We start from the raw sequence: 60,948 nt of genomic DNA, 5'->3' as shown, positions 1-60,948 counted from the left end.
CCATTCGGACTTACTAATGCGCTAACCGTATTCATGGACATGATGAATCGAATCGGTAAGCCTTACTTGGATAAATTTGTTATCGTCTTCATCGACGACATACTTATTTACTCTAAGTCTAAGGATGATCATGAAATCATCTTCGAACCTTACTTGAAATCCTTATGACCGAGAAGTTGTATGCTAAATTCTAGAAATGTGAGTTTTGGTTGCACGAGGTACAATTTCTTGGTCACATCATTAATGTTAACGGTATTCAAGTGGACCCCGCTAAGATTGAAGCTATCCCTAAGTGGGAGATTCCAAAGTCACCAACCGAGATCCGAAGTTTCTTAGGATTGGCCGGCTACTATCGAAGGTTCATTGAAATCTTTTCCCGAATCGCTATTCCCTTAACTTCTTTGACTCGTAAGAATACCAAGTATGAATGGGGAATAAAGCAACAAGAGGCGTTCGATATACTTAAACAAAAGCTTACCCAAGCTCCTATACTGGCCTTGCCAGAAGGTACCGAAGACTTTGTTGTCTTTAGTGATGCATCTTATTCCGGCTTGGGATGTGTACTAATGCAACGAAAGAAAGTAATCGCCTACGCCTCTGGTCAACTCAAAGTGCACGAAAAGAATTATACAACTCATGGTCTAGAGTTAGGCGCCATAATCTTTGCACTTAAGATATGGAGGCACTATCTCTATGGAGTAAGATTTATCGTGTACACTGATCATAAAAGCTTGAAACACATCTTCGATCAAAAAGAGCTTAATATGCGCCAACGACGCTGGATGGAAATTCTTAATGACTACGACTGTGAGATCGTTTATCATGAAGGTAAAGCCAACGTTGTGGCTGACGCCTTAAGTCGTAAAGAGCACGAAAAGCCAAAAAGAGTCCGAGCGTTAAGGCTAGAACTTCAAATCGATCTTATTGACCAAATCAAATCTGCTCAAACTCAAGCAATCAATGAAAACAAAATCTACGATGAAAAACGTAACGGCACCATTGACTCGCTAGTCAAAGGTGACGATGGTATCCTTAGAATGGGAAACTGAATTTGGGTACCAATCATTGGGGACTTACGTGAAAAGATTATGAACGAAGCCCATAAGTCCAAGTACATGATGCACCCCGGTAGTGACAAAATGTATCAAAACCTCAAGCCAAACTACTGGTGGAATGGGATGAAAAAGGACATCGCTTCGCACGTTGCGAAATGTCTAACATGTTTGAAAGTCAAGGCTGAACATCAAAAGCCTTCGGGATTGCTCCAGCAACCCGAACTTCCCGTATGGAAGTGGGAATTAATAACCATGGATTTCATAACCAAACTCCCAAAGACGACTCGACAACACAATGCCATTTGGGTGATCGTCGATAGATTAACCAAATCCGCTCACTTTGTTCCAATCAAAGAGTCGTACTCAATGGATAGATTGGCACGTATTTATGTGAACAACATTGTTGCTTTGCATGGAGTATCGCCATCTATAATCTTTGATCAAGACAGTCGTTTCACGTCTCACTTCTGGAAAAGATTCCAACAAGCACTCGGTACAAAGATAAACCTTAGCACTGCTTATCATCCACAAACCGATGGGCAAAGCGAAAGGACAATTCAAACGTTGGAAGATATGCTCCGTGCTTGTGTAATAGACTTAGGTGGAAGTTGGGATGACCACTTACCCCTAATGGAATTTTCATATAACAATAGTTATCACACAAGTATTCAAGCCGCACCATTCGAAGCGTTATATGGTCAAAAATGTAGAACGCCCGTTGCTGGTCTGAAACCGGAGATAATCAATTGTCTGGACCTGAAATAGTCCAAGAAACCACCGACAAAGTTCTTCAAATCCACAAACGACTTAAGACGGCACGTGATCGCCAAAAGAGTTACGCCGATGTCCGTTGTAAGCAGTTGGAGTTCAATGTTGGTAACAAAGTTCTATTATAGGTCTCGCCATGGAAAGGCGTAGTTCTCTTCGGCAAGAAAGGAAAGCTAAGTCCTCGATTCGTTGGACCCTTCGAGGTACTTGAACGAATCGGCACTGTTGCATATCGTTTGCAACTGCCCGAGGAAATGCAAGGGATACACGACGTATTCCATATTTCGAATCTGCGTAAATGTCTAGCAGACCAATCTCTTTCGATGCCACTAAAAGATGTAGAAATTAACGAAAACTTAAAATTCATTGAAAGACCAATACAAATAGAAGATTCGAAAACAAAGAAACTTAAAAGACGAACATTGAAAATTGTAAAAGTTAAATGGGACTCACGAAGAGGACCCGAGTATACATGTGAACTCGAGTCTGAAATGAGAAAGAAATACCCCCACTTATTCTCGTAAAACAAATCTCGAGGAAGAGATTTATTTCAAGGTGGGGAGGATGTAACATCACGTAAATTTCGGGCCAAAAATATCAAGTTTCCAAAGTCAAGGGACCAATTTTGTCAATTTCCAAACTCCAGGGTCAAAAGTGAAAATTCTGTTTTCCTGACCCACGCGATACGCGGTGGATCAGAAGAGACCTCCATCGCGTATCGCGATGGGGTGTCTGACACGTTGTGACACGTGTGCCACATGGCACACGGTGGCATCGTCTGCCGCCACGTGTCACCACGTTCGCCACGTGTCGCCACGTGGCGCGGCGCCTGCCACGTGTCGCCACGTGGCAAGTCTACCCTCTAACTCAACAAGTCTACATCGCGCTACGCGATGGGCTTGCCAAGGGACCCATCGCGTAGAGCGATGGGATCCAAAATCGGGTCTATAAATAGCAGCCATGGGTTGTTCATTAGGCACATCAAACCACAGCTCTCATCTCTCTCTCAACATTCTCTCAACAATACTCTCTCTCTCTCTAAAAATCTTCGTAAAACGTGCCACGACAAATATCGATTTCCGCACCCAAAAATACCAATATACCATGATAATCGTACCACCTCTCGATGTTGTTATAATCAAGGAGATAATATTGGTGTGACGTCCCGACGATCATCTCGAAGTATGTGCCGCGAAGTGTTGGTGGTAGATTCGTGTGTCCAAGCAAAGGATTGATCAAGAGTGTGTTGATAAAGAAATTGGCATAGAAGTGCTGCCCGAGTGTGTAGGCTTTATTGAGCCAAGAAAGGTAGACATAATGCCCGAATAAAATAATAATAAAATAAATGTTTAATACCCCAAGTCAAAATTATTCTTGATAAACAAAGAAATATATAACAAAGAAAATAAAGAAAAGAAAAATGAAATATATATATATATATATGTATATATATATATGTATGATTATTCTTTGTTATAAAATATATTATTTAAGTATAATGAGTATACTTTTTAACTAAAGGTTTTTAAGTAAAAAGAGATATTGAACTAGAGGTTCATCGAGATAAATAAGACTAAAGGTCTTAAGCCGGATCGTGTATCCGACTAACAAAAGTTAAACTCGTACTATAGGTGCGAGATAGCGAGGGGAAAGACTCACGGACAGTGTTGGAAACCGATCCCATTGAAAAGGTGAATACGCCCCACTTTTACAAACTTGTTTTCAAACAAACAAACGTGTTATGTGTAAAACTTTACATGAGACTAAGTGTCTCTAAAAACATTGTAAATAAGAGTATAAGCCTAGCCCTCAGGCTGTGGTATACGTTTGTCTGGATCCTTACATATGTGGAATGCGGTGGGCACATCGCACCACGCTTGGTCACGACCTCCAGCCACGATGGGCCGGACCTAAGTTACGTCCGAGTGAGACTGACCATGTGTATATTTATGGTGCCTAAGTTATGTCGAAACGCTGCGGTGTTTTGCTGAGGTGACCTAGTGTAGAGACTCGAGTTTATGATGATTGTTTAACTTAATTATTCTTAAGCCAAGATGGGCCGAGGCTTACGTGGTCTCGAGGGGTGATTAAGTAAAGAATATCGATTTCCGCACCCAAAAATACCAATATACCACGATAATCGTACCACCTCTCGATGTTGTTATAATCAAGGAGATAATATTGGTGTGACGTCCCGACGATCATCTCGAAGTATGTGCCGCGAAGTGTTGGTGGTAGATTCGTGTGTCCAAGCAAAGGATTGATCAAGTGTGTGTTGATAAAGAAATTGGCATCGAAGTGCTGCCCGAGTGTGTAGGCTTTATTGAGCCAAGAAAGGTAGACATAATGCCCGAATAAAATAATAATAAAATAAATGTTTAATACCCCAAGTCAAAATTATTCTTGATAAACAAAGAAATATATAACAAAGAAAATAAAGAAAAGAAAAATGAAATATATATATATATGTATATATATATATATGTATGATTATTCTTTGTTATAAAATATATTATTTAAGTATAATGAGTATACTTTTTAACTAAAGGTTTTTAAGTAAAAAGAGATATTGAACTAGAGGTTCATCGAGATAAATAAGACTAAAGGTCTTAAGCCGGATCGTGTATCCGACTAACAAAAGTTAAACTCGTACTATAGGTGTGAGATAGCGAGGGGAAAGACTCACGGACAGTGTTGGAAACCGATCCCATTGAAAAGGTGAATACGCCCCACTTTTACAAACTTGTTTTCAAACAAACAAACGTGTTATGTGTAAAACTTTACATGAGACTAAGTGTCTCTAAAAACATTGTAAATAAGAGTATAAGCCTAGCCCTCAGGCTGTGGTATACGTTTGTCTGGATCCTTACATATGTGGAATGCGGTGGGCACATCGCACCACGCTTGGTCACGACCTCCAGCCACGATGGGCCGGACCTAAGTTACGTCCGAGTGAGACTGACCATGTGTATATTTATGGTGCCTAAGTTATGTCGAAACGCTGCGGTGTTTTGCTGAGGTGACCTAGTGTAGAGACTCGAGTTTATGATGATTGTTTAACTTAATTATTCTTAAGCCAAGATGGGCCGAGGCTTACGTGGTCTCGAGGGGTGATTAAGTAAAGAATATATTTTTAGCGTCAGCATATTCACCAGCATTCGTTGCTGACGTATTTTATAACATTTTGCAGGTAATCAAGATTAGAGCTTGTGAAGGTGAAGAAGCTCAAGAATCCGATGGCTCGGATATTTTTGTTTAACATATTAAAATATGATGCTTTTGTAAAACATATAAACATGTAAATACTAAATGGGACTTTCGTCTCGTCTTTTTGTAATATAAATATTTACAAGTCCGATCCTTATGTTTTTATAAGACTTCCGCTAATAACTGTAACTCTGATTTATTTACAAATATGGTACCAACTAGTGATCACACTCCTAGGCCTAAGATGGGGGTATGACAGGTTGATTACACCATAGAAAACACACACATAAAGACAACAAATGTTCTCATTTATAGCTAAACACAAATATTCTAGAAGTTCTCTCCCCGTTGAAGATAAACACATGCACCGAAGCTCTAGTCTCAGATCGGATTGCTCGCCAACTTTAACCGAATGATTGACCAAAATATATATATAACGAGTTTCGCCACATTGATATCGCAAGTCACAATTTTTGGCCATACACTCACTCCTTTGACATATGATATCAATTGTTTTACCGTGTCATACATCTTCACGAACCACCTCGTAAAAACCGAAGCCTTTTGGCTTCAATTCACCCCCTCAAGGTATGACCCACCTAATTTCATTCATGAAGGAGTTCCCGCTTCTTTATCCATTCTTTCCAATATTAAGCTATATAGGCATGGGTTGAGCTCTAATATCCGCAAATCGATTTCGAATACCAGATTCAACGATCGAATAACATAACTTATTATTTCCTCTTCAAATCCAAATCCAACTTGTTTGAAGTTCACCGCACGAATGCAACTCCTGAACGTCTTGGAAAAAATATAAATAATAAGTTTTGAACACTCGGTCAAACTATGACAAAAACCCGATCATTTTTAACTTCCCTTAGTCAACCCAAACATCATCAACAAAAATAATCTCAACCATCTTGAGTCCAAAATTAATTTACAAACATATTGGAACGTTTCAGCATTTCTTGTAATAGCCGAACCTGGTGTTCAATTAAATTTCTAACTTTGTTGATAAGGCCCTATATAAAAGATAGACACATAATATTACATGCCCATTCAAATCAGATAGTGGTCCATAGAAGTTTTGATGAAAACCCTGCCCAAAAAAAAAATATTGTCCAGGAGACTTCAAGACCTAAACCCTAGCATAGTTAAAGTCAACTTCCATTCTTCGTCATAATCATATGGTAACTACCTACCCGGCGGAAAGATGTTTTCCGACCATCATTTGCAATTATCATCATCATCTTCACCTAAAATCACTGTCAACATCGAATAATCATCCTCCCGGCATGAACTACCATCACAAGTCACCGGAGACTTTCCTACCCGGGAGTCAAGTACCTAACATCACCCTCCAAACGTCGTCGTCATAATCTCCTAGGTCATCATTGACTTCCAATGGTTGATTATCTTAACGATTGTAAGCAAAACAACCACCAAAGAACAAGAATATGTTATTAATTTGAAGACTCATGCCGATTTTGACTTTCTTCGCATTTGACTCATACGAACACATCAAGTCTTCATCACAAAAATCGCCCAACTCACTATCAAATGCTCACAAATCCACCCGAGTTTCGATTATGATGACCAAATTGTTGTGGACCGTTGCAACCTCCAACACACGTCCATATCTGGTCAGAAAATCTATAGAAAACCACTGTCACTAGCCGCCAAGAATCGTCATCGGAGAAGAACCCTAGGCTCGCCAGAATTTCAGCGCATGGCAGAAGTTTAGCTATCGTGGCTGGGTTTCACCGAATACACACAAGTCATAAACGCAGCCACTCTTCTCTATTATTCAATGTCCTAGCTTTCAGATACGTAGGCACCTTAGCGAGGTCACCGACCACCCTTCGCAGCCTGAGCGAGGTCACCGGTCACCCTCTTCCGGAAAGCTAGCATCACCTTTTTTAAACCGTTGAGAATCCAGATCTACAAACACAAGACAAAGTTTAAGCACCCTTATTTCCTCAAATCTTCAAACTTTATTTCCAAACATCAAACTGTATTTCCAAAACTTCAATGGATCTTCAAAAACTTTAAGAAATTAACGTCTCGGTTCGGATAATCGCGGAAATAGAACCGAATATCAAGAACAAAGTTGAATCAACTGATTTGACCGCTCTGACACTCATTGTAGGTCTCCTAAAACTGGATCTAACATAACGAACGGATTTGTCTTGATAAACGATCGAGATGGGTGTAGTGAAATCTAACGATCGAACAAATAATATAAAGATATTATGGATAGTGAAAGATTCCATAATCGGTAATAAAAAATAAGATATGATAAACGGACCAATCCCACTCATGCTGAGCTCCCTTTGGGTGGTTGATTATACCATAGAAAACACACACATGAAGACAACAATGTTCCCTATTTATAGCCAAACACAAATATTCTAGAAGTTCTCTCCTCGTTGATGATAAACGCGTGCACCGAAACTCTCGTCTCGGATCTGGATTGCTCGCCAACTTTAACCGATTGATTAATCAAAATATATATGACGAGTTTCGCTACATTGACATCGCAAGTCATAATTTTCAGTCTCACAGAAACCCTACACCTTTTTATTTGTCTCTTTGCTGGTTTTTTATGCTTTCGAGTGCTTTATGTACCTCAAGGTAATGTCGTTCATACTCTTCTTTCTTTCAGTGTTTCGATTCGATTATTAATTCGTTTGTTGACCACTCTACATTTGGTAAGTTAGTTATACCAATCGAACATCAGTTGCGTTTGTTAGAAAAAAGTGTTGTTTTTATTCTCAATTCTTTTATCTCATATAGTTCGTTTTAAGGGTATTGTTTTGTCATTGAATCTAAATGGATTGTAAATTATCTGATTTTTTGAATTAGAAATCAACGTTTAACACAAAGGGCGTTTTTATTAGACTTTTCTTTCTGCCCAATAACCGATTATTTTTCAAAGTTGAAGACTTTGGTTAGTATTGGCAGTATAATTGTGTTTGGGGTTGCTTATTTTCACTAACTTATAACTTATTAACTATTTAAAAAGTAAAAAGGTGTTTGTGATTGCTTATATTGTGAGAGGAAAAGTTTCATAAGTTATAATGTTATAACTTATTAAATTAATAAAAAGTTATAAAAAAATAAAATAAGGCATCCCAAACACCCCATTAATACTATTCTCAATTCTTCTGTGTCATTTGATTGTATCTATTCAAAATTTTAAATTTCCATTAAAGTTTTTGTATCATGAAATTTGGATTTGTATCATGTTCTTATTGTATCATTTCAACCATAGAAGGTGCAAATTATTGGTGAGTATACTATTTAATGATTTGCTTTTGTTTTTTTGGTTTTCAGTTAGGGCTGTGTACGGTTTGATTCGGTTCAGTTTTTAGGTAAAACCGAAACTGAAACCGACGGTTTTTGAATATACAAACAGTTCGGTTTTGGTTTTTTTATTTTCGGTTTCGGTTCGGTTATAGTCGTTTTATTTCAATTACGTGTAGACATTGCAAAAAAAATTAAAAAAATGAAGATGATAATTTTAAGCTTGTAAAATTGTATTAGAGTACCACATATATATTGAACACAACAAAATTAGACGCATGTTACGTGAAACCATACGCATACAAAGTTCCTAGAGTAATAAAGTTTAAAATTTAACAAAGTTTTTAACCAAAAAACACTAAAAATTTTAGTTCTAATCTTCATTCATCATCTTGTTCACCTTCAAAGTTTAATTCCAGTCTTCATAATCTTCATCACCATTAATCGGTTCGGTTCGGTTTTTTTAAAATGGAAAACTGAACCGAAACTGAAAATTCGGTTTTAAAAAAAAACAAACAATTAACCGTCGGTTAATGCTTCGGTTCGGTCTCGGTTTTCTGCTCACCCCTAGAACATTCACTTAAATAAAATACTTTTTGAAACATGATAATTGAATCATTTCCATACTATTATCTAGGATTAATTTCTTTTGAGAACCACTTTGAGTTGTAAGAACTCGAAAGAAAATATTACGGTATTTTTTGAGAACCATTTTGAGAACCACATAAAAAAATTACGGTATTTTTTCACATACAGAATCGACTTTCTACACATGTATAACTAACATTTAAACTTGTGTAATCATTAAAATCTTTATTCTCTCTCCTGATTCATTTTTAATCAAATTTAATCTCAATCACAAATTATATATTCATTTAATTAAATATGTAATCCATATTAACTTCTTAAAATTCCTACAACTATTAAATATATGCACGTCAACTTGATAGAGTGCCTATGTGACACTTGCATTAATTTGTGAAGAAAACAAGTACAAATAAACATGTTTTCCTAGGGATGCTCACCACTTCATTCATTATTGATTTAACTTCATTGCATTTTATTAGAGGGGAATAGAAACTAATGGGTATTATTCATACACTAGTCAATCATGTGCTGCCACTTCATTTCTATCCTTAATTACCCATAAACCAGAAACTTATAGGAAACACCTACCCACAAGTACCCTAAAACTTTATTAATACATTTAATTCTTCAATGGCCAATAATGAATCAATGTTGTGTGGCAAACCTTTGCCATGAAATGAAGTCATACAATTTACCCACATGGGATTGGGTGGTGTTGCCATGTGGTTTGAAAGTCATACATCCTACCCATATGGGTGCCCCTTCCCCTCTAAAGGATCTCTTTTTGAACTTACATCGTCGGGTGAACTTAGAAGATACTATACGTGATTATGATGATGTTGCCTTCCATGACCATTTATTGAATTTATTGTGTTTTGACAACAATGATGAAGATGAAGTTGATCTCACAATTATATGTGGCGAGACCAAAATGTAGAAATAAAAAAAGTAGAGTCTAAGAAGTGTCAATCACGAGAGGACAGACTTGGTGATTTGACACATTTTGGCATACTCTAGTATATTTCGACCCATTTTGTAGCATTTTTTGGGTGTATTTTGACCCGTTTTGGGCCTATTTTGGTGCATTTTGATGCATTGACCAGTTTTGAGGTATTTTGGTGTATTTTGACATGCAGACTCGTTTGGGGGTATTTTCATTTATTTTGATATGTTTGGGTTTTTGGTGTACTTTTGACACGTTTTAGCATTCCATTGGCAATGGATCACCGACTAAAGTTATAAGTATATCATTATTTAGCCGCTAACTTCTTTTAAGACTATTTTAAAAGGTATTTTGGTCTGGGATTAATTAATACAATCCACCATTAAAATTTTGAATATCACCTAAGTAATTTTCCTAATATTAATTAAAATTTTGATAGTTTTTTACAAGTTAAAATTATTTATTTTCATTTTCTTAAATTACTTTTGCAATTTTTAATTTTCTATAAATTCTATTGCGTTTTTAATAATTTTTTCACAAATTTTTTTAAAAAAATTTGTAATGTCAAAATATTTTTCAAAAACTTGAATAAAAGGCCATATAGTATAGATAACATGTTGTTCAAGTCAAATATCTACGATTGAAACATCAAATAAAACTTCAATGACTTGATTGGAACTAATATTTTATGACTAATATGACTGAAACAATTATAAAACTTGATTACTATTTTATAAAGATATTGACACATGTTTCAATCGACTAAATGAAACTTTGAACCCGTCGAATTGGACATCACAACTAGAGATGTGGATGCAAGATTTAAAACACACCAATACACAACTTATTCAAAAAGAAAAGATATAAATACTTTTGACGAAATTATAATTACATGTGCATTTAAGTTTGGTGGAGTTTATTTAATTAACTTGTATTAAAGAAATAATTTTTATTCAGTTATGCTATTGATATGTCCTAAAAGGCATGGTATAATGATAAGGTGTCTCACATTGATTCTAAATATGAGGGTTTGAAGTATTTAGAAGTATGGTGTGGTGATAAGGTTTTGCTTTTATTCGTTTTCCTAAAAGAAATATACTCAAGTCATGTATACTTGAATGATAATAATTACAGATTTTAGTATAGCACACCCGAGTGCTTCAAAATCATAATATTTAAATACGTATATTCCATATTCTTTTTCTTGTTACATAAATAATAACCTAAAAAAAGGCCTATTATCAACTTGCCTATTTTATTTGTAAAAGGAACTAATATAATAAATTTCTCTTCGATCAGTTGCATTATTGACTTTATTTATTTATTACAAAAAATAAAAGTACTTTCTATTTCTTATGGGTAGTTTTCTTTTTTAATAGACATTTGAATCACGACAATGAAACATTATTCTGTGTCATATTATCATGTTTTATTCGCTACTTATTCTATTTAATTATATAACCTGACGAACCCACTTCATAATATGATACAATGTGCGCATCGCAAAGTGACGAAATAGAAATGATTGAAGATTTAAAGATGCAACACATTACCACATGTTTGAACACTAACATCGAGAAGAAATACGAGTGGTTTAGACTTTACTACTTTAGCCACCCTTTCTACCACCAAATGACATCGACTTTATTTCCCAATTTCACAATCTTTGTTATCCCTTTCTTTTGAATTACTCGATAATTTACTTTCACTAGATATTAGATAGATGGGCAAAGAAACCGGTTAACAGAACAATTTGGAAACTGAACCGAAACCAAATCAGTTTAAAACTATTGGTTAGGATAGGTTTGTAGTTTTTCTGCAAAAACCAGTTTGGAACCGAATCTTATTAGAAATCGATGTGTGAGTGTATTTTTGTATGTATGTATCTATATAGGAAAGCTGATTTTGTAATCTTACATGTTTTAGGTGGACCGATAATTATATCACTTTATAAAAGGCTTTGTGTATTCAGACACCCTTTTTGCTATCCATACATCCTTTTAACACACAATTTATCTTATATGTACATCCTCACTAAAGAACCAAAGGATGTCTAAATAGCAGGCCCCTTATAAAATTGTTGTTACTGGTCCCACTTTATACATTATTTGTTTTCATAGACTCCCATTAAAAAAACACTTAACTTCATAAAGTTTTTTTTTTTTGAATTTCATATGATGTATTAGGACTTTTGATCAGAAGAATGATGCGTTTGATTGATGTAAAACTTATCTCAAAATGCTACTTCAAATGATTTGATTTTTGTTAATAAGAAGTTTAAACACCTAAATTGAAGCACCGTTTCGTCGTTTGGAGCACGTTTTGAGGTAAGTCTTACATCTATCGACTCTAATCCTCTGGCTGATCAAATTCTCTAAATAATTAGTTTGACATTCGAAAATGGCATGGGGGGGGGGGGGGGTTGCTCAGGGGCTCCAATAAAAACAAATAGAATGAAAGGTAGGACCGTTGACAACATTTTTCTAAGATGATATTATTATTGACAAACTTAAAATGTAGGATTAATAATATCCAAGTTTTCATGTATGTATGCATGCATGCATGCTATGTATCGCTTTCTATGTATCATGTATGTTATGTATGTATGGAGCTATATATGTATGTGATGGTCGAGTGTAATTCTTGTATATAAATGATTTATATTTTATTAGTTTTATTAAGTTTTTAGTTTGAACTATGATCTTGGTTTATAAAGCACACAATTGTCTAGAATTCATGTCCTGGCGGTTTTTATACAACTCTGAACCCATGTGTGATTTGTTTTCCGCGGTTGTTTACAACTTGCTACAGTGCTCGCTTAATATAAACTAAAACTTTGCTAGTAGTGTGTTCAACACTCAATCTGCATGCTTTATAATTTAATAACAAATTAAAAACACCGGCCATTTACTCTTCACGATTCGACACCCTACTTACCCTGCTAGTTAGAGTGAATAAGTAGCACTAATTAAACTTATTTACCCTACTTACCTTGCTAATTAGGATGAATAAGTAGCACTAATTAAACTTATTTTTGACCGTAACTTCGACACCGGTCGGTATATAATTTATGTATGTATTTTTGTGTGTATGTATGCTATGAATGTATAAAGCTACGTAAGTAGGTATTTATATTATGTATCACACATGCATATTATAAATTTATGTGTCTATTTATGTATGTATAATGTATGCATGTATTTATTTATTTTTTTCAATAAGAGTATCATATTATAGCAAATCGGTTCATATAAAAACCGATTCCAAACCGATCCTAACCGGTTTCATCAGGTCCAATTTTTGAATACCTCAAACCAATTTAGTTTGTAATAGGTTTTGTCAGAATCTGGTTTTGACTATGTTGATTAGAAACCGGCTCGGTTTCAACCTAAACCAGTTTAGAGTAAATAAATGGTTTGTGCGCCTCTACTCAATCTTACTTCTCCTGTTAATTAACATCCTAAAACTCTTTGGCAACCCTAAAAAAACAAACTTGCTTTAGTTGCACCATACCCATCTTGTCATATATTTAACCTCTAGTGGTATTTTTGAACGGCTAATTTGGATCACTGACGTACTCGATCATCTTCATTTCATCTTTAAATGGTTACCCAGAATACCCGCCTATAAGTGAAAAAACCCCGACCCAACTTGAGCCCCTAGTGATGAAACTCATGAGGTTCCTAGCACTTCCCAACACCATTTATATCACGGCAAGTGGGATATCGCAACCTTCTCAGTTCTCAAACCAATTAAGTAGACGATCCGCTTACAAGCACCTAAATGATAACAAATTTTAAAATACACGCTTCCATTTAACATCGCCATCTATCCTGTAAAAGCCTAATTTTCATGTATCATTTAAATGAATACTTGTTAATACAATTAATTAGATAGAGCCTTTTAATTATTTTTGTTATGGACGACAAGAATGAATTATGGTTGATGTGTAGATATTTGACAAAAGTCAAGGCCAAACGTGTAAATATTTCAAGACCCATTCGTTTGTAAACAAGTGAAACTAGGGGTGAACAAAAAACGGTTCGGAACCGCCAGAACCGAGGAACCGGAACCGAACCGGTGCCTCAGAACCGCTAATGTGTGTACCGGTTCGGTTCTCGGTTCTCAGAATTTGCATTAAACGGTTCCCGGTTCGGTTCCGGGTAAAACCGGCGGTTCTAGACTTGGAACCGAAGAACCAGAATATTCAAAATGTTTTAAATAAATTTATCAATCCTCATTTTTTATAGAGTAACTTATTAACCGACATCCATTCAATCATTTTTTAATTCAAACCTTCTTTCTTTACGGTCAAGAACTAGCAACCATGATCAATTTTGATTTAAGCTATCAAGGTAATTTAATATAAAATGATATGATCTTCCATTAATCTATCGTTGCTAATGATTTATTTAACTTCAACACCTAGGTTTTAATAACGGATGTTCAGGTTGTAATCTAAATAAGTTTTACCGTGAAAGAAGACATACAATTGTATAAACTTGTTTTGCAATTTGCAAAGTTTGCATAACTCATTTGATAAATAAATTATCGAACCGGTTCTGGCAAGAACCGCTTAGCAAGAACCAGCTTTAGCGGTTCTGGAACCGAACCGGTTTACTATAATAGGTTCCGGTTCCGGTTCTATTTTTCACTCATTTTCGGTTCCGGTTCGGTTCTTGCGGTTCTGAACCGTTGCACAACCCTAAGTGAAACATAGTTGCATTTTTTTACCATCTAAACCCAATTTTTTGTCTCGCCTAATTAATATTCTTGGATCTGCCACTGCCACTGTTTATCAACAAATAATTCAAGTTGTTGGTCAGAAAATTCTTGTACCATCTTGCAGAAAGCTTTGGTATCCTGGTTAGTGTTTGTCGATCCACATAGTGGAGTCCGTACCTCACATTATAACCAGAGTTCCATTGATAGCAGTCCATAAGTGACCATACGAAATATCCGCGCACATATGCTCCCTCTCTGTTATTTCAAACAACTTTCTTCTAATCAACGGCAGTTAAAATTCAAAATAAAAATTGATATACATAAAGATTACTCGGCCAACCTAATAGACTTGGCTAAAGAAGCAAGGTATTTTGCGTGATATTCAACTCGCTTGACGTCATTAGTTAGCACATTAACTCGTTGCTCTTGCACATCCGGTGAAGAATACCCTGCAAAAGAAGTAGTATAATTGAAACGAGACAATATGCTACAAAATATGAAAATGGTGACACTAACCATTTTCAGTAATAAACATGGGGATGTTATTGTATCGAATCTTGACAAGGTTAACAATCTCTTCCATGCCTCTAGGAACAACATATGATCCTTCCATCCCTGTCAGTTTTGTTAATAAACAAAATTCACTACAAGAAATCTGGCTTTTAGCGGCGACATTAGTACCTTCATGTCGCCGCTAAAAGCTTTTTTTGTCGCCGCTAAAAAGATGGTGCCACATGGGATAGATGTCGCCACTAAAAGATGTGCCACGTCATCACCCAGCCATGTCATCGCCACATCATCCTAGTATTAGTGGCGACATTTGTCGCCGCTAAAAAAAACCTTTTGTCATACTTATTTTCTTTTTAGCGACGACATTGTCGCCGCTAAAAGTCACTTTATATTTTTTTGGTTTTTCAGTATTTGCATTTTTCCCCTGTAATTTCCAGTTTTTTTTATTCAATAACCTGCATATTTTTTGGATTTTGATACAAAAGCACTAATTTATAAAAACACACCATTTGTCTTAAAAATACACAAAAAACTACATAACATGTCGATAATCACGGTTATCTTGTCTAGTTAACATAAAACATAAAACCGCTAGTCATCATCCACGTCCAAATATCTTGTCTAGTTAACATCTAGCTTACCATAAAACCCCTAGTTTATCTCATCATCCCCAGCGCTATCGTCACTATTATCTTCGTCCACCAAGTGTGATGACCTTCTCGAACTCATAAACTCATCAAAACAATTTATGAAGACCGGGTCTTGAAACATTAGCTTGATTTGATCCTACAATATCAATGAAGTATACAAATAGTAAGTTAAAAACAAAATTACTTCACATGAATACAAACATGTCCCTAACAGGCCAAAACCGGGTAAGTACAAGTAACAGAAACATTTTTATACATATCAGGTCTTAAGTAGTTAATGTTCGGCTCAAAGTAACATTAATAATGCAAGTCATTTTAACTAGTTGCTGGTCTTAACTTGTTCGGCTCAAAGTAACATTTTTAAAGGCTGAGTTGATGTTAGTAAATAAGCGAGTTTAACCTGTGTCATAGGCTGAGTTGATGTTAGTAAATAAGCGAGTTTAACCTGTGTCATAGGCTGAGTTGGTGCATGCCCCTCTTTTTCATGAGCCGAACATGTCGATGTAAATCCTAAAGGCGGTTTGCGCCCAATCCCTCTAATAAACCCGCGTCGGGAACCCATCTCCTTCTCAAATTCTGCAACTTCATTTACTTGTGACGGGCCACCTTCTTCATCAAGGGTCTGAGTTTGAATCTCATACTCCCGCTCTAAAGCATGCTATATTTTACAAAGATGCTCTTAATAACTTTATTTATATGCGTATATATAAATAAATATATGTTACATGTAAAGTATACTTTAAGTAAATACTTACATAATGTCGTTCCGTTTCCTCGTCATAAAAATTCCCAAGTTCATCAGTATTAACATCATGATACGTTTGGAGTCGGGTTTGATTCTGTTTTAACAATTAGTCAATAGATTATACGTTAAATAAATACTTAATTATAGTAGCTATATATAATACATATATATTACCTTTTTGTATGTGGTGCTAGAATATGTGCTCGACCCACCCCGGTTCACCTTTGTTTGTTTTTGACGATTCTGTTTGTTTGCTTTTGAACTATTTTCATGCGCCTCCGACCGTCGATGCTCTCTATCTCTCTTAACTGCTTCCAAATCAAATTTTCCCTAGGAAGTTAAAAAAAACAGTTAATTTGGTAAAAAAACGAATCAAAAGGAACATAAAAATTGCTTACTAAAATAATTCATTTACCTTGAGATGCTCTTCCAAGGCATTCTTCTCAGCAGAGGAAACATATTTCCAAGATTTTTTATCAAAGGCAATAGAGTTCCACATATAGATCCTAACCTCACGCGTGAAATAATCATTACGAGTACCAACCGGATATTAACAATACAATAAGTTCCCGCTCATAAGTTTGAATAACAAGTCAAATCATTATTTTTAGATAATATTTCATAGTTATTAGTTTCCTTTTATTGTGTATATTCATTCCCCAAATTATGGGATTACATCTTGTATAAATGTATGATTGTAATATGTGAAAAGTAATTCGGTTGATTATCCTTTTAATATGTTAATACCGGAGTGTATGTGGCAATTTTATCAAAAGGAAGATCTAAAGGTCCCCCTTTTTTCGCAATCTCTTGCGCAAGTTTCAAGTTTTTAGCCTTTCCTCTCGTGTTCTTTTTTGGAACAACTTCAATTATAATTAAAAATTATTAGTCATGATATTTATAATAATGACCAAATATATTAACTAAAAAATAAATAAATAACCAATAAATTATGCTAAGACTTACCATCTTCCTCGTGCCGACCTCGGTTGCCACTAAAAGGTGGTGGTGGATCCCCAGCACCGTCCCCGCCATGCCCAAGGCCCATTACATCAGCCATCATAAAATCTACACAGCTGGTCCAAACATTAAGACACATGCAGATTGTTTAAAAATTAAAAATTGCAACTGATCAACAGACTGTTTAAAAGCTAACACACTAACAGACGAGTCAATAACACAGCTGGTCAAAACTTTAAGACACAACTGCAACTGATCAACAGACTATTTAAAAACTAACACACTAACAGACGAGTCAACAACACAGCTGGTCAAAACTTTAAGACACAACCAGACTGTTAAAAAATTAAAAATTACAACTGGTCAACAGACTGTTTAAAAATTAACACACTAACAGACGAGTCAATAACACAGCTGGTCAAAACCTTAAGACACAAACAGACTGTTTAAAAATTAAAAAACCCACGTATGAGGATTTTCTTAAGTCCTTATTTGATTTATGTTGTTTTGTTCGGTATAATGATGATATGTGTATATGATTGTCTATGTATGTGTGTTCTCTCGTTTAATAAACAATCATGGGACGAGCTCGAGCCTAAAAGTAAGCTAAATGAGCCCGAGCTCGGTGTGCATATATAAAATAAAAATGGTTTAAACGAACGAATCTGAGACTTGGCCCGTGGTCTAAACGGTCTGCATCAGGCATGTATTTATGCAAACTTGTTTTTAGAAAAGTCAGAAAATCAAAACAACAAAAGATAAGAATGGAGTAATATGAAGAAACGTATTGCCATGTTAGATATTCTTTCAGTTTGTAAACAATTAACAGTATAAAAGATATTACTGGTTGGCTACAACCAAACCATACCAGTACCCGTTTAAAATATTTAAGTATTTATATATGTGCAAAAAATCATGTTAAAAAATATTAACTAAAAGTTAAAACAATATTAAATGTTAGTTCAGTGGTCACGAGCTGAGTTTATATATGTGCAGAAAATCACGAGCTGAGCCAAGTCACGAGCGAGCCACGAGCCGAACCAACCATTGCTCGGGTTCAGCTCGTTCAGACTAATATTACTTTATATACACACAACGGACTAAGGCCCGTTTACTAAAAAAGGTATCTGCTGTTTTATATTAGCGGGCAGCCCCACCCAAGTTCGACTATTTCTAAAACTGAAATGGCTTTAATTTGATGTAAGCTAGTTAATTATATAAATCAAAACTTCTTTTTTAAAACAAAAACTTGATGTAATTTCATATATGAAACACCAATAAATAAATTCTAAAAAATAAAGATTAATTTGTAAGTACATTTTTCTAACTCTCGATAAGGGCCGCCTCTGCACAAACCGAGCCACGAGTTGAGCCAAGTCACGAGCGAGTCAAGAGCCGAACCAACCATTGCTCGGGTTCAGCTCGTTCAGACTAATATTAATTTATATACACACAACGGACTAAGGCCCGATTACTAAACAATGTTACTTTTAGGCTCGAGCTCGGGCTTGCTTATTAAACGAGCTAACACACATACATACACAACCATACAAATCAAAAATCACCATCAAATCAAGCTACTCCATACAAATCGGGCAAAATTAAACACACTGCAACATAACTCAAATTTCAACTGATAACTAAACTATTTTTCCCCTAACTTAGACCTAAGAAACAAAATCCATACTTAAACAAAAATCAAAGTAACTTTCCCCTAATTTAGACCTAATTAATCAAGCATACTGAAACATAAGTAATAAAAACAAAAAATACTTACAAAACTATAATGACACAGATTCACGGTGCAGCTCCGGCAGTGCTCAACAGACTAAAATCAATTCATATCACCTTTTAGAATGAGATTGTCTATGATCTTGTTATAGAACATGATGGCAGCAGGGTTAACTTCACCCAACCTTCCTCCTGCTCAACAAAATATACAAAACAAATTAATTACGCAATGTTGAAAAGATAATGAAAGTAATTCAAGGATAGTAATATATATACTTGGAAGAATTCTAGCCCAAGATATCGAAAATCTGTATGCTTGTATGCCAAGCGAATGCATCAACTCGATATCTTCCTGTGTAACAAAAGAAGGTGATATATGGAACAGTCAGTATGTATATAACTATATAAGACATTGAAGTCATTTAAAATGAACCAGGAACATATGATCATGATCATCTGCAATATCTCCATTGTCCCCATTTTCTCCACAACCTAATAAAAATAGTGATATAATATTCATCACTGGAATCAAAATAAAATTGTGGTATATATAATTATAAACATTAAACATCAGTCGTTATACTAACCTAGGGAGTGACAATACACATCCCAGTTGCTTAAAGATTTATCGTCTTCAAGATAGGCTCCTTCAACCTGTAAAATTAACTAACTTCATGGATTAAGTGCTAACAAGCTATGATAGTGAGCAAGAAATGGGAGGACGGACTTGGTAAGCAGAAGTAGCTGCTCCGAAGAGAAACCCGGATGGTTTTGATTGGAAGCTCTTCAAATAGGAATCCTGTATCGCCATTATTAGAAGCTTCAAGAAGTGGTCCAGGAGCATAAATGAGGAAGAAAACAATCCTTCTCAAAATCCTCAGTCCAACGCCTTAACCAAAAAACTTATTGTTGGAATTTTAGTGAAAATGTGTTTTTTTTTTTTTAATTTTGGCACACGTAATTATTTTTATATGTTACTTAGTGTGTTTATGTTCTATGCGAGAGGATTATAACAAACCAAACCTATTTTAAGGGACTTCGATTATAGAAATCCATTCTTTTCTTTCTTTTGGTATGCTTATAATAAATTCTTTTCAAGACATGCATGTTTATATTTTAACTCTCATTTCTTTTGTGAATAATCCAAACAATTAATCACCCTTGACTTTCCTGTTCCTACGACAAATCATTTACATACAAACTAAATTATATAGACTTATTAATATAAATAAATATTACAAACACTAGTTTATACAAAAACAAATTTGCATAAAAGCGTGTATGCATCTACTTTTGATGACATCATGACATTATATTATATATATATAGTAAAAACTAACATCTGATTCACTCACAGTTTCACAATTCATGACTCATACTCATGTTAATGTATGGTTCTCTCTCTCCTCGCCACTTGATTTTTTCTTTTTCTCCGGTGGCATTTAGGCGAACACTTGGTCTATCAACTATATCGTTGGTGACGCCGGACGGCGATGGTGTTTCCGGGTTCCGATTATCGTCTGTTGTTGCGTTGTCAACTTCCGATTCGGAACCTTGGTTGCACCAAACGACGATGGTGTATACTTCATCCTACATCAGATGTGGCGTCGCCAGGTTCAAACCCTCGGTGGTGATTGCGTTTCGTCACCGTCGCCAGCTCCGTTGAGCATCAGGCCTTTGTTCTTCCTGCACAAATACTAGGTGTGGTTCTTAGATTACCCCACCGAACATCATTTGATTCAGTTGTTAGGGTATATGATAATTAGTAATTGAGGTTTTTAAAAACATGAATACATTCATGCTTTGTCCAGATCCTGTTTTTGTGGGTTCCATTTTTTGATTTGTATATTATAGGAGTTAAGTTTGATTATTTTGCTGAACATGTACAATTTTGATTAGATGATTTTGATCCATTATATGTGTTTTGCAGCTGGATTTGAGGTGTTTTATGGTATAAAAACAATTGGATTTAAGGTGATTCCTGTTTTTTAAACATGAGATGATTGTATGTGAATTGAGTTAAGAATGAGCCTCTCTACTATTGATCAATTCTTCATGTATATAATAGAAAACATGAATATTATGATAAACTTATAACTAAAACATACCTATCACAGCAGAGAGAGAGGCCACGGCTGATGTGAACGATCCAGACGACATGGCAGTCAGCTTGGTGAGGTTCCCCTTTAGGATGTATATTAGTGATGGGATTAGGGTTCTTGAGAAACCGAATAATATAGAGGGAGAGAGGGTCACGAATTATATGTGAGGTTTAGGTATGTTCAATGATGTTAATTAGTCTCTCCATATATTTATATACACCCAAGTAGGGCTGTTCAAAAAGCTCATGGCTCGAAGCTCGCTCGAAAAAAACTCGAAGAATGCTCGCTCGAAATCGGCTCGATTGTAAACGAGCCGAGCCGAGCTCGACTCGATTTCTAAGCAAGCCGAGCCTGAGCTAGTCCCGGCTCGACTCGAGCTCGCTCGATAGGCTCGAACTATTTTATTTTATCTTATTATATATATACATATATATACATACATGCATATATATCCAGTCCAATTATTTAACACATGGGCTTCCTTTTCAATTAAAGAGTCCAGCCCGATATTATACAAAATACCCAGTTAACCAGTTAACCACAGCCCAATACAATTATACAAAATAACTGTTCTTCACTTCTTCAACCCTAATCTCACTCCTCTCCTCACGCCGCTCTTGCAGTCATGCCCACAAACCCTGATTGACAATATAATCCTTGTAATCTCCATTAGCAGCATCGGCATCAAAATCCAACACCGTAGCCGACTGAAACAACGAAGACGACGGCGTTGACGGAGGCGATTCCATCGCACTGTGAGAGATGCATCGAGCAGACTCTGGAGTCGCGAAGAACTGTTGTTGAGCTGGGGCTTGAAAGTGATTTGAACTGTTGCTGCTGCTTAATTAGTTGTTAACATGATGGTTGAAAGTAATTTGCTCATTTTAATTTTCTATAAACCGAAAAAAAAACTGTAGCATTATTGTAAATAAGTGAAATATTAAGAATACAGTGTATGCATTTGGTGGTTACAATGTCTTGTTGATTATTGAATACACTGTATACAGGTAAAATCGAGCCAGCTCGAATAAAACCAAGCCGAAATTGAGCTCCTATTTTTAGCTCGATTAAGAGTTCGAGCTTGAGCCGAGCCAGCTCGATTATAAATCAAGCTCGAGCTCGAGCTGGCCTCGGCTCGGGCTCGGCTCGGCTCGTGAACAGCCCTACACCCAAGGGGCCTTGATTAGCAAGAAAGGGTAATTTGGTCCATCAACAATTATCTAGCTAATATAATAATAAGGTACAATTAATTAACTTTACTCTATTATAATATAAATGATCATGTAGACCATATATAAATATACATATCTATATATTTATTCTTACATTCTCCCACTTAACCAAATAATCATTTATTATGAGCATTAGATTAGTCTGCAGATTTTAACACTCATTTTAGCTTTAAACTCAAACTGGAGCAGAGAAATATAGTCATTGAATTGAACATCAGCTCAAGACCCCATTAATCATACTGCAGTCCTTGTTTAAAACCTAAGTAGTTATGATCAAAATTATATAAGTAAGCCCTTCAAATATTTGATTTGTATAATAATTTGTCTATATGTCATTACGCATGCAGAACATATTAAGAGACATACAAAATCAAAATTGAGGAAATTTTATTAAATAAAATATAAATAAGTACAATAGACAATTAAACAAGGTCTTCAGTAAATACCATATTAGCAACATGTTCTTCAAAAACTTTAGGTGGGAGACCTTTAGTCATCGGATCCGCTAGCATATTATGTGTACTAATATACTCAATGCAAAGCTTATTTTCCTCAACTCGTTCACGCACGAACAAATACTTTGTATCAAGATATAAATTAGCTCCAGTTGAACTGTTACTATTCGAGAAATTAACGGCAGCTGAATTATCACAATAAAGCTTCAATGGTCTAGAAATTGAATTGACTAATTTGAGTCCAGAAATCATATTTTTAAGCAACATTCCACAACAGGTAGCATTATAAACAACTATATATTCCACCATCATAGTGGAAGTAGTCGTTAACTGTTGCTTATGACTCCTCCATGAGATGGGCCCGCCTACTAACATAAAGATATACCCCGAAGTGGACTTCTTGTTATCTTTGCATTTAGCAAAGTCAGAATCAGAATAAACTACCACTTCTAAATTATCACTTCTTCTATAAGTCAGTTTGTAGTCTTTCGTCCTTTGAAGATATCGAAGCACCTTCTTAGCTGCTTTCCAGGCAGGATTAGTTTGATAACGACCTAACATTCCAGAAATATAAGCAATATCTGGGCGAGTACAAACTTGTGTGTACATAAGGCTCCCGACTACTTATGCATAAGGTATCAATCTCATTTGCTCCTTTTCAACCTCTGTTTTTGGACATTGGATTGCCCCGAAACGTCTCCTTTAACTACAGAAGCTGCAGTTGGGTTACAATGTTGCATTTTGTAACGAATAAGGACACAGTCAATGTAGGCCCTTTGAGATAATCGTAAGATCCCTCTGTGTCTGTTTCGGTGAATTTCGATGCTAATAACATAAGAAGCATCTCCGAGATCCTTCATGTCGAAGTTATGCGAGAGTAATCGCTTCGACTCACGCAACATGTCTAAAGTATTACTTGCCAATAGAATATCATCTACGTAAAGGACAAGTATAGTAAACTTACCCCCACTCATTTTGAGGTAGGTGCATTGATCCACTTGATTCTTTGCAAAACCTTGTTTCTTCATAACTTCATCAAACTTTAGGTACCATTGACGTGATGTTTGTTTCAACCCATATATTGTCTTCTTGAGCTTACAGACTAGATGTTCTTGACCTTCGGGTTTAAAACCTTCAGGTTGCTTCATGTACACCTCTTCGTCTAAAGTGCCGTTAAGGAAAACGGTTTTCACGTCCATCTGATGAAGCTCTAAATCAAAGTGAGCTACTAGGGCCATAACGATCCTTAATGAATCTTTTCGAGAGACAGGTGAAAAAGTCTCTTTGATAGTCAATTCCCTCTTTCTGAGTGTAGCTGTTTGCAACCAATCTCGCTTTATAGCATTCAACGTTCCCATTTGGATCAAGTTTTGTTTTGAACACCCATTTACATCCTATGGGTTTAACACCGTTGGGCAATTCTACCAAATCCCAAACGTCATTTTTCCTCATGGAATCAAGCTCATCAATCATCCTTTATTCCATTTAGAAGACTGATCACTGCTCATGGCTTCATTATAAGAGATAGGATCATTAAGCTTTCCGGCGTCAGCTTCAGTCAGGTAGGTGACATAATCATCAAAGTTAGTAGGTCTTCTAGACCTGGATGACACCCTGAGTTGATTAGCGGGTTCAGCACTGTCTTGGTTTTGAGTGTTTGATGTGATTTCATTTTCTGTTATAACGGGTTCTGAGTGCGGAGAAGGTGGTGCAGAAGGTTCAATTGCATGGGGGTACAAGAGGAATAACCATAGTTACAGTAATTGACGAGTCCCCCCCCCCCCCCCGCATCTTGTATTTCTTGCAATTCTTCACAAGGGTTAGTACTGCTCCCACTGATCTTGTAATCCTCCAGGAACACGACACGCTTGGTTTCTACGATACGAATGACATGGGAAGGACAATAGAAACGATAACCCTTTGAATGTTCAGGATACCCGATAAAGAAGCAGGTAACAGTTTTAGGGTCAAGTTTCTTTAGGAAAGGGTTATAAATTTTTGCTTCAGCAATACAACCACATACTTTCATATAATTAAGACCCGGTTTCCTTCCTGTCCAAAGTTCATAAGGAGTTTTAGGGACAGACTTAGAAGGAACTCTATTGAGTATATGAACGGCTGCTTTTAAGGCTTCAGTCCAGAGAAATAGAGGTAAATTAGTGTTGGCTAACATACCGCGTAGCATATCCATAAGGGTTCGATTTCTCCGTTCAGCGACACCATTTTGCTGAGGAGTACCTGGCATGGTATACTGGTTCACGATCCCATGGCCCTTACAAAACTCATAAAATGGACCAGGGCCTGACACACATCAGTATGTCTTCCATAATATTCACTTCCTCTATCTGATCTGACAACTTTTATTTGACAATCTAATTATTTTTCAACTTCAGTTTTACAATCTTTAAAAGTTGTTACAGATTCAGATTTTTCTTTAATGAGATACAGGTACATATATCGGGAATAATCATCAATGAAAGTGATAAATGAAGTATGTCCAGCTATACCAGCAATGGGGTAAGGACCACTAATATCAGTATGAATGAGTTCTAATAAATTAGAGATTCTAGTGGCGCCTTTCTTATTTGCTGATGTCATTTTGCCTTTAAGGCATTTGCGCATGTTCCAAAATCGGTGAAATCGAGATGTGGTAAGACTTCATTCTTCACGAGGCGGGCTAACTGGTCTCGTGAGATGTGGTCTAAACGTTGATGCCACAACATAGAAGAAGTCTCTAAGTCTCGTTTCTCTTTAATCTTTGTGAGTGTTTCATTAATATTATATGACAACAAAGATTTAGAAAAATTATCATCCAGTTCTAATCTATAAAGACCACCATCCAAAAAGCCATAACCAAACAGTTGAGAATTTAAAGAAATAGTAAGTTTGCCACGACCATGAGAAACATCAAAACCGTCCATGTCTTACTTTGGTCCTGATACAAGACTCCGAGTAATCTCAGGAATATATAAGGTATCATAAAGTTTAATACAGAAACCAGTTTTCATTATTAATTGTAAAGTTCCCACAACCTTGACTTCAAGCTCTTTATCATTCCCCAGTCTTAGTGTTCTTTGGTTTCTTTCCAGCTTCCGGATTGAAAGAAATCCCTGAGTAGAATTGGTCACATGAACCATAGAACCAGAATCAAATCACCATGTATTAGCAGGAACAGTTAAATTATAGGACTCAAGTATCATAAAGAGATCATTACCTTTCTTAGTCAGCCACTCCTTAAAGTCTGAACAACCCTTATGCTTATGAATGTACTTCTTACATAACTTGCAGAAAGGCTTTCCAGAGGAGTTTTGAGAGCAAGTTGAGGCACCTGTATTAGTTTTCTGAACTTTAGCAAACTCCTTTCTTGGATTAGTGTTCTTCCTCTTCTTGGAACTGGTGGCAAGGTAAGCAACTTCAGGTTTGCCCATCTTCATACTTCCTCTTGCACGCACATAGCAATCAGCTCACTCATAGTCCATTTGTCCTTCTGGGTGTTGTAATTGATCTTGAAAGCTTCATAGGCAGCTGGAAGAGAGGTCATGATGAAGTGCACCAGAAAACCGTTGTTGATCTCCATTTCTAATCCCTTCAGCTTATGGGCCATGTCATTCATCATCATAATGTGCCCATGAATGCCACTCCTTCCATCATACTTAGTAGTCACCAGCTTGAGAATAAGAGTACTAGCATGCGCCTTAGACGTTCCTTTGAATTGTTCCTCCACAGAAGCCAGATAGGTTTTAGCATTTTCAGAGTCTGAAATAGATCCTCTTATGGGCATGCTAATGGAGTTTTTCATAAGCATTAGAGACATCCGGTTGCATCTCTTCCATTTTTTGAAAAGTAAGTGCTCAGCAGGAGTGCTATTAGCGGTTAGTGCTGGAGGTTCATTCTCGTTTAGAGCAAAGTCGAAATCCAGGATAGCAAGATTAAGCATAAGAGAGTCCTTCCAGGAAGCAAAGTTATCTCCAGTTAATGATGTGATTCCACCATTCAGAGCTGTTATTGGAATTTATATGAGAATGTTAAGATACTAAATTAGAAGAAACTTAGAGTGAACTAGGGGCAATTTAAATTAATGCAGGCATAAATAAGAACCATTTAAATTATGAAGCTGTGATAATAAATATCTATTATTAACATTAAAATAATAGACTAATGTAATTAATAAAACTCTACTTAAATAAAAGATTAATCACCTTTGGGCAGAATTAAATTTTACTTAAGTGTATGTGCAAAACAATTGTAACACATCACCTTTGGGCAGAACTGAAACAACCATTTTAATCATGCACGAGTTAGTTTTTCTTTGATATAGATGTATCGCATCACCTTTGAGCAGAAGTGATACATTTAAATCATGTTTAAGCTAAACTAACACAGTTTGTATTTAGACTTGAATGATATGTTAGATGTATCACATCACCTTTGGGCAGAAGTGTACATCATCATTCATTCAAGTTAAGCTTTTTATATGTTTTGTAAAAGTAATCAATATGAATTTTAAGTATTTACAAAACATTGGTACAATTAATAGCAAAAAAATTTAGGGTACCGTTCTCGAAAAAAATTTAGTCTCGGGAAACTTAGTTTTCTGGTTTAATGCGTTTTCGGGTTTTAGTGTTTTCGGAAACTCAGTGTTCTCCGAAAACTATTTTAGCCGTAAACACATACACCCATAAGTTTATGAACAATTAATAATGTTTGATCTGAATTCTTAGGGATTGTTTGTTTTATCCAAGATTTGATTATTTTTAAAGTAATTCCTTTATTAAGTTTACAGAATTCGAAATATCTTGGTCTAAATCTTAATCAAAAAATTTAGTAAAACATTATAACAATTCAGATATTGAACCAGATTATACCAAATTTTCGAAAACTGTTGTGAACACGAATAATCATTTAATTTACTAGATTTCGAAAAACTGTCAGTTTATATCAGATACGATTTTTAATATCGAAAAATTTTTAGGGTTTGTTTATTTTCAGATTATTAATCAGAACAATAAATAAATAAAACGAATTAATAAAACCGAAAATTTTTAGGGATTATCAAGTTTTAGTCCATGTCTTCCGGTTTTAGATCCTGAGTTAATGAAAGACATGAAGAACTGATTAGTCAACATCGCTCTTGATACCACATGTTGATCAGTTCTTCATGTATATAATAGAAAACATGAATATTATGATAAACCTACAACTAAAACATACCTGTCATAGCAGAGAGAGAGGCCACGACTAATGAGAACGATCCATGCGACATGGCAGTCAGCTTGGTCGGGTTCCCCTTTAGGATGTATATTAGTGATGGGGATTAAGGTTCTTGAGAAACCAAATAATAAAGAGAGAGAGGGTCACGAATTATATGTGAGGTTTAGGTTATGTTCATTGATGTTAATTAGTCTCTCCATATATTTATATACACCCAAAGGGAAACCCTTGATTAGCAAGAAAGGGTAATTTGGTCCATCAACAATTACCTAGCTAACATAATAATAAGGTATAATTAATTAACTTTGATCTATTATAATATAAATGATCATGTAGGGTATACATAAATATACATATCCATATATTTATTCTTAAATCCACAACTTTGTGAGGCAATATCGGAGGACGACGAGACATATCTTTAATTCTCCGTTTGCAATCTCCATTGTAGCCGTTACGGTGTAATCGTCTTGCTGCGATGATAAAACTGCTCTAAGCCGAATTTACGAAAACTTTGCTTATTGTTATGTGGCAGTTGAAAGTCGTCCCATATAAGCCGATAAATTAAAAGCGATACATACGCACATACAAAGTACAAACACTTAAAAGTAAGATATTTTTTTAAGTTCGACCCGTTAGATAAACAACACCAAATATAATCCAATTTTTACTGTCACAGATAAAAGATAACCGAGATCAGATATTTACGGGTTATGTTTTATCTCTAATGGATCAAACTTTACTACGGTTACCTAACGGGTTACACTTAAAGAGGGGCTTTCATTCAATTCACTTTGTACAAAGGGATTATCAAGAAATTGCGCGTGTTGAATGGGTCAGGAAAGGTAGGGTTCTACTACAAACTTCTCATTTGTTGGTGCAAAGGAAGTGAATAGCCTTAATATTGCAGAATTATGAAAGGATATGGTGCTCTTTGAAGGTAAGCCTAGACTAATTCGATTTCATTTGCCATTTGTAAAGAAAGTTTATACGATTATATTGCTATTGTCACTTGGAGGTTTCAACAAAGATGGTAAGATGATGCAAATTAATGTAATTCTCATGTTTTGATTGATGATATCGGGAATACCCTCCACTAATTTAATATTTCATTTATGTTTCGAGTGTCATTAGTATTTTCAAACGTTTACAAGTTATTTGTTTTTCAGTCGCATGCCTGCGCAACGCTCGAGTTGTAAAACCTAGTTATATATATTATTTTGTAACTTGCCATTACCTCACAAATTAATACTATTCATAAGGGAAGCCTATTAACTTCTAACACGTATACATTCTCTTCATAATTTTAATATTTTTTTTGTTAAATGTTAATTACTCTTCTCTTTTGTGACTTTGTCTGTATCTCGCCTGCCGGACACTACCGCCTCAACAATATCCATGTTCAAGATTACTATCATCTATCATCCGATTCGTAACTCTTCCTCTCAATCCCGACTCGACAATAACATCGATGGCGATGACAAATGGCGCTTCTGGGTTTCGAATCAGTTGGTTCATGAATTCACCTACTTAGATAAGTCCCACAAGTCTCAATTATGTTTTTCCGGTTGCATATTCAGTTTATGACAATTGATAAAGTTCTCCGATGATCTAGGGTTTGCTGGATATCGCCGTTACATATTGCCGGAAAGCGAAAGAAGACAAGCCACTGCTATTACTACGATACGATCCCTAATCAACGACCGGTGCGTGTTATTACCATTTTCAGTATGTGAGTAACTTCCAACAACAGTTGTTTTCAGTTGTCAGTTTCTAAGGTTTTAAAGTAAATTTCATGGGCGTTTAAATGGCTGGGAAACATAATTGGTACCGATTTTCCAACTTTTACCCTAAAGAATGGTATTTTGTAGTTATTTGTTGTGTTCATTGTTAATGCTATTATGAACAATGATTGTCTACTTTGTTAGGTGTGCTGTTAATTGTGGGTTCATCATGTCATGAAATTTGCATCCTACTTGCCCTCTGTTTTACATGTTAGTCATTGTTTGTTTGTATTGTATGTGTATTTGTTAAGTATGTTGGTCATTTTCGAAAGTAGATACGCAATAGTGAGTGTTTGGATGAAGAAAAGTGTGCATGTGTATTTCCTTTTATAACTCATAGTCAGCAGAGGTAATTGTTATACATTTTGAAGTAGACTTATGAGATTATGATTTTAGATTAAAAAAAACTCAACTTTTTGTGGTAACTACAAAGTGCAAATGCACGTGCAGCGAATTTTGACTACTTTATTTTTAAGATTATTAAATCTAAATTTGTGAAGCTATATAACTTGTTTAGATTTGAATTTGTAGCCGTTAGTGCTTCTTGAAGATTTTTCATACATATGCTTATCACTTGAATTGCAAGGATTTACGTACATATGTTGAGGTTATGAGGCATTCCTAAGTTATACGTTGGGCGGATCCAATTCACCATGCAAACATAATTCTCTTTGATATATGTTGTTTTATATTGTAATTTCATTCATAATTTTCTTGCCCTTTTTGGGATCCAGCTAACTACATCATAGATTCAGCCTCTCAGGTTCTCTATTATATTGAGGAAGCCGGATACAATGTGATAAAGTTAATTGAGGTAGTTGACTACAAACATTCTTTTACAGAGTGAGTTTGATCTTCAACTTATAATTTTTTATTTACATTCAAAAGTCTAAATCCTTTTGGGTAAGTTTGCTAAATAAAATAGCCAAGCTTACCCGAAAGAGAAAGCGTACTATTTTGAAGTTTGATTGTAAATGGACAAGAATAATAGGAAAGGTCCAATCTAATTTAAAAAGTGAACATCCAAATTGGGTTAGTATATCAATAGTCTGCTGTCATGTTAAAAAATATAAAAAGTCCAACCTAATTTATATATGCAAAAGCCAACTATTAGCTTAATATAAAGAGGATGTCATTACTTAGTATCTTCGTGTGCGGGAAATTAGTAAGGCTAAGCCTATAACAATCGGGAATTTTTAGTTGATTTCATTTTAGATGAAAAGTCAACTCGATTTAAACGGGCTAGGTTTAAAAAAGTCATGTTTTTGTTTGGCTAAATAATGGTTCGGAAAGAAATATGAACTAACCTCATTAGCTATGTGTAGTGGAGGGTCTACAAAATGGGGGCGTTTTGCGTCATGTGGCGCCGGCGTTTTACGCCATGTGACGCCCAGTCAACAAATCAACAAATGGTGTGTTTTTGTTTTTGGGGTGTAATGTTGTTGTAGCATAATATATCTATATTACATTATAATAGATATAGGTAACTTTTCACCTTCCTGTACTCTCTCTCATGAGACGCCGTAATATTAATTGTTATTTAAGCTCCAGCGCTTTCCCGGCAACAACTACCGGCTAAGGCTCACAATCCAGCACATTCATTTAACCCATTGGCTACTAGCTTATTTTTATTTTGAAGTATAGTCGACTTATGGTTCTCTAACTCAGATCTCTCCTACAGTTAATAGAACTTCAAACTTTTAACTAGTTGTCATAACTTATTAGGTTGTTCATATGCCCGGAGAGGGTTATCAGATGGTGACAACAATTCATTTTTTGGCTCCAAAAACATATGGATCCATCATTGTTAGGGGTAAAAATGAGTCGAATCGAGCCCGAGCTCTACTAAGCTCAAACTCTTTTTGATTCAAGCTCTTTTTCTATAGCTTGAGATCGCCTCTTGATTTGTTTTCCAAAGCTCGGGCTCGGCTTGTTTGTTACTTATTAATTAATTTGTATACGTTTTTTTGCTTATTTTTATGAGTTTCGACAAAAACCTTAATGAGCCTTAGGTTGGCTCGAGCCCGGTTCGTTTTTTATTTATTAATCAATTTATACACGTTTTTTAAATATTTTTATATGTTTTGACAAAAACCTTAAACGGGCCTTAGCTCGACTCAAGCTTGTGTAGTACCTTAAACAAGCCAAATCTCGGCTCGAGCTCGGTTGTGTAATGTAAAATTGATACATTGAAGTTTAGAAAAGAACAAGGCTCGACTCGAGCTCAACGAACCTAAATGAGCTTCCCATACAAGGCTTGGTCTCAAGCTCTATAACTAAACTAGCCTTGTTTGAGGCTCGGACTTGGCTCGAGCTCAAAAACTCTGCTCGTTTCAAGCTTTTATTAATCCAAGCTCGAGTAGCTTGTTTGCAACCCTGATCATTGTTCTTTCTCTCAAAAGAAACTGTAGGGGAATATGACTGTGAAAGAGTGCACTGTGCTAAGACAAAATATCAAATAGGCAGAATTCGATAAACTTCAGTGTTAGAGAAGAATTCAACTCACCTTTGCCTTCCTATTCTCTAACACTCACCACGGTATCACCTATTGGGTTCTTTGGGAAAACTTGAAAGCATGCCTACAATGAAGAATAAACACTCACCCTTAAAATGATGGCATAATGATTAATAACCATTTGCTTGTAAGAAAAAGAAAGTACATCGGCAGTAAGAGACACAAAATACTTGTTTCCATATTGTTTGCTAGCAACGACACCTTTCATCCTCAAAATAACTTGATCTTATGGTGCCAAAACATTCCTCAACCAACACTTCTAAAATCTTAACTGGTATGCGTCATCATTGACCCATAAGTATGACTTCATTATTATATGTAAAAGTTACGGGAAATTGCAATAGCCGTCGAACCCATATTGCATCAATCATCATCCGTACAATACAACCTTCTAATTTCGTCGTTCTAGCATGCAGTTAATAAAACTTTCTTTCATGTTGAAATTCAGTAATGCAGTTGTACTTAGTTACTTTGATTCATATTTGTAATTTTTTTCAGCTGTTTCATATATATATATATATATATATATATATATATATATATATATATATATATATATATATATATATATATATATATATATATATATCCCACACATATTAAATTATAATAATAATAATAATAATAATAATAATAAAAGTAAGAGTGAAGCAAGCGACTTCTTCTCCTCACCCCGGCCCCATTTCGCCCGGAAATCGCCCAGGGGGTGTGCTCCCCCTTTGTTGCCCCATTCTCGCCCTCAACGTCGCCCATTACACATAACCTTATGGAAGTATTGTGAGGTTAGTTAAGACACGTGAACCAAACACAACCCGCGTATTAGCTGGTTAATGCAAACAAGGCCCGTTTAACTACTTGAGTTTTTGTTACATGTGCTAAAATTGATGGCCCATTGTTAAATTTATAAATTTATATATGGTTAGGTTGGCCTTAACCCACGTTACTTCAAATTTATATAAACTAATACATACTAATGGTTTCAAAAACGTTTTTTGTACGTGTCAAAAACAATGTAATGAACAATGTTCTGGCCACTTAGACATGTAATGCGTTAAACTTGATACGGTGCAACATCATTAGTAAATTTGTTGTCTTTATGTAAAACAATGCAATGAACAATTTTCTGGCCACTTGACATGTAATGCGTTAAGCATGATCTGGTGCAACACACATATCATAGTTCTTTCTAGCTCGCGCCGTGAAGCTCGGGTAATATTACTAGTTCATATGAAGTTGTATAAAGCCTTAATGTTTCCTTATCGACAAGATGCATGTTGTTGCTCTATAAATTTTTATACCATATCGCAGAAAGCTTTGGTGTCTGAGCTAGCGGTTGTCGAACCACATAGTATAATCTGTACCTTACCTTGCAGCCTTTCAACCATTCTAAGTTACCCATCAATAACCACACAGTATCCCCAGACATCCGCGCCCTCTCTATTATTTAGAAAACATTACTTCAAATCAATGCTGCATTTTAACTTTTCAAATAAGACATACAACTTTCAGAATTCAAAAATGTTATAAATCAAGAGTTCACAGCCAACCTAACAGACTTGGCTAAAGAAGCAAGGTATTTGGAATGATATTCAATTCGCTTGATGTCATTTGTTATAAGCTCATTAACTCGTTGCTCGTGAACGTCGAGAGAAGAATGCCCCGAAAAAGACGTGGATATAATCGGAGGGAGGCCATATGTTACTGAATATAAAAATAGTGACAATTTACTTACACTAACCATTTTTAGTAATAAACATGGGCGTGTTATTTTATCGAATCTTGATAACGTTAACAATCTCTTTCATACCTCTAGGAACAACATATGACCCTTCTACCCCTGTCTATTTTCGCAATAAACAAAAACGTCATTATATTAACCTAAAACTATTGTTAAAAGATGGTATAATTTCCTACAAATTCGCCAATAAGCAGCCGTCACGCTCACCAACCATTTCTACAAAACCTCGAATTGCACGGTTCCCCATTGCAGAGCAACTAGAATTCGTACAATCCTTGGCATAAAAAGTTGAATAATGATTGATGCCAATAAAATCTATACTATTCTTTGTTGAAACTAAAGGGAAAACTATATTAAATTCATCACACTCTAATTTGATAAAGAACTTAAAATTGAAATAAAATAACCAGGATGATGTTTTTGTAATCAATTACTCTTTCGGATTAAACCATTTGTGACTACAATTGATTTAATCGGATAAGATCAAGAAGATGAAAAAAGAACCTGAATTGAATTGATGATGAAGAAACAAGTGCTTCAAGAAATCCTTTATTTGTATGAATTTCCGTGCATTGGTTTGCAAATAAGATTTGCATATAAATACCAAAACACTGTCGATCAAACTATACCTATTCACTTTATACCCCTTGAGTTTGTTCCGTATTTCATAATTAGCCTAAAGCTTAACTAATAGGTTTTATATATAATATATTAACATGAATATGTATAAGCCAATATTACTAAAATTCCAACATTCCTCCCCCATTTTAGTAATATCCATGATTTAACATAAACAAATTCACTATAATTAAACTTATGCATAAATGAAATGTCCTACAGATTGAATTTCACATTAGTATATTACGCGATCCAAATATTCGAATATCAAGGAGTCAGAATGATTGAACCTGTTCAATTCATTTGAATACTTGAAGGTAATACGCCATAAGTTTACAATTCTGTAGTTCTAACTTGACATAATGTTTTATTAGCCTATGTCCCATCCTTCAAAGTAGTATATTAAAACCAAGTCCAAGCTTCTTGAAGAAGCTAAACTTCATACTCTTATATGTAGTTCTCATCTTGCACATGCAAATGCAATTTACCAAAGAACCATTAAGAAACTATGTTTCAATATGCTTTATCAAGCAGTCTGAACCAATGTTGTAAAAGTAGGTCTACAAGGCCGAGTACTCTTCGAGTACTCGCTCCAAGGTATGGTGCCGATGGGAGTTTCATTAACTCCGCCTAGTTACTAAAAAATGTTCAAAGGTGGTCAACATCAGTCAGAAATACATCTAGTCGGTTAACTTGGGCCTATTTTGACTTAAAAATACAACATAATTCGTATTTCTATAATATTAAAGAACGAATATCATTTTTTTAATTAATGATTAACATTTTTTAGAATAATTTTGTATTTAAAAATGTATTTCTCTTATTTATATTGATATTCACTTATTTTGTTATAAATATTAGTAAACTTATGATATTTGAAATATATATATTACCCAAAAAATTATTTTTCTTTATATTTATTGTGTCCGAGTACTCTCCGAGTACTCCCCGAGTACTCCGAATACTCCCTCCAAGGGGATCGGCCGCCTAGGGACCGCCTAGCGACTTTTGCAACATTGGTCTGAACACATACCATGGATTGATTATGTTGTGTTCAACATTCCACATTGAATTCAGCATTTAACGTTGTATTAAATGGGAATTGGGTATCTTGACATGAGAAATGGACTTCAAACCCATACCTATGGCTGATTTATTCACGAGATCTTTTCTTAACCCTTTGGTTAAATGAGCAGCCATGTTGTATTGAGATCTAATAAACTCAACATATATTTTTCCATTCATGATTAATTCCCTAACCATGCTATGTCTGACACCCAAGTGTCTAGATTTTCCATTATAAAGTTGACTATACGCCTTAGCCAGTGTAGCCACACTATCACACCTGATTGATATAGGTGGTACAAGTTTAAACCATAATGGAATCACATATAATAAATTTCTTTACCATTCAGCTTCTTTTCCGACTGAAGCTAATGCTACAAACTCATATTCCATTGTAGAGTTTGTAATGTAAGTTTGCTTTTTAGAAGCCCAAGAAATTGCACCTCCACCTAGTAGAACTACCCATACACTAGAAGATGAATGATTTTCTAAATTTGTTATCCAACTTGAATCCGAAACCATTGCAAAATAGAAGGCGAACCTGAATAACAAAAACCATAGTTCATGGTTCCTTTCAAGTACTTAAACAATCTATTCACCGCTTGCCAGTGATGTGAGCTTGGATTACTTGTATACATGCTCAACCTTCCCACTGCATATGCTATATTGGTCTTGTACTAACCATAGCATAAATCAAATAGCCTATTGCCTTAGCATAATCCTACTGAGCAATTCGTCTTCGTTGATTTGGAATAAGCTTAATTGTTGAATCTATTTGAGTTCCAACTAGAGAGGAATTCAAACAATTGAATTTATTTAATATTTTCTCAATGTAATGAGATTGAGAGATAACAATTCCATTGTTCCCTCGGGTAATTCTTATTCCAAGAATTACTTCAGCCTCCCCCATATCTTTCATGGCAAATTTTGATGACAAAAACTCTTGAGTTTTATCAACTTGCCCTTGACATGTACCAAAGATCAACATGTCATTAACATACAAGCAAATTGAGACCCCTTTTCCAGAAGAATCAAATTTGCTGTAAACACACTTGTCATCTTGGTTTTGAGTAAAACCATCTGACAACACAACCTCATCAAATTTTTGATTCCATTGTTTAGGAGCTTGTTTTAAGCCATAAGAGAGTTAATCATCTTACAAACTTGATTTGATTGTTTAGGAGCTTGTTTTAAGCCCTAAGAGAGTTAATCATCTTACAAACTTTATGCTCTTGTCCAGACATAACAAATCCTTCGGGTTTTCTCATATATTTCTTCATCTAATTCACCATTTAAGAAAGAAGTTTTGAAATCCATTTGATGAATTACCAGATTATGTATAGCTGCTAGCCTGCTACAGCTAATAATAATCTTATGGTAGAAATTCTTGCAGCTACGGCGTCCATACCTTCTTTTTGTCTAAAGCCTTGTATAACCAACCGCGCTTTATAAGTCCCATCTACCTTTATTTTCCTCTTGAAATCCATTTACACCCTAAAGGTTTATTGTGCATGATGGAATCAATCTCATCTTGCACAACTTTTTTCTATAAATTTGCATCCCTTGAAACCATAGCTTCATCGAAAGTCTCTGGATCATCCTCCAAACTAAAGCAATATTGATATTGACATTCAATGTCATCCTTTGAACCTTCTACTAAGTATAGTTGAAAGTCATCTCCAAATGAATTTGCCTTTCTAGCTCTAGTACTTTTCCTAGGCTAAGTAGGACCAACTTTCTAGCTCTAGTACTTTTCCTAGGCTCAGCAGGACCAATTGTATTATTGGCAAATTCATTGGTTCTACTTCGTGAGTGTTGACCCATATCAGTAGGTCGAGGTATTGAGGTAAATCTCTCCTCATCAAAGATAGCATCTATTGACTCAATGATAGTGTTTATCGACGCTGAATCATATGCTTTTGAGTTCTTGGCATATCCAATAAGGATCTATACCTTTCTCACCTAGATTCTTTATTTTTAGGATCAGTAAGGCGTATAAGTTTCGGGGCAAAGCTGTTCCGACAACACTTTCCCCGACTATATGTTGTCATGATAAAAATTTTAGATTTATACCAACATGTTGGGATAGGTCTGATTTGTTGTAGTCGAATGATAAAAGGTCTGACTTATCATAGTAGGAGTCTTTAGTTGATACCACATAACATTAAACAATAAATAAAAGTCCATCCAATCCAGTGCATAAGCTTAAAACTAGACCCAAAACATTCAGATTTCAAAAACAAACGCAACGAAACTTATATTAGTCCTACCTTAACATATCGACAATCACTGCTTCAAGCATAACTCCTGTCAAAAAGGAGCCCTAGCCGACTTTTGACCGCGTAGCATGATTTTTGACCGACTTTTGACCGAGTTTTAACATTGCTAGATGTTTTGAGAATCCTAGCCCAACTTTTGACCACCTAGCCAGAGTTTTGAACGACTTTGATCACCGCCAATTAACCCGATCTGACTTGAAGGCAGAGGTCGGCCTTGTAAACATATCCTGCATATCGGCAATCACTACTTCATGCTGCAACGAAACAAAGAAAAGGCAAATCAATGAAGAGCCCGTCACTCGGAGTAATGAACAGATGCTAAGTTTAACTATTTGACGTTGCGAAAAGTTTAAAAGATAGATTGACAAGTCTGTCCAACAACCATTACATGAGAGATGCCAAGACGTGTAACTCGTTAAACCGAGTTGTAACACGCCATTTGTAGTACCCTTTTTTGTCCATTGTGTGCCTTTTCTTTCATTATATAATGTTTCTCCCAATATAATATTAATATTGGGAGGAAAAAAGCAATCAGAAGATTGTATTACTCGAGGTTTTGGAAATAAAACCCAAATCAACCAAACATAGCATACCAAATTCCCTCTGACCAACATTAAAAACTCACAAAACCAACACTAATGCCAATTCATTACTACATTTGAGCAAAAAATTCGTACCGGGTTGTGTTTTACAAGTGACCAAGAGGCACAGGTTCTAAAAGATGCGGCATATGGACACGTCCATCCTGAACAATATGTAAATAAAAAAAAACAACTCAAAAAACCCAGAGTATTGCCATTTTATATGAACAAAAGAATCGTACCTTGTCAAGCTTTTGATATGGGTCACCAAAATTTGGTGCAAAGGGTTTGCTAAACGTGGGCCACACAAATGACAAAAGCTCCGAAAAAAGGGCATCACAACTAAGACTTTTCATTCTCCAAATCTTTTCACCATATTTTTCCAATAGTTGAGAGAAGACGTTTACGTCAACAAGTTTGCGTCGAGGACAAAGAGAGAAGCAGATTGCTAGCAGAGCATACATTTGTTCAATCTTGTGTTCAATATTGGTTAGTTCAATCATGTTTAGTATTTGTGGTGATTCCTGTAGAGGCTGCTTGAGAATGTAGGCAAGGATTTTGCTTAATCCGCGTATGGCGTCTACATACCTGCCAATGCAATTGATTATGCACTCTGTTTGAATATAATAAAAAAAAGTGAAGGTGATGGAAATACCTCCCCAACATAAGATTAGCAAAGCCATAATGATAGATGGTTGTGATCTGAGTGGCAATAAGAGCGGGGTGAAATCCTTGCCGAATTATGTCAATACAACGCACGCAGTCAAGTCCATCTTGATAACTTCCCAATAAACAATGGACTCTTAACAAGCCAACCAAGCCGTAGTAGCCCAAAGCATTGATCAGCACATTACTACTCCCGGTCGGAGCATCTTCTGCATGCTCTTTTGTTGCTGTCAATGATTGAAGCAACCCATCTTTGTCCTGCTCTAGATTCTGAATAATCTTAGACCGTCTCACCAATGAGTGCAATATATAGAAAATAACATGCACACTAAAACCTGCCAAAAAACCATTATCATCAATTCATCATCAAAAACTATATATTATTTACTTGGAATATATACTATATATGGAAATACCTCCCCAACATAGTTAGGGTATTATTCTTTTTCGTTAGTTTATCCCATATAGTCATTATCACCATGCAACATACATAATGGCACCATGGGTTTTGCATATTTTATCATTATATATTTATCTTGTGTATGCATATTATAATTAATCATTTATTTGTGTTAGAGTTAGTTTTTCATTTTTGGTCATGTATGTAAAACCATATATATAGCTTACGTTTATGTTTTTCGGGTACGAATAAAAATGAATTAAAAGTCTATGTTCTATCTAGTTTCCAATCTAAATTCTTTCTACTTACTCGTTTCCAATGACACCATATTTCCGTGTTCTATTATGTTCATCACCTCGACCCGACTTGAATAACGACCGGCCCGAAAAATTTGTAAACCGAAAAAATTGGGACTCCATTGACAAAAAATCATGGGTCCGCCTTGAACAGTCGTCGAACCACCTTTATGGTTTTTTTAATATGTCTGTAAAGGAATCTAAATTCAACGAGTTTCATGTTTTTTATTAGCTCACTGGTGACGGGCCCCACTCCTGCATTGTTAAGGTTTCTTAGAAGTAGACTTCCAGCTGAAGAAGGTATGCATTGTTGAAACAAATATCTTCTTTACATGTCTGAGTGAGCTGAAATAATATTATGATGTAGAGAGTAGAACATCCGAAAGTAAAGAACAAGTCCTTGCTAGATCCTCTTGGTTATCTCTTGGTTCAAAGTTTTTTTTTTTTTTTTACTATATTGATTGAATTGATAACTATATTGAATTGGTAATTATATGTTACGACGTTTACTTGTTAGGAACTTTGTTTAGTAGGACATGGTTTGAGTGTTGTTCCACCACCAGTATGGGAGACAAGTGATATTACAAAAGTTGATCTTTCAAACAACTCGATTGAAGGTTACCCATTCAACTTTCTTCCTATGCTTCCATTGAGGTTATATTTACAAAACTTGGCTTCTTTTTAAAAAATATTGGTAATATTTAGTTGCTTATGCTAACCCTAAAATCAACCTGATACACACCATCATGTTCAAACCCAACTAAAATCATATTACATTCAAGACTACGAAAGTTTAAATTGATAACATATGTAGTAAAAAGGAGCGGATATTTCAGTAACTGACACCAATACTCTGGTCTTTTAAACCAAAAAAGCTCGTCTCAAGGCTTTAACCTGGCTAATTTTGTAAAATACCCGGTAATTGCAGCACTCTCCAGTGCCAAAGTAGCTATCACATGTTGCAGTTTTGCTCCCAGGAGTAGAACAAGCTGAACATAAACACAAACCACAAAAAAATATGTATATGATTATAAATTTTAGAATTTATATAGAAAAAGAAACCCAAAATTGGTGCAAAACCTTTATTTTGTAAATAAGCTGTAAGGCAAAGCTGACATCATATTTACATACAAAGTTTTCTGAGTATACGAGGAAAGTGGGGCGTGGTGATATTTTTCATGATATTTTAGAAAAAAGATGAGCATAGACGTGCTTAATTTGTGAAGGAGTTAAACTCTAAAATACTAAATCATCCATATCTAGTATTAACAACTAAATGACTAAACATATGTACAAGGACCCCTATACTATACAACAATTACATTTGACCCCCTAAACTATTTATATCGTAAGTTCGAAACAGTAGGTTGTACTCTAAGAGTCCGTATAGGATTGCCGGTTAGCGCAAGCTTCCTAAAAGTTGTCATCAAACCTAGGTAACAAGATTTGAAAACATTATAACTGAATCTCAATTTTTAAAAAAATATATAAAACAGTATCGTCCTCATTTGCTATTGAATATATGTACAATATGCTAACCTTACCAATCTCAGGGGAAGCCCGGATAGTGAATTATTAGATAACTAGGTTATTGACCCGTGTACGACACAGGTGAAAATATATAAATCGTTAAACAACAACAATTGAAAATTATAATTTCATAAAGAACAAAATAACTTTCGTTTTACAATTAACACAAACTTGAAAATTACAATCTCATAAATAACTAAACAGTTGCTTATAAACCACATTTGTAGTTTTATTTGTAACATTACCCTCCTTATCTAATATAAGCATTTTAACACCAGCTCTACTCTTCACTCGTGATAAAGCCACATATAGCTTTATAAAATTAAAAATCGTTAATTAAATACACGGCTATAACAAAATAAATGTGATGAATATATATTTCTCATCTATCGAAAAACTAAGGAATATAAATAACTAACCTGTGTTACTGGAGTTTGTGGAGATAAGCCTTCATTAGTTGTTGGCGCGTGATTTTCTTCTCCGTCGTAGAATCGATTAACATTAGACGATGTCAATGGACAAGTAACTACATTGGTTTTTGTTATTAGAATAAAATAATGCATAGAATATAATAAAAAATAAATAGGTAAAAAAATCGTTTTATAGTAAAGTTTTTAATATTAAGTTAATTCGTTAATGACTATTACGCAAAAAAATGAATTAAAAGATCCTAAAATATTGAATAAAAATGGACGGTCCTAAAATATTCAAATTTTACAATAATTTAATAGTTTATAAAAAAATTATTACCATTGGATATGATATGCAATGGTTGTCTAGACGTTGACACTGCACGTTTTGCAAACAAAATTATTATAACATACTATTTATAGAGTAACCTTAAATTAATCGCACAAACTCACTAACCATTTGTATTATTCATTTTATTGGAAGATGATGATTGAGAATTAGTGCGTCTCTTGAAGACATCTAAAATATAAATAAAAAACCATATGATTAACATGTGAAACATATAGAAATCTTTTATCATGAAGAGAACATAAAGTTGTACAGGATGACGTATAATTATATCGATTATACAAAGTATGTTAATTTTCAAACAAATCGTACATACCTTGAAACTTATAATATCATTCATCTTAAAATGTTATCAACACATCTAAATTATTGAATCTGACAGTGCATAACCGACCAAGTATTAGGAGTGACAATTTAAGAGTGACATATTGATAGTGTATAACCTCATGTAATCAATATATATGCTTGAAGTTTAGGTGTGGAAGTTTATAGTAAAAGTATTTTAAGGGATGATCAAGCTAATTGGTTGCCATAAATTATGTTTCTTCTATAGAAATATTCATTCCATTTGTTAAGAAATGTCTTTTTTGATTTTATTTGGCATAAAATAAGTTTGTCGTTACAAATGATCATTATGATTGTGTAATTTGTTTAACCAAATCAATATAGTATATAGTGTATTTTGTATAATTTTGAGTAGAAATGTAAATTAATTAGTAAATATATTTACTATGAATATCAAAGAATGACTGATATTTTTGGTAACATGAATATATGAAAAACAAAACCATAGTTGATAATAAATAACCAAAAAATAATTATCATAAAACTTAAATTCAAAACACAATCTATTTTTCATAATGCTAACGTAAAACTTGGGTGAATTTACATTGATTGATGAATTTGTTACAATTTTAAGTAATTGTATGTGAAAATGTAATTCAATAGTTAATCTACATTTATTGATAAATTTCTTTCAATTTTAAGTGATTATGAGTTACAAATTATATGTAACTATCAAAATTAAGAAATAGTTAAATTCTTAAATTATACAATAATTTACTACAACAAACTTCCATATATGAACCTATAAATCGAATACTAATTGACTAACATATACATATAGATATTGACCAAGTAAATTAATAAATGATAACTAACTATTGAATCTTAAATTGAAAGATTAAATATGCTTAAATATAATTTTACTTTTGAAAGTATTGATTTTAATGTTCAACATTCTAAACTAACATATAGAGATTCCGTTAATAAGTAAATTTTAAAGAAAGCAATAAATCATAGGAATATTATGATTAGTTAACGTATGTATGCTAATAGTCTTCAAAAATAGTGAATAAGTAAATTTCATAGTGTCATGTATGATTAATGTTTATTGTTATGTAACATTAGTACTGCTGCAGTTAGTTACATATGTATTTAATTACATGTATATGTATAGAATTGTGAAAGGCAGTATTAGAGTAACCTAATAATAATACCAAAAATAACATTTTGTATTCACCATCAAGATAAAGCATACAAACTTAAGCATACCATATTTAATACATATGTTGTTAAACAGTCTAAAGTTATGTCATTACCAAAACATTGAAATTCATAAACAAAAGTTTAGATAAACGCAAAAGACGATAAAGAAACAGCATAACACCCATGGATGCAAAATGATACGGATTGGCCTTATGTCACCTTGTTACATTATTAATACCACAAACAATGTTAGTTATTAAATATATAAAATGAGGAGGAAATTTTTTTTACTAAAAACAAATATAATTTTATAGAATAATACCATCTCATCTTGTAAAATCATTTCAATGGACCAATCCTCTCCAGTTTTATTGTTCTCCTTCAAACGCCATGGTCTGAAAATACGAACCTTTAGTACACAGTCGTTGTTGGAAACATCCAAATCCTTGAACATGGTAATGTTTGATGCTTCCATGTTGCTGTGCAACAAAAAAAAAGATTAAAGCAAAGATTAAAGATTCAATAACTCATATTTATAATTTGAAGAAAATTAAAAAACCTTGAGAATGACAGAAATATGAATGTTCAGAAAGGAAGTGAGAAATGTGAGATTTTCTGTATTCGGTTTTGTAGTATTTATAGATGAACATATTCTCTTTCAAAATTTGAATTGTTAGATTAAAAGGAAAGGTGTAATTATAGTAAATTTATGAAATAGAATTAGGGATTTCAAAAATGTAACCTAGGTTAAAAATCTAAACTATAGGTTAAAAAAATTTTACATTAAACATTAACCATTAACCATAGGAAACATATCAATTAAACATTAAACATAGTAATCTAAGAGTGTAAAATAATACCATAGGTTAATATGATAATGTAATAATAACTATCGATGTGAAGATACAAACCTAACAATGTAAAATACTAACCATCGATGTGAAGATCTGAGTAACAATCGCCATGGATCTTCTGAAATGATCGAATCAAAGCAATCGTTATTATCCAAAAACGGATAGTTCGTTTTACCGTCAGTTGCCCAATTTTTAATCCGATATCAGGTTTCAATTTTATAAGAAGAACATACCAAAATCATTATCCGATTGATATACAATAATGGCCGATTGAATGAAGGGTTTGGTTGATTAGGTTAAAAGGTTTGATATGAAAGAATGCGTGTATTGAATTGAAGATGAAAGAAAACAAATTTGGAAACCGGGTTTCTCTTTCATGGTTACATAACTATTTTAATTAAGTAAATTAATTATTAGTATTTTTGAATTATTTAATTGATAAGAAAAATAGAGAAGTAGTAGTTATTTTTGAAAGATATGGAAATCGTTCAATAGGAAAGGGCCATGTGAAGGCAAACTAATTTGTTTTAATAGTACAGTAGGAATCTAAAATTGAAAGCTTCAATTTGCATGCCTCCACTAGATACTCCTTTAACTATAATAAATGATGAAAAATAAATAAATAAACACAAGGAATAAATTGATTACAAAATAAATTGAAGTTGATTTTTCTACCTTAACTACCCTAAATTTATAAGTTCTCCTATTTCTGGCGGTAATGATTTTAGTAAGTTATTCCTGTGTATTAAGTATAAACATCCGAAGAAATTACAAGTTTTTAACTTTTATTTACAATCATTAAAATATATCCCCATATAGAATTCTGCCAACAAAGAGCAGTCCTTGATTAATGATGGAATCTATGCAATTTCTACAACAGAACGACATCATTAGATATAGATATAAGATCCAAGTACAGAAGACCAAGGCAAAAAGGAACTTATAATACTCACTGTTTTGATGCAAGTCGAGGTGAATGAGATGTGAAAGACTTTTAATACTCTCTTGGATAGCACCAAGTGCATTTTTTTTCCTGCATCATTAAATACATGATTACAAATTAAAGGATTATTAACAGCCAAATGAGCTAAAACATCAAAATAAAGCATGTGACTTGCCTGCATTAAGTTCAGTGAGAAAAGTCCATGATGCAACCAGTTTCTCATATAACATTGTGAACTTATTTCCCAATAACAACAAATACTTTATGCGCGAAGGAACATAAAATATGAAGAATCAATATCAGCAATTTGAGATACCTCTACATCCAACTTCTTCAGGTATTTCACACAACAAATTATTAGAAACATCTAATGCCTTAAGTGCTTTGAGCATGTCGATGAATATAATAATGTATTAGATACATTATAACCAAATAAAGATAAACGATTTAAATTAGTAGGATTTAAACAGTTTAACGCGTCTTACTCTCCTATAGCAGTTGGAAGATGAGAAAGCTTATTGTGGCTAATATTCAACACTGACAACAAAGGTAAGTTTCTTATGTCTTCCTTTAGCAATTGAATCTCATTATGAGCCAATATGAGCTTTTGCAGCTCAACCGCCTCCCACCAGTTTTCACCTTCACCAACTGCATCTAAACTTTGTACACCTCATCTGGTACTTCCCTGATACAGAAAGCATGTCATGAGATTAGGGTTGCAAACGAACCGAACTTTCGGTGGGAGGTACGTTTATGTCCGTTCATTTAGTTAATGAATCCCATGAACAAGGAATTTCATTAGATTATGTATATGAACGAACATAAACAGAGGGCATGTTCATTCAGTTGTGTTTATGAATGTTTGATAATGTTTCTGTTTATATTCGTTAGTGTTTGTTTATGTTTTGTTCATTAAAGGTTTTTAATATTTTTTAATGACTTTTCTAATCTTACCATATAAGATTTAATCAAATTTATTAACTATAAACAGTATATATACCAAATTTTGTATATAAAATTTTCAATATTGACCAATTTTGACCAAATAGAGAGATTAATCGGCTAATACAAAACAAATATATACATGAGTAATATGTGATTAATTTATATTTACATTAGCATATGAATATGAATGTTATAAACAACACCAAGAAGAACTTGGTAGCCAGACCAAACCATTGACACTGACCATTCTCGGTTAGCCAAATCAAATAAAACATTGTTGTGTATCCGTGAACCATTCATGAACAAGTTCATTTTCTTAATGAACATACGCGAACAAGTCGCGAACGGTTCGCTTGTCCAATAAAAGCTTAGCGGGCAAACATTAACAAGGCCTTGTTCAGTTCGGTTCATTTACAGCCCTAAATTCAATCGATCAAGGATTCAAACAAATTACAATTTCCTAACTAACAGCAGCAGCTAAAAAAAGCTGTGAATAATAGCTAGATCTTGGTGAGCCAGTGTTTTTAAAATCTGAATTCCAAATAATTAAAGAACTTCGTGGTATTTACCGAGCTGATATCTTAACAAAAGCAGATCCAAAAGAAATGTGATATAGAAATCGAGAGACTAATTACTTGAGAGATCGCTTTGAAAGATTGAGAGAGTCAGATGCTCTGGCGGCCTTTAGCGCCCGATCCATTGATCTCTTCTCTCTCTGGATTACTTTACTCTGATCAGAATATTATTATCAACATCGATTGAAGATGATGCATTGATTATCTCTCTTTTATTTATTTCGTTCGTTTGAGAATTGAGTCAGTCGGATGATAATGAAATATTTTGACCAATATAAATCTTGATGTGTTTACCATTTCCTTATGATAATCGGATTTAAACACATTTCTTACATGATTCTACAGTAAAACAGAATCTAACTACATCGACAAATTAATAAAACAAAAGCAATGAAACAACTCATACCATTAACAAACGATTAGCAACTGAATTCATGTATAAAATTAAAAAGCTGATGTTTCTCCACTGAATTTGGCTACAAAATTTAAAAAACTCAATTCGAATGTTTAAACTCCAACGATTCAAATGGGTCAAAGTTAAAAGCTTTGCTAAAGTTTTTGAAGATTAAATGTGTGAAACCCCAATGTGCAGATCTAACAATCTTTTGTAGTAGAGTTTTGTTGTTCATTAATTTACATGTTTTAGGAAGGTTACCCGGGTGATAATGTTAATATGAAGTCAACTGTTGGGAGTGTGCTACCTCACCAACAGCACATATGCAATTTTTAAGGCACATTTCATGTTAATCAAATTGTTTTAAGAGTTTCCCTGTTTTTATGTTCTGTATGCTTCAAAGATTGAAGGTGTGTTAATTTTGGTAACTTTTTGTCGAATACATTGTAAACTAAAAGACACCTGACTTGGCTTAAGTTCAATTGTATAGCATCTATGTAAAATCTTATTTATATGTATGAAACTAAAAACATATCATTCACTGCCCTTCTTGGTTGTTAACTTGTTATATGACAGCTAGACGAAAAAAAGAAAAATCGAATGGAAAGAGGTCTCACAAACAGAGTATTTGTAAAAGTAATATTAGAGGGCAAGGGATGATGATAGATCTGACTTCTCAATATTCTCAATATATAGTAGGAGTTTTTAGTTCAAACACGATACCACAAAAAACAATAAAAGTCCATCCAATCTAGTGCATATTGTTCTCCAAACAGAGCCTAATTAAAACTAAACCCAAAACATACAGATTTCAGAAACAAACGCAACGAAACTTATTTCTGTCTTAACTTTAAGATATCGGCAATCACTGCTTCAAGCTGCAACAAAAGAAAAATGAAAGAACAAAAAAAGTAAATCAATGAAAAGCCCGTCACTGAGCGGGAGTAAATGAAGAGATGCTACCTTTAACAATTAGACACAAAAAAGTAATAATCAAATAACTTAAAAGACAGATTGGCAAATCTTTCCAATAAGCATTACATGAGAGATGCCAAGACGTGTAACTCGTCAAAACGAGTTGTAACACGCCATTTTTAGTACCCTTTTGTCCATTGTGTGCCCTTTTTTTTTAATTATAAACACTTTAATGTGTCTAAATGACAAAAAAATAAATATTATTATCAAAGTTTTGGGGAAAAAAGCAATCAGAACATTGTATGTTTTAAATATTAACTCGAGGTAATATAACCATTTTCTTTGGAAATAAAAACCAAATCAACCAAACATAATATTACAGATCGACTCCTGATCTATATGTAAAAAAGCCCACAAAGCCAACACTAATGCCAATTCATTACTACATTTGAGCAAAAGATTCGTACCTGGTTGTTAATTACAAGTGGCTCAGAGGCAAAGGGTCCGAAGGATATGGAATATGAAGTTGAACGCTCATGACAGACAAGTCCGTCCTGAAGAATATGTAAAAAAATCTCAAAAAAACCAGCAGTATTGCCATTTTCATTTGAGCAAATGAATCGTACCTCGTTGTAAATTTGATCTGGTTCCCCAGAATTTGGCGCAAAGGGTGTGCTAAATGTGGGCCATGCATATGACAAAAGCTCCCGATAAAGGGCAATTGACTCATCATCATATCTTTGCATTCTCGCCAATTTTTCACTGTATTTTTCCATTAGTCGAGAGTAGACATTTTCATCAATAAGTTGGAATTGAGGACAAAGCGAGAGGCAGATTGCTAGCAGAGCGTACATCTGTTCAATCTTGTTTAGTATTTGTGGTGATTCCTGATGAGGCTGATTAGTCTTGAATATGTACACAAGAAATTTGTTGAATTCGCGTATGGCGTCTATATACCTCCCCAACATAAGATTAGCAAAGCCATAATGATAGATGGTTGTGATCTGAGTGGCAATAAGAGCGGGGTGAAATCCTTGCCGACTTACGTCAATAGGACGCAGGCAGTCGAGTCCAGCTTGATAATTTCCCAATAAACAATGGAGTCTTAACAAAGCAACTAAGCTGAAGTAGCCCATGACAATGAACACATTCTTACTCTCACTCTCGATCCGAACATCTTCCTCTTCCGTTTCTGTCAACAATTGAAGCCCCTCATCTTTTTCGAGCTCTAGAATCTGAAGAATGTTGGAGTCTTCCACCATTATGTGCAAAAGGTTTACAGTATCGATCACACTCAAAGACTATCAAAAAACCATTATCATCATCAATACATCATTATTTACTTACTCAGAATGCAACACTCCTGAAAGAAACATAGTATATATTAATGCCTGACTGACCCTGTGACGTAGTGATAGCAGATGAACATCCTGCTCAGTTTTGATTTCTGAGGCCCGATACTGACAGAAGGACTGAAACTGGTTCACATACCCATCCATCATGTCCCACAACCACCGGTAAGGCAACTTCGTTGCTGACCTCAGTTGGTTAAAAAAAATCTGAAAAAACAAAATCCGTTCCTTCGTCATTAACCTATGCCGAGACTAGACAGGAAATAATTAGTTCAATTTTTGACCTGAAAGACATCGCCGTAGTTAAACCATGAATATAATCTCTGCTTAGCGGTTAAGGATGATCCTCCAGCAAAGAGTTGGCGAAACCAAATCTCTTTGTACAGCATGGAGAAGTAATAATCTGTCTTTACATGCTCAGGAGCGTCATCAAGACAAGGCAACATAATGCTGCTGTTCGCCTCCTCATACCACTTAAGGATCTCATGCCTGTTTCCTTCATGGACACTGCAGTGAAGGATAAGCACCACGGCGTTGGCGCCTCCTATGGATGTCATCGATTGGCAGACAGATTTGGGGTGAGAGAAAGGACTGGGCCTTATAAACTGCATGAGTAAAGGCTTTTATTTTTTTTTATCATAGTGGGTCCATAGTTCAAACTAATTGCACCAGAGTGCCTGTCGTGTCATTTTCTAGTAACTTAGGTTGTTTTACGACTACCTAGTGACATATGACATTACCAAGGATGACACAACAAGTTGGAGATAGAGGTTGGTTATGAAGCTTTAGGGTTTGATAAGATATGGGACACAAAGGTCGTAGGCCTAAGGTTGGTCGACGATTGGCTTCAATAATTACTAAAAATATATTCTTTGGTTCTTGAACAGTTGCCAAAGAATATAGGTTGAATGCAGATAGAAAATAGAAAGATACAGAGATTTGTTTAATTCAGTTTATGCATATCCATTAATAAAAACCTATGGCCTTATATAGCCTTTTCTAAACAAACGAAAATGAATAATTCAAAGATAAACTCATAATTATTTGGAGAACGTTGGGCATCCCCACGTTTCCATTATTTTCTCAAACTACTTATTCAAACTAATAATCAAATAGAAAAACAAATAAATGTTGCATGCATGCATGCATGCATGCATCTAATTTGTGGACTTCAAGTGTTCATGCACCTTCTTGGGCTCCTTCATATCCAACTTGAGCTTCCTAGATCGCAGCCTAGGCCCAGACCCATAACAATCCACCCCCTTACATTTGCCTTGTCCGCAAGGCAAAACACAGGATAAGGCTTCTTGGTCGGCATCTCCGCAACCCGATTTGGTTTCAGTTCCTCTAAATCGGAGTGTCTCAACCCATGTAGCTTATGTGATGAATCACCGATACGGAACCCAATAGTAAGATCCTGAAAGTCGATCTTAATCGGGCCTAACGTCTTCAACCATTGAATCCCAAGGGCAATCGCGTAGGCAGCGACGGGTAAAACAAACAAATCGGTAGTGACGGTATACCCTGAAAACTTAACCGAGAGGTTTCGAACCCGACCGACACAAACTAGTGTGTCTTCATTGGCAACCACTACTTCAAAGTTCACATCATTTACAACCGTGAGTCCCAATTTATCAACCAATGTAACATCACATAAATATCGGGCCAAAAATGTCAAAATTCCAAAGTATAGGGACCAATTCTGCCAATTTTCAAACTCCAGGGACTTAAATGAAAAATCTGTTTTCTTCACCCATCGCGCAACGCGACAGGTCAAGAGAGACACCCATCGCGTACCGCGATGGGGTGTCTGACAGATCGTGACACGTGTGCCACGTGGCACACGGTGGCAAAGGTTGCCGCCACTTGTCACCACGTGGCAACACGTCCGCCACGTGGCGCGGTGCCTGGACACGTGGCAGGTCTACTGGGTGAGTCACTAGGCCTACATCGCGGTACGCGACAAGCCAGCCAAGAGACCCCATCGTGACGTGGCGCGGTGCCTGCCACGTGTTGACACGTGGCAGGTCTACTTGGTGAGTCACTAGGCCTACGTCGCGGTATACGACGGGCCAGCCAAGAGACCCATCGCGTACCACGATGGGGTCCAAAATTGGCTCTATAAATAGCATCCACGGGATTTATTCCCAACACACCAAATCTCACACATTTACTCTCTCTCTAAACCTCGTAAAACGTGTCCTCGAACCATCTCGATAACCGTTTCCCGAAACCTCGTTTTCCGTGCCTAGTATCTCGATAATCGTGCCATTTCCCGCCGATGTTCCAAACAAGAAAAAGGTGCTGCCCTGACGTCCCGATACCTACCTCGAGGTACGTGCTGGTGTCTCGATAAGCGTGTCAAAGGGTTGATCAAGTGTGTGTTGATAAGAAGGATAGAGTCGAAGTGTTGCCCGAGTATAAAGGGTATTTCTAAGCCAAACAAGGTAGACATAATGCTCGACCAAAATAATAATAAAATATCATAAAGGCTTAATACTCTGAGTCGATGTTATTCTCGATAAATAAAGAAAGATATAACAAAGAAATAAAGAAAAGAAAGATAATATATATATATATATATATATGAGTATACAACATTATTCTTTGTTATGAAATATATTATTTAAGTATAATGAGTATACTTAAATAATAAAGAAAAGAATAAGTTTCTTAAAGAAGAAGAAACGTCGGGTTTTATAAATAAACTAAAGCTTTATAAAAATTACTTTTTAACTAAAGGTTTTAAAGTAAAAGAAATAATGAACTAAAGGTTCATCGAGATAAATAAGACTAAAGGTCTTAAGCCGGATCGTGTATCCGACTAACAAAGGTTATACTCGTAATATAGGTGCGAGATAGCAAGAAAGACTCAACGGACGGTGTTGGAAGCCGATTCCATTTGAAAGGTGAATACGCCCCACTTTTACAAACTTGTTTTCAAACAAACAAACGTGTTATGTGTAAAACTTTACATGAAACTAAGTGTCTCTAAAAACATTGTAAATAAGAGTATAAACATAGCCCTCAGGCTGTGGTATACGTTTGTCTGGATCCTTACATATGTGGTATGCGGTGGGCACATCGCACCACGCCTGGTCACGACCTCCAGCTACGATGGGCCGAACCAAAGTATGTTCGAGTGAGTATGAACTTGTGTATATTTATGGTACCTAAGTACGTCGAAACGTTGCGGTGTTTTGCTGAGGTGACCTAATGTAGAGACTCGAGTTTATAATGATTGTTTAACTTGATTATTCCTAAGCCAAGATGGGCCTAGGCTTACGTGGTCTCGAGGGGTAGTTAAGTAAAGAAACTATCTTTAGCGTCAGCATATTCACCAGCATTCGTTGCTGACGTATTTTTATAACATTTTGCAGGTAATCAAGAATAGAGCTTGTGGAAACGAAGAAGCTCAAGAATCCGATGGCTCGGATAATTTTGTTTAAATATTGAAATGTAAACTTTTTGTAAAACATATAAAAAGTAAATACTAAACGAGAATTTCGTCTCGTTCTTTTGTAATGTAAATATTTATAAATTCAATCCTTATGTTTTTATAAGTCTTCCGCTAATAACTGCAGCTCTGATTTATTTACAAATATGGTACCAACTATTGATCACACTCCTAGGCCCGAAATGAGGGTGTGATAACCAAAGCCTGAGAAATGAAATTATGCTTCCATCATCAACCAACACCACACTAGTATGGTCACCGACCTTACCAGATAACCGTAGTGTTTGGGGAAGAACAGTACCTAAAATTGCAAGAAACGAAATCTCGGCTTGAAGACCATGTGGCACCGGATCAGTGTTTTCAGTCACATGGACCGCGTTGTCATCCTCTTGTACCCCGCTAATCATAAATAGTTGAGGCTTACTACACTTGTGCCCCCGCGTGTAACGATCGTCACAATAGTAACAAAGACCCTTCTCGCAACGTTCACGTGCCTCCATATTTGAGAGACGACGAATTGGACTCGGTGCAGGTAAGCTAAGCCTTTGAGTAGTAGCTGATCCCAATAGCCCGTGATTTGACGAAGAATGAGTGGAATCATTAGCTAGTTGTGGCTTTTGTAAGCCAAAATTAAACCTTCATGAAGTGACAATTTTTCTTCCACCATTATAGCTATTCCAATTGCATCAGAGAGTGTCCTTGGCTTTATCTTCACCTCCAAGCGTATTTTTTCTTTTAACCCTCCAATAAAACAACCCATAAGGAATAACTCCGGTAACCCATCGAGATGATTCGAGAGCCGCTCAAACGCTTCCTGATAGGCGACTACTGTGGTAATTTGTTTAAGGAGATGTAGGGCCTCCGACGGATCCTCGTAAACGGTAGGACCAAACCGATTAAGCAAGGCAGTGGTAAACTATGTCCATGTTGACGGACCGCGAGTCTTTGTATACCACCTATGCCATTGAAGGGCTATGCCGTCTAGATGAAAAGAAGCCAAACTAACCTAATCTGTTGTTGCCACGTTTTGAAATTCGAAATATTGTTCTGCCTAATAGGCCCCCCCCCCCTCCCCCGCAGGCCCGACTCCGAGAAAGCAAAAAAAAAAATTTGGGCCGAAGGCAAAAAATTTTTTTGGCCTTACTTAAAAAAAGAGTATTTTGTTGGTTTAAACAATTAAATTTATATATAGGTTTACTTGGTTATAATTTGGGTTGTGTAAAAAATTTTTGTATAAAAATAGGATTAAACATGTCTCAAATGAGACTTGAACCCATAACCTTTTGATTGAGAGTAACACCCATTTGCCACTAGACCAAGCTAGTAGTTATGTAATTGATTTTAAACATTAAAAATACATATTGTTTTAATGAAAATATGTATAATTCTTTTTTTTTTAAATTCGGGCCTAACGGGGTGTCGGGCCTGTGGCCGTCGACCACCCCGCCACCCCTATGGGCCGGCCCTGCCTGAATATCAAGAACAAAGTTGAATCAATTGATTTAAACCCGCTATGATACCAAGTGTAGGTTCCGAAATCAAACGAACGAATTTTGTTCTTGATAAGCAATTGATACGGGTGCGGTGAAATCAAACGATCAAACAAATAATATAAACTATAAAGATAATACTGATAAAATATATTAAGCGAACCGACCCCACCGAAAGTGAGCTCCCTTTAGATGGGTGATTTACACCTTAGAAACACACACATAAATGACAAACATAAGGTCCTATTTATAGCTAACACAATAATATCCTGAAATTTTACAAGATCTCTTCCCTCATTAAAGCTAAACTCATGCACCGAAGCTCTTGTATTGTATCCGGATTTCTCGTCCACTTTAATTATTAACTTGACCATAATATATTTAACGGGTTTCGTTTTGATATCGTAAGTCACATTTTTTGCCTTACAACCCGAAACCCGACACAATTATCAATTCGGGTTATTGGGATTAATACTTTTTGACCCTATTTAACCCGACCCGAATTAGCTTATTCGGGTTCGAGTCAGATTAATCGGGTTCAGGTATTTTGGACACCCCTAGTTGTAGTCAATATCTATAACTTTTTAGATATATTTAAGTTTTTGGTAGAGTAGTCGGAACTTTTTTTTTCTTTAACAAAATGCAAGCTAAAGGCAAAAAAAGACCATACCCCATTTTTAGCCCAAAAATCACACGCTTTTCCCAACATATTTACATACTTTTCCGAATTTAATTAACTATTTGTGTTTGCTTTTTGTATTTTGTATCGTACTTTTGTTATGTGGCCGACCTGAACCGTTTGCCTATCTAGCTCATAATTTCACTATTACCATTAGCCATTTAAATCGTTATTGCTATTGAGAACGATATAGTAGAGAGTATGGATTGCAAAGAGTTGATCGGAAGCTTCGCTTCCAAAATTGCTATGAGGTTCATGATTCATTTAGTATTTAAATTAAATCATTTTGCTATAATATTTTTATTTTATTTAGTGTTATCATAGTTTTCTAAATTATATCGGAATTATTGAGTTTTTATTTAAAGGCCCTACTTCTTTACTAGCTCTGGGCCTAAAAAATAAATTTAAGACACCCTGTTGAGTGCCCTCCTCCCCAACTCAACTTCACCCATGTCCACGTCAAATTGTTGTTATTCCGGCTCCTAGGTGTGTAATAGACCGGTCCAAGGTTGTCATTATGCAAGCGGTAATATAACCATCTGTCTGCTACCACGGTGCGAAATTAGTTGTTTCTGGAGCCGGTGAAGGCCCATGTGAGTTGATTAGTTGAGAGTATAACCATGCGATGCTTCCAACATGTGAGCAGATATAGTGACAAAGGTAGCTAAAGGAAAAATCTTCAACCATTGTCTAGGCAAGTTAAGTATCGGAGATCTCATTACTCAACTTGAGAGGGAGTGTTGAAAAGAAGTAAAAAAAAATATCTTACAAGAACAGCCAACCATCATCTACAGAAACTTAGGCATAATCAAAGCTAATCACCAACCATATTTGACACCATGTATGTAGCTCACCAATGTGGTTAACAAAAGACAGTTAAAATGGCCGGCATTGTACTTCACTGTTTTAATTTGCATTTACTCATGAACGTGGTGTGGTGGTTGTAGTCTTGGACTATTCCTACCACAAACAATAAAATCTATTCAATCCAGTGCATAACGTTCTCCAAATATAACCTAACATTCAGAAACAAAGATTATTTCAGCTTTAATTTTAGCATATCGACAATCACTGCTTCAAGCTGCAACCAAACAAAGATAAAGTCAATCAATGGAGAACCCGTCATAAAGCGGAGTAATGAAGAGATGTTAACTTAAACAATTTGACACAGAAGGTAATTACTATATAACTTAAAAGACATATTGGCAAGTCTTTCCAACAACCGTTACATGAGAGATGCCATGACGTGTAGCTCGTCAAAACGTGTTGTAACACGTCTTTTTAGTACACTTTTGTGTCAATTGTGTGCCTTCTCTTTCACTATAAACTTTTTCATGTCAGTTATGATAACAAAATCAATATTAATATCAAAGTTTTAGAGAAAAATAAAACAATCAGAAGAATGTATGTTTTTAATATGAAGTCGAGGTTATTTAACCAAGTTTCTTTTGAAATAAAACCCAAATCAACCAAACATAAAATAACTGATTGATTCCTGGCCATATATAAAAAGAAAACTCATAAAGCCAACACTAATTCCAGTTCATTACTACATTTGAGCAAAGATTCGTACCTGGTTTTGATTTACAGTTGAAAGCTCATCATCACAACGGACACATCCTTCCTGAACAATATATAAAAAAACTCAAAAAACCAACAGTATTGCCAATTCATTTGAGCAAAAGAATCGTACCTTGTCGAAAATTGGATATGGGTCACCAGAATTTGGTGCAAAGGGTGTGCTAAATGTGGGACATGCATATGACAGAAGCTACTGATAAAGGGCAGCATCATTATATCTTTGCATTCTCCACAATTTTTCACCATATTTTTCCATTAGTCGAGAGTAAACATTTTCGTCAACAAGTTGGAGTTGAGGACAAAGTGAGAGGCAGATTGCTAACAGAGCATACATCTGTTCAATCTTGTCTAGTATTTGTGGTGATTCCTGTAGAGGCTGCTTAGAAATGTAGCCAAGAATGTTGTTGAATCCGTGTAAGGCGTCTACATACCTGCCAATGCGACTGACAATAGATTATGCACTCCTTTTGAATATAATAAAAAAAAAGTGAAGCTATACCTCCCCAACATAAGATTTGCACAGCCATAATGATAGATGGTTGTGATATGAGTGGCAATAAGAGTGGGGTGAAATCCTTGCCGACTTATGTCAATAGGACGCAGGCAGTCGAGTCCAGCTTGATAATTTCCCAATAAACAATGGAGTCTTAACAAAGCAACTAAGCTGAAGTAGCCCATGGCAATGCACCCAGTCTTACTCTCCCTCTCGATCTGAACATCTTCCTCTTCCGTTTCTGTCAACAACTGAATCCCCCCATCTTTTTCGAGCTCTAGATTCTGAAGAATGTTAGAGCGTTCCACCATTATGTTCAAAAGGTTGAAAGTATCGACCACACTCAAAGACTGCCAAAAAACCATTACATCATTATTTATTTACTTGGAATGCAGCAGTACTCCTGAAAGAAACATAAACATAGTATTAATTAATGCCTGACTGACCCTGTGACGTCGGCTTAGCATATAAACATCCATCTTAGTTTTGGTTGTGGAGGCCCGATACTGACAAAAGGACTGAAACTGGTTCACATACCCATCCATCATGTCCCACAACCACTGGAAAGGCAACTTCATTGCTGTCCTCATTTGGAGATAGAAAATCTGAAAAAAAAAAATCCATCCTCATTAACGTATAGTAATTATTAGGTGGTAAATAATGGAAGAGCTAGATTGCCTGAAAGACATCGCCGTAGTTAAACCAAGAAGATAATCTCTGCTCAGCGTCTAGGTTTGATCCTCCAGCAAAGAGTTGGCGAAACCAAATCTCATTGTACAGAACGGAGAATAAAGAATCCCTCTTCACATCCTCAGGAGCTTCATCAACACAAGGCAACGTAATCCTGTTCGCCTCCTCATACCACTTACGGATCTCACGCCTGCTTCTTTTATGGATACTGCGCTGAAGCTTCCGCACCACGCCGATGGATGCCATCGATTGCCAGACAGATTAGAGTAGGGTTTCTTCAAAGGTGAGAGAAATTATAAACTGCATGAGTAAAGGGTTTATTTTTGTTTGTTTTAGTTTTTTTGCATATTGGGTCCATAGTTCAAACTAATTGCACCAGAGTGAGTGCCTGTCGTATCTTTTTCTTTTCTAGTAATAACTAGGTTGTTTTACGACTACCTAGTGACATATGACATAACCGAGGATGACACAACAACGTGAAAACATTGGTGTAAGGCCCCTGATCCGGGCGCCTCACAGCGATTGAACTTATGCGTGAACGTAGTTAAAATCAGAAAAACTTTGGAATTGTAGCGGAATAATTGTTGTAAAACATTCAAAACTTTAAACATTAGGGCGTGTCACTTTCTTGCACAGATTTCTCAACAACAGATGTGATTCGTGGAAAACAAATGCTCTTTTGACAGATTGAACTTACCCGTCGGGTTTCGGGTTTTCCTGTCGAGTTTTGATGAAATACATGTCGGGTATACTCGGCTCAATACCCGTCAGGTTTCTACCGGGGTTTAACAAAATATAATTAGTCGATTACAAAAAGTGATTGCCGTAAATAATTGTTATAAGCAAGTCCCGACAAAATAATATATTTAGAATATACTATATATCTATAATATATATAAACGAAAACATAAAAATCTTACGTGTCGCGATGTGGCTGATCCCCCTTTTTTTAGAGTCACCATATTTGTTTGATTTTTAAATGGAGGCTTCTCATGCATTTGACCCGAATTAATGGGCATGGGTCTTACCAAACCCAGATATTCCTTAAACAGATTCTCACCAAATTATTGATGTAAAAATCCTATAAAATAGGATATACTAAAAATTAATATCTTAATTATTTTTAAAAAGATATATATATTATTTAAATTAAAAAACCAATTTTATAGTAAAAGAAAGGTCTTGGGTCTCATCAAACCATAAGTATATTATAAACTTTCATAAATATTATTTATAATTAAAAGCCAATTTTATAGTAAAAAAAAATAAACGGATCTTGGGTCTCATCAAAACCATATAGCTTTTAAACCGGGTTATAACATCTCATTTATTTGCAAAACAATTTATCATCAAACCAAAAGTATATTATTAACTTTCATACAATAAAAAAAATATAAATTCAAAAAATAAATAAATATTAGAACAAACAATATAAAACAACCCCCGTAATACGGGGGATAAAAACTAGTATAATATAAAAAGGTATATCAAGTACATCGGGTAAATAATCGGATATATAGGTCTATGTTATTGGGTAATCGGGTCTAGTAATCGATTATATTAGAAATCTCAAACCCGCGAAAAAAATTTCAAAAAATCCCAAACTCATCCCAAACCCTAATGGGTCAGGTATTACCCGTCTCAATTATGTTGGTTTTGGGTTTTCCTATCGGGTTCGGGTTTCATTGTCATCCCTATCTTAAATGTGAAAATATCGCTTGCGAAGTTGCAAAAGTTTGTAAAGCTGTGAATCCTAGAATCGATATTTTTAGGACATGTTTCTCATGATAAATATGATGGTATTTAGATTGATATACAACACTTGGATTTCTTGTGGAAACATCGTAGAAGAACATATGTCTAAAAAAGTTTTGAAGATCAAGTGTAAACATGCAACTAAACTTTGTACTAGTCGGTTTCAATATCCCCTCCGAACCCTTTAAACACTCTAGAGCTTCATAAACGAGTGTCTCGTTATTTCAATGAGTGTTGAATGAACGATGGAGGTTAGTTTAAATGAGAAAACATGACCGAAACTTTCAAATTTTTTTGTTAATATAAATCCTTTCTCATATTTTTTTACTTTCTCGTAAAGTTTGAGTAACTGTCTCGTAAAGTTTGAGTAACTGCGTCTTTTTCGCATTATTGTCATTTTTTGGTGTGATTATGTATTATGGATTGGATCCGGATAGAATCAATTAAAGGGTGAAAGATCTCTTAATTATGGAATACAATGTTTTTCTATTTGGAAAGTGTTTTATTTGGTATTTTTCACGGTTGCGTTCTGACCTTTAATACGTTAGGGCCTCCATGTTTGAGTATTATGAACTTCTGTTTTCTGTTCTTTTTTAAGAGTAATAAGAAGCAGGATGACAAATTAGTTTTTTACCGTTGTCCTTTGGTTTATAATATGATTGTTATTGCTAACATATTTTCTGTGGTTCTAGGTATACCGGTACCAAATCGGGTATTGTCGCTATCAGATTCTTTCTTGAGGTTTAGGGACCGGTACGGTTCGGTATGATACCGGTATTTTTTTAGAATTGTTGTCTTCGGTATCGGTACCCGCAAATGGTCCCGGTACTGGTACCATTTTTGACCGGTACCGTTTTTGATGATTTTCGATATCGGTATTTTCGATGCGAGCTGATCATCCCTACTTGTAGCAAGGCA

General features: G+C 35.2%; 3 protein-coding genes and 2 long non-coding RNA genes across 5 annotated transcripts; 1 reads left to right on the top strand and 4 right to left on the bottom strand.

Moving 5' to 3' along the window:
• Positions 1-14,617: 14,617 nt before the first annotated feature.
• Positions 14,618-15,227, bottom strand: LOC143540031 (putative inactive beta-glucosidase 14). The gene is made up of 3 exons (XM_077033201.1): positions 15,109-15,227; positions 14,933-15,041; positions 14,618-14,847 (listed from the first exon to the last, which is right to left on the bottom strand). The coding sequence occupies exons 1-3, from the start codon at positions 15,203-15,205 to the stop codon at positions 14,628-14,630; spliced, it is 426 nt and encodes a 141-aa protein (XP_076889316.1). The 5' UTR covers positions 15,206-15,227; the 3' UTR covers positions 14,618-14,627.
• A 150-nt stretch (positions 15,228-15,377) lies between these two features.
• Positions 15,378-16,762, bottom strand: LOC143540034 (uncharacterized). Its single transcript, XR_013136531.1, has 3 exons — positions 16,508-16,762; positions 16,198-16,410; positions 15,378-15,888 (listed from the first exon to the last, which is right to left on the bottom strand). It is a non-coding gene; the product is annotated as an uncharacterized LOC143540034 (long non-coding RNA).
• A 3,808-nt stretch (positions 16,763-20,570) lies between these two features.
• LOC143540018 (uncharacterized) lies at positions 20,571-29,332 on the top strand. Its single transcript, XR_013136527.1, has 2 exons — positions 20,571-20,889; positions 28,868-29,332. It is a non-coding gene; the product is annotated as an uncharacterized LOC143540018 (long non-coding RNA).
• A 19,119-nt stretch (positions 29,333-48,451) lies between these two features.
• LOC143540006 (uncharacterized) lies at positions 48,452-50,442 on the bottom strand. Its single transcript, XM_077033171.1, has 5 exons — positions 50,170-50,442; positions 49,934-50,092; positions 49,160-49,834; positions 49,001-49,087; positions 48,452-48,496 (listed from the first exon to the last, which is right to left on the bottom strand). The coding sequence occupies exons 1-5, from the start codon at positions 50,440-50,442 to the stop codon at positions 48,452-48,454; spliced, it is 1,239 nt and encodes a 412-aa protein (XP_076889286.1).
• Positions 50,443-57,068: 6,626 nt separating this feature from the next.
• Positions 57,069-58,181, bottom strand: LOC143540017 (uncharacterized). Its single transcript, XM_077033186.1, has 3 exons — positions 58,032-58,181; positions 57,592-57,935; positions 57,069-57,523 (listed from the first exon to the last, which is right to left on the bottom strand). The coding sequence occupies exons 1-3, from the start codon at positions 58,173-58,175 to the stop codon at positions 57,283-57,285; spliced, it is 729 nt and encodes a 242-aa protein (XP_076889301.1). The 5' UTR covers positions 58,176-58,181; the 3' UTR covers positions 57,069-57,282.
• Between the last annotated feature and the right edge of the window lie 2,767 nt (positions 58,182-60,948).

Source organism: Bidens hawaiensis, unplaced genomic scaffold (assembly GCF_021521415.1).
Source record: "Bidens hawaiensis isolate Kalapana, Puna unplaced genomic scaffold, B.hawaiensis_p1.1 tig00012134_1, whole genome shotgun sequence".
In the NCBI taxonomy this organism is placed as follows: Eukaryota; Viridiplantae; Streptophyta; class Magnoliopsida; order Asterales; family Asteraceae; genus Bidens; species Bidens hawaiensis.
This window is presented reverse-complemented; position numbering and strand designations above follow the sequence as displayed.

Bases quoted from the DNA above. Each gene is read 5' to 3' on its own strand.
- LOC143540031 (XM_077033201.1), bottom strand. From the start codon at position 15,205: ATGGAAGGATCATATGTTGTTCCTAGAGGCATGGAAGAGATTGTTAAC. The intron at 15,042-15,108 runs GTTAGTGTCACC...CTTCTTTTGCAG, and splicing joins CATGTTTATTACTGAAAATG to GGTATTCTTCACCGGATGTG. The intron at 14,848-14,932 runs GTTGGCCGAGTA...TTGAAATAACAG, and splicing joins TCTTTAGCCAAGTCTATTAG to AGAGGGAGCATATGTGCGCG.
- LOC143540006 (XM_077033171.1), bottom strand. From the start codon at position 50,442: ATGACATCCATAGGAGGCGCCAACGCCGTGGTGCTTATCCTTCACTGC. The intron at 50,093-50,169 runs GTCAAAAATTGA...TTGTTTTTTCAG, and splicing joins ACTACGGCGATGTCTTTCAG to ATTTTTTTTAACCAACTGAG. The intron at 49,835-49,933 runs GTCAGTCAGGCA...GTTTTTTGATAG, and splicing joins TGCTATCACTACGTCACAGG to TCTTTGAGTGTGATCGATAC.
- LOC143540017 (XM_077033186.1), bottom strand. From the start codon at position 58,175: ATGAGGACAGCAATGAAGTTGCCTTTCCAGTGGTTGTGGGACATGATG. The intron at 57,936-58,031 runs GTCAGTCAGGCA...GTTTTTTGGCAG, and splicing joins TGCTAAGCCGACGTCACAGG to TCTTTGAGTGTGGTCGATAC. The intron at 57,524-57,591 runs GTATAGCTTCAC...TCGCATTGGCAG, and splicing joins GCAAATCTTATGTTGGGGAG to GTATGTAGACGCCTTACACG.